Consider the following 71,916-nt stretch of genomic DNA (forward strand, 5'->3'; position numbering starts at 1 on the left):
TTCCAGGATAACCCAGACGAACATCTTTTTAAAGGCCCATGTTTATTTTATCAGTTTCAGGGTAAAGAGTAGTCGGAAAATGAAGCTCATGTCTTCACAAATATTTATGCTTAGGATGCAGCTGTAGGTGAAGTAAAGAAAATGGAATCCATTCAAATAAATATAATAAGTAAATTAATATCCAAATGGAAGGCAGGTAGGGACAAATGATGGTGGTAGTAAACGGATTATTAAAGTCTGAAAAGTCCTGACCCACAGGATAAATTCTAAATTAGTTTGGAAAAAAAAGAATATTGACTCTCTGAGCCAGTCTTGCTCCCAGCATGACTACTATCTAAAACATCCATATTTTTGCCAGACGTTTTCTCAGCATCCCCTGAACTAACCACCTCATGCTCATGGGTTTCTCCCACCTGCCATGTCCCCCACCCCTCATCTTGCTCGTATGAATCCTTTGAGACCCAGCTCATGCTTTACCCCCTCCAAGAAGCCTTCCCTGCATGCCAGCTCCTCTGAGATCTTTTCCTGTCCTGGCTGCCTATGGTGCCTATTGCTTGAATGTCTCCTTTGTGCTTTCTCCACAACCCATCTGGTGCTTTCTCCCTGAGTGATGTCCCTAAAATACAGACACTGCCTCTCACCAGAGACCATCAGAGGGCATTGTTTTTAGAAGGCTTGGGATTTTAGTTGCAAAGATACCCCCTACCCATCCTAAAGGTGCAAATTCTTTTTTGGGCAAAAAGCCCCTTAAGAACAGCAGGTCACTGAAATCCAACTCAAATAGGCATACACAAAAAATTCATATGTGGTTTGCATAATTAATAGTTTGGTGGCCAGGTGCGGTGGCTCACGCCTATAATCCCAGCACTTTGGGAGGCCGAGCTGGGCGAAGTTCGAGACCAGCCTGGCCAACAATGGTGAAACCCCATCTCTACTAAAAATACAAAAATTAGCTGGGCACAGTGGCATGTGTCTGTAATCCCAGCTGCTTGGGAGGCTGAGGCAGGAGAATTGCTTGAACCCGGAAGGTGGAGGTTGCAGTGAGCCAAGACTGTGCCACTGCACTCCCGCCTGGGTGACAGAGCAAGACTCCATCTTGGAAAAAAAAGAGTTTGGGGTGAGGGGTTTCAGGCATGGCTGGATCCAGTAGCTCAAATCCTGTCTTCAAGGCTCCATTACTTACACTGTTTTCTGCATTCTACACACACACACAAGGCAAGTCCCTCTCTGTTTGCTGGTCCAGTTTTACATCCTGACAGTAACAGATCCCAGGTTATTTTTCCCACTAGCTTTTATTGACCTGAATTGGATCATGTGATGGTTAGTGAGTCACTCTGGCCAAGGAGAAGTGGGGAGTAGAATATACTGATTGGCCAGACCTGGATCATTGGATCATGAGCCTATATCTGGAACTGGAGAGGAGTAGGGCCAATTCTTCCACATAGAGTGAAGGGGCAATAGGAGAGGTCGCCAAAAATAAAATCAGGACTGGGCTTCCAGGAGAAGAAGGAACAGATGCTCTGCAGACAGAAGTGACAGCTGACCCCATGACATTCTGTGAATGAGACAGGTAGGAAACTTGTGTATTCAACACACTGTAGCAGGAGTCCCCAACCCCTGGGCCACGGGCCAGTACCAGTCCATGGCCTGTTAGGAACAGGGCTACACAGCAGGAGGTGAGTGGCAGGCCAGTGAGCATTACCACCTGACTTCTGCCTCCTGTCAGATCAGCGGCAGCATTAAATTCTCATAGGAACGTGAACCCTATTGTGAACTGCGCAAGCGAGGGATCTAGGTTGTGTCCTCCTTAGAAGAATCTAATGCCTGATGATCTGAGGTGGAACAGTTTCATCCTGAAACTATCCCCCCTACTCCAGTCCATGGAAAAATTGTCTTCCATGAAACTGGTCCTTGGTGCCAAAAAAGTTGAGGACCGCTGTACTATGGGAAAGAAGACAATGACATTAGAGGCAAGGAAAAAATACGATAATGAGGAAGTCGGTGGGGCTGGTATTTGTGGGTATCTTGTTATTGTTGTTTGATTGAGAAAAGAATTGTAAAGATGCGTAACACGTCAATGCTTTGAAAAGGAGGAAAGTGTTTTGTGAGGTGTAATGTATTATGCAAACAAAAGGCAACGTGGAAATTACCACTGAAGACCGAAGATAGTAAATCCTTATTCCCTCGGGATCTCTGGTTTTTATAGAGAGATTAGGTTTTGTTTACCTGTTTTAAATGTTAAACTTTCAGTTTTGTGCCTTAGTTCTTTAAGAGAAAGAATGTATGTCTTTATATAATGTGGATCATCAGCTCCATTTGATCTAAAGCTAAAGCTCTCTCTAAATCTTTTATCTGACTCAGAGCTTTGCTGATGTGTCTGCACTTAGCCTCTGTTAAGTAAAGAACGGTGCCACAGATGGAAACTGGCTACAGAGAACAGGCTCCTTGGGGTGTCCATGAGAAAATTCTCCTATCCCCTGATAATAAGAGTGGATCAAAAAAGGAGAGAAAGGATTAAGAAGCAAAAACCTCATTGTGGCTACAGGAAGCAAATATCACTATTCCCCTCTCTTTCTACTCCCCTCTCTTTCTGTCCCAGTCAACAGTTTGTGAAATTTCTCCATGTTCCCACCACACTCCCCACTCCATATACCCCAGGAACACTGGCCTCAGTTCTGGTCCTTCGAAGATTCTGGTCCTAGTAGATTGAAATTCCTTGAAACAGATGAACCTCATCTAGGTTGTTCACTGCTGTTTGCTTATAACCTAGTCTCTTAGTCCATTTAGGCTGTTATAACAGAATACCATAAACCGGTACCTTATACACAACAGGAATTCATTTCCCACAGTTCTGGAGGCTGAGAAGTCCAAGATTAAGGCAGTATCAGATTTGGTGTCTGGTGAGGGCCTGCTTTCTGATTCATAGATGGCAGCTTCTTCCTGTGTCCTCAAACGACAGAAGGGGCAAGGCAATTTTCCAGGGCCTCTTTTATAAGAGCACTAATCCCATTCTTGAGGGCTCTGCCCTCTTGATGTAATCACCTCCCAAAGGCCCCACCTGTAATATCCTCACATTGCTAATTAGGTTTCAACACATGAGTTTTGCAGGAACACAAACATTCAGACCACAAACATTCAGACAAACATTCAGCTACCTAGCCCGGTAGCTGGTGTGAAAGAGGCACTCAATAGATATTTGTTGAATGAATGTATTCCCTCATCAATGAAATGCGGTATCACTCATCTTTTTAGGGATGTGTTGCTTTGTTCCATTTCTTTTGTGTGTATCTGATCTCTAGTGAAATGATGAGGTTGAGGGGGTCAACCACTGGAATAACCCCAGAGCTTCTCAGCCTCAGCACTACTGACATTTTTTATCCAGATAATTCTTTGCTGCTGGGAGTTGGCTTTTACATTGCAGGATATTTACTAGCATCCTTGGACTTTATCCACTGGATGCCAGTAGCAGGTATGGATGCATGTGCATGCACACACACACACACACACACACACAGTTGTTACAACCAAAACTGTCTGTAAATATTGCTGATGTTCCCTAGGTTCTACAATTGTCTTTGGTAGAGAGTCCTTGTACTAAACTAGCATCATAATAAGCACCAAATGAGTGCTCAATGTACTCTTGTTGGATGAGAAAGTGCACTTCAGTTTTACCTGCCTCGAGGATTTTAGACCATCACTCTCCTAAAATCTTGCACCTTTGCTAATACTTCAGTTCACTCCTCAAGCACCTGATGAGCACTTGTGAAATACAGGCCCCCTGTTCTGGGCACTGAAGATCCAGAACAGCATGATCCAGTCCTGGACTCAAAGAACTCATGTCTATCAGGGGAAATGAACAAAAAATATCAGGCTGTGACAGGTCCTACCATGAAGGCCACGATGGAGGTTAGGGCAGCACCAAGGAAGGGGGCGGTCAGGCTGGAAGGGCAGGGGCTTCATAAAGCAGAAGCTCTGTTTTGTTCCAGCCACACTCCAGAACAAAGAGCATGTCCTGGCCCACAGGAGCCACTCAAGAAATATTGGCTACTGAAAGACCTCCAGGAGGAGCAGGGATTGAAACACCAAAAGAAACTGACAATCTTGGTGGCTCTGAAGATATTGCATCGGGGGCCTGTTTTTATCCTAAAGAGAGAGATGAGTAAGTTGGCTCCATCAGGGAATCTGGAAGTAAATCAGGGCCCAGACTGGTTTTGGGGGAAACCAATGGTGAACCCTAGGTGAGAAAAGATACTCCATGTCACTACAAACCCAAGAAATGTAAGTGAAAGCAACAGTAAATTCCTTTGGAAATGTTGGAAATGAAGAAAGTGTGTCCACTTTGATTGGATTCTGGTACTCTGGAAGTCCGTATAAATCCCTAGGCAAGCTCAATACATAAATGTTAATAATAATAGCAGCTAACACTAAAATATTTATTTGTTCAGTACATTGTTTTGACAATTACTTATTTCCCATGACTCACTTAATCTCCACAGAAAATCTGTTGGGTAGCTATTATCATCATCTATTTCTTACTGATGAGAAAACTGATTATCAGAGAATTAGCTTTTCCTAAATCACTCACCTAGTAAATTCCAGAGCCAGAATTTGAACCTAGGCAGTCTGCAACAAAATCTGTGCTCTTAACCACAGTTATAAAGGGTCTGAAAATACCAAAAGGACTTTAACATCAAAGTCATAACCATTTTAAAGAATATAGAAGAGTAGGGCATGGTGGTGCATGCCTATAATCCTGGCTACTCAGGAGGCCAAGGTGGGAGGATTGCTTGAGCCCCAGAGTTTGAGATCAGTCTGGCAACACAGCAAGACTCTGTCTCAAAAAATAATAATAATAATAATTTAGAAGAAAAGACAGAATAAATATAAAGATGGAGAATTTCAACAAAAAAAATTAAGAACTCTGAAATAGAACCAAAATGAAATTCTAGAACTAAAAAAATCAATATCTGAAATTAGAATCTCTTGGGTGAACATAATAGTAGACCAGACTTAAAAGAAGAATCAGTAAATCCAAAGTCAAGTTGATAATAATTATCTAAATGAAGTGGAAAAAGAAAGAAGTGTAGAGCAACATCAAACAGTCGAACATATGTATAATTGGAGATTCAGAAGGAAAGAAAAGAGGCAATAGGGAATAAACAATATTGACAGTTAAAATGGCTGAAATTTCCCCAGAATTGATTAAAGACATTAAGCCACAGATTCAAGAAGCTCTATGGCCTGGCATGGTGGCTCATGCCTGTAATCCCAGCATTTTTGAAGGCTGAGGTGGATGGATCACTAGAGGTCGGGAGTTCGAGACCAGCTTGGCCAATATGGCAAAACCCCATCTCTACAAAAAATACAAAAATTAACCAAGGGTGGTGGTGCATGCCTGTAAGCCCAGCTACTCAGGAAGCTGAAGCAGGAGAATCACTTGAACCTGGGAGGCAGAGGCTGCAGCGAACTGAGATTGTACCACTGCACTCCAGCCTGGGGACGAAGCAAGACCTTGTCTAAAACAAAACAATTAAAAAAAAAAAAAAAAAAAAAACAAGAAGCTCTGTGAATGCTGAGTAGGACAAATACAAAGGAAGTTACATTTAGGTACATTACAATCAAACTTCTAAAAATCAAAGATACGGAGAAAATCTTTAAGACAGCTAAAAAAAATATATCCTATACATCAGAACAATCAGAATGATGGGTGACTTCTCTCAGAAATCATGGAAATCATAAGGATAAAAATTGTATTTTCAAAGTAAAACTGTGTCTGTCCCAAAGGGTTAAAGAAACCAATGACTAAATTCTTGGGCTTACAGGATAACAGATTTTTAAAACAAACAAAATATCTGATTTTTAAAACAGATTTAAAAAAAACAAAAACTGAAACTGTGCTCCTAAAGAGTAAGTAACAAGTAACTAACAAAAATTCTTGACTGGATGCAGTGGATCACGCCTGTAATCCCAGCACTTCAGGAGGCTGAGGAAGGAAGGTCACTTGAGGCTAGGAGTTTGAGACCAGCCTAGCCAACATAGCAAAACCCTATCTCTACCAAATAATACAAAAATTAGCCAGGCGTGGTGGCACCCGCCTATAATCCCAGCTACTCAGGAGGCTGAGGCAGAAGAATCATTTGAACCCGGGAGGCAGAGGTTGCAGTGAGCAGAGATCACGCCACTACATTCCAGCCAGGACAACAGGATGTGAGACTCTGTCTCAAAAAAAAGAAAAAGAAAATTGAGTTTTCAAGATAACAGATAAGAAGAAAAAACAACTTCCTGAAATGCTGAAACTCCCTCCACTTATAAAATTTTAAAACCGGCTAACATCAGTTAGAACCAAGATGGCCAGCTAGAGTTTGCACAGATGCGCTTGCTGATGTCACAGCCTAAATTTCCACCATGTTTCACACTAACTCTTCTCCAAATTTACACGTGCTACCCGTGAGTTAACATAAAAGAAAACTACACACGCCCAAGGATTTTCCAGACCTCCCCTTTTCTTTACCAACACTTACTAATCTTGAAATCCACCCACTGTATTTCCTAATGAAAATACTGCCTTGAAGTTGACACAAGAAGACAGATTTGAATCCAACTCCTATCTTCTTGGGAGTTGACTTTCAATATAAAACCTCTATTTTCTCAAAAACCTGTGACATAATATTGACTTCTAATGCATTACGCAACAAGCTCCTTTTACTAAAGTAACAAAAGTGCTAGGGGATTAATAAAAACATACTGCCAACTTGGATTTCTATACCCGGTATAAATAATCTTCAAAAATGAAGTTGAGGCCAGGCACAGTGGTTCATGCCTATAATCCCAGCACTTTGGGAAGCTGAGGCGGGTGGATCACCTGAGGTCAGGAGTTTGAGACCAGACTGACCAACATGGAGAAACCCCGTCTCTACTAAAAAATACAAAATTAGCTGGGCATGGTGGCACATACCTGTAATCCCAGCTACTTGGGAGGCTGAGGCAGGAGAATCACTTGAATCCAGAAGGCGGAGGTTGCAGTGAGCCGAGATCGCGCCATTGCACTCCAGCCTGGGCAACGAGAGCAACACTCCGTCTCAAAAAATAAAAAATAAATTCACAAAAAGAAAAAAAAAGAGGTTGAAATATATTTTTCAAACAAATAAAATCTGAGAGAATTTGTTACCAACAGATCTACCCTATAAGAAATTATAAAGAAAGTTCTTCAGACTTAGGCAAAATGATCTCAGACGAAAGCACACATCCACAGTCCACAGAAGGAATGAAGAACAGCAAGAGGATAACTATGTGGCTGAATAGAAAACACTACTTGCATTAGAAAGCACTGATCTAAAGTAACAAGAACGACAACGTATTGTAAGTTTTATTACATATGTAGAGGAAAACATATGACATTAATAATAGAACAGACAAGAGTGGAAAATGGAATTATACTGTTGTAAAGTTCTTATTAGGCACATGAATAAGTATGGTACTAATTGAAGATTAATTGCAACAAATTAGGAACGTATAGATGCAAAGACAACCGAGGAAATACAATGGAGTAATGAAAAACACTTGATTAATCAGAGACAGAAAAGGAAGACCAAAAGAACAAAGATTAGGTGAGATGAACTAAATCCTTCACTTAAAAGGCAGAGATCATCACACAAGATTAAAATAAGAAAACCAATGAAGAGCTAAACCCAACTACAAGCTGTTTACAAGAAACAGACTTGAAACAGAAGTGAAAAAGAACAAACAGTCCATGAACCCAACAACATGGGGAATCTCAAAGCATAGGTGGGCAAGAGTGCCTACTTATGATGAAATTTATATGAAGCTCAAGAATGAACAAAAAATTAACCTACAATCATCAAGTATTAGGGAAGTCGGAGTATAGTTATCTTGGGGGTATTATTTACTGCAAAAGGCCACAAGGGGATTTTTTTAGTAGCAAAGGAAATCTTCTGAATTACAAAGATGAATATATATTTTAAAATTCAGCAAGCTGTGCGAGGTTTAAGATTTGTGCATTTTGCTCTATGTAGATTGTACTTCAGTGAGTGAGTGTGTGTGTGTCTGTACGTTCTCACAGCTTTCCCTGCAGATGGGGTTTACCAGGACCCAGTGGTTGACATGAAATTGGTCAGTGGATAGTTTACTGAGGTGTCTCCAGCATAGCATGTGTGAGGATGCTGAGGAGGCAGGGGAGGGTGAAGGGAGAGGCGGCAGTTACAACTAAGTCCTCAGCAAATCCACCGGACCTGGCAGTGGGATGGCCTTTCAGACTTATGCATGGTTGAGGACAGGGGCTGAGTCTTTGCACTCCTGAGTCACCCAGTTGTGGGATGCTGGCTGCCTCTAGGGAGAGGTTGCAGCCTAGGTCATGGCAGCTTCCTTCATAGGTTGGCAACTCCTGGCAAGGGACACTGCTGTGAGCTCTCTGCAGCCAACACTCCTGGCTCCTGGGGCAATGGGCACCAAGTCCCAAAGGGAAGATCAGGTGGCAACCACAACATCCCCTACAACCTCCCTCATCCAAGCCACCAGCCTCATTCACCTGGATGAATGCAACAAGCCCCACTGGTCTCCAGGTTCTCACTCTGTCTTCATTAGGATTGGCTCACCATACTGATGCCAGGGGCTGTTTAAGAGAGCAAGTCACATGCATGACACCCTGCTCCATTCCTTCAGTGTCTCCCCATCCTGTCTGGATGGAATTTTTATTTTTTTAAATCTTTATTATTATTATTATTTGAGACAGAATTTCGCTCTTTTGCCCAGGCTGGAGTGGCATGTTCTCGGCTCACGGCAACCTCCACCTCCTGGGTTCAAGCAATTCTTCTGCCTCAGCCTCCGGAGTAGCTGGGACTACAGGTGTGCACCACCACGCCCAGCTAATTTTTGTACTTTTAGTAGAGATGGGGTTTCACCACATTGGCCAGGCTGGTCTCGAACTCCTGACCTCAGGTGATCCTCCCGCCTCAGCCTCCCAAAGTGCTGGGATTACAGGTGTGAGCCACCATGCCCGGCCTGGAATGGAATTCTTTACTCTGGCTATGAAGATCCAGCTGGCTCACTCCATTCAGCCACACCCCAGCTCAGGGGGCTTTGTGCAGAACAGGGTGACCAAGTGGCCCTGGTTTGCCTGGGACTTCCTGGCTTTGGCACCGAAAGGAGGAGCCAATCCACCTGCCCTCAAAGCCCAGCCCATGGTGGGAAGAGGGCAGCAGGGTCTGAGCTTTGCATTCCCTCATTCCTGGGAGATGGTTCCCAGGAAGCTCAGAGCCCCAGAACTGTGCACAGGGAGGGGACACATTTTCTGTGGCTGGGCAGTGATTAGAACTTAGAAAGGCATGCTGAGGTGTGACTGCAGCCGAAGGAGCGTGGCTCCCTCCCTCCACGGTAGTTAGAGCCACAGTGCATTCTATCCACCAGGGACGCCAGGAGCTTGAATCTGTGGGGATGTGCCTCTCCTGGAGCCGAATCTGGCTGGCATATCAGGGCCAGGCAGTTCTCCAAAACATGCCTACCAGTTGTCCCAGGGCCAGCCTCCCTGGATGTAAGCCTTACTGATTCTGATATTTGCAAAGAAATAAAATAGGAGTGGGAGGAGATGAAACAAACTCTCCTGTGACTTCTTCTATTCTAAAGTTGACTTTGACACTTCGAGTCGCACTCAGAGCATCTCAATTGTGGGTGCCTTTGGCATTTCGTGCAGGGCAATTTTCATTGTGTGGAACTGTCTGAGATACTGCAGAACATTTCATGTCCCTGGCTCATGCTCAATAGAGGTCAGTAGATCACTTCTTTCCCTAACCACTGTGACAGCATAAAACACCCTCACCCCTTCCCACTCACATGGGTTTGCATGCAAATCTGACACTCAAAAATGCCTTTAAAACTAAGTGGGGGAAGCGGGAGACATGCTCCCAACAGCATTACTAGCTGGGCAGGGCTCTCCACAGGGTGCCAACCCATTTAGTTCTAAGCTCTCACACCTGTCAAAGAATCTCATTAAATCTTCACTATTTCTGCAAAGAGAAGGGAAGGCATTCAGTATCCTAAACTGAGACGGTTATAACAAAATGTGAGAAAAGGAGAGAGGGATTCATGGTACCCAGCCAGCAGACGTTCTTGGAGCACTTACTCCATGCCAGGCACTATGCCTGATGGGTAATACAAGAAGAATAAAGGGCACTGCCCTGGACTCAGGGAGCTCACTCCTCCTCTCTGGGCAACAGAGAAAAGTCACCCACTGCAACAAAAGCCATGAGAATATGCTCAGTGATAAGGCAGTGGCATTAAATCTGCAGGCAGTGGGCTATCTGTGGGTCCTTAAATCTATTTAGTGCATCTTGAACAGTATTTTTAAGCTGGGATAAGTGGAATAGGAAGGAGTGGAGTGGAGCATGATGGGATGGGATGGGATGGATGGGATTGGATGGATGGATGGATGGGGTGGGATGGGATGGGATGGGATGGATGGATGGGATGGGATAGGAAGGATGGGGTGAGATGGGATGGAATGGATGGGATGGAATGGATGGATGGGATGGATGGGATGGGATGGATGGGATGGATGGGATGGAATGGGATGGATGGATGGGATGGGATGGGGTGGATGGGATGGATGGATGGGATGGGATGGATGGGGTGGGATGGGATGGGATGGGATGGTGTGGGATGGATGGATGAGATGGGATGGGATGAGATGGGATTGGATGGGGTGGGATGCGATGGGATGAGATGAGATGAGATGAGATGAGATGGGATGAGATGGGATGAGATGAGATGAGATGAGATAAGATAAGATGAGATGAGATGAGATGGGATGGATGGCATGGGATGGGATGGGATTGGATGGGGTGGGATGGGATTGGATGGGGTGGGATGGGATGGGGTGGGATGGGGTGGGATGGGATGGGATGGGGTGGGATGGGGTGGGATGGGGTGGGATGGGGTGGGATGGGATGGGGTGGGATGGGGTGGGATGGGGTGGGGTGGGATGGGGTGGGGTGGGGTGGGGTGGGGTGGGGTGGGGTGGGGTGGGATGGGGTGGGGTGGGATGGGATGGGATGGGGTGGGGTGGGGTGGGGTGGGGTGGGATTGGATGGGGTGGGATGCGATGGGATGAGATGAGATGGATGGCATGGGATGGGTGGGAGGGGATGGGATATTATCAGATGGCAAAAGTAAGAAGTGTTCATATTTTGTCTTCAAAATATAAATATGAGTGCATAATGGCTTGTGATGCAAAATACATTTCTTACTAAAGATCATGGACAAAGCACTTAAAACCACACAGTGTGAGGGACTACAGTCCCTTAGGAGCTGCTTTTGCAATAATTTACCTGAAAACTGGTATGAAAATGAGTCATGAATTGGACACTTGATGTCAGATTTTTTGAATAATTTTAGTTATAAAGCAACCTCACACACCACAAACGCATTTTTGTATCTGATCATTTAGATGATTCCCCCAACAACCCTGGGAGGTGGCAAGATAGGATCATACTTCTCCTTGCAAAGCTGAGACGATGGGGACTTGGCAAGGCTGAGAGACTCTCTGGAGGTTGCCAGCTGAGAGGTCAGAGCACCAGACCTGGGGGTGCCACAGCCCAGCTCCCAGTGTGGAGGGTCCTGCTGTGCCCACTGCCACCAAAAACACAGCTTCGTCCAGCATCATGCAGTATCTGCCACACAGCGTCTGTCTGCCACATGGCATCTGCCACCTGACCTATCTCCAGGCACCTCTGCAGTTACAGCAACAGGTAGGTTGAGGGCATTCAATTTGTTGTTTTTGTTTTTGTTTTTGTTTTTTTGAGATGGAGTCTCACTATCGCCCAGGCTGGAGTGCAGTGGCGCAATCTCGGCTCACTGCAGCCTCCGCCCCCCAGGGTTCATGCCATTCTCCTGCCTCAGCCTCCCAAGTAGCTGGGACTACAGGCGCCCACCACCTCGCCCGGCTAATTTTTTTGTATTTTTAGTAGAGACAGGGTTTCACCGTGTTAGCCAGGATGGTCTCGATCTCCTGACCTCATGATCCGCCCACCTCGGCCTCCCAAAGTGCTGGGATTACAGGTGTGAGCCACCACGCCCGGCCTCAATTGGGTTTTTGACAAAAGACTCCCTACCAAGATTTCACAGGCACAAACTCTCCACACTTCTATCCTGAGAGAAAACCTTCCCACTGTAACTGCTGACTCTCGGTTGTTAATGTGTTTGGCTGTCAGTTCCTAAGGAGCCGTGTCCATTGAGCAGGTTGGATGGCGCCACCTTGGCGGTTCCTTCCAGCACCCTCCAGGGGCAGTGAGTCCTGCTCATCCTGCAGGTGTTTGTTGAGCAATGCTCAGTGCCAGGCACAGTTCCAGGTGCTAGGGATGCAGCTGTGCCCCAGTCCCTGCCCCATGGACCTGACACTCCTGACACTGCAATCTGGCTGGGGGAAGCAACTCTTCCAAGGGCTTTTATTCCAACACAGCCCATGGCCCACCGCCCCTCAGACTAAAAGAGAAAAAAAAGTGAAATGTCAAGGTTTCTCCAGAAGGAGAGCACAGAAGGAAACACGCGGATTGAAACACTGTCCTGGCTGGGGATCGGCAAACATCCCCTCCATCCTTGTCTATGTTCAGCGCTCCACCCCAACCACAGGAGTGTGTGAAAGAGGGTCTTTTCCATCTCAGTGTCTGTCTGAGGGGCACAGCGCCCTGGTTTGCTGATTTGGGGGCATCTGCATGAAGTGGACTCAGTGGAGACTGAGCCAAGTCTTGAGCACAGATGGCTTCACTCTTGCTGGGAGGTCAGAAGGTTCCATGACGACCTGTGTCACGTGTGTTCATTACACCACGAAATCCATGACCTTCCAGCAAGAACTGAGGCTTAGACAGGCTGAGAAACTTGTTCAAAGTCAAAAACCAGGGTCCCTGGTGGGCTTGGGATTTGAACCCAGACTCACTGGCCTCAGGGCCCTGACACATAACCATGACAATAGTCCCCAGAGTCCTTCCTCTTCTTAGAGCCTGTATTAGTCCATTTTCACACTGCTGATAAAGACATACCTGAGACTAATTTATAAAGAAAAGGAGGTTTAATGAACTCACAGCTCCACATGGCTGGGGGGGCCTCACAATCATGGCGGAGGATGAAAGGCATGTCTTACACGGTGGCAGACAATAGAGAATGAGAGCAGAAAAAGGGGAAAGCCCTTATAAAACCATCAGATCTTGTGATGGTTTTATCTTATTCACTACCACAAGAACCACCCCCATGACTCAATTATCTCCCACCTGGTCCCTCCCACAATTTATGGGAATTACGGGAGCTACAATTCAAGATAAGATTTGGGTGGGGACACAGCCAAACCATATCAGAGCCTGTGCTTCATGGACCCAACCCAAGCATCTCTCCCACAGCCCCAGGTTACTTAGGATTAAGTGTAAAGGGGAGACAAGCCAGACATTTGCCATCCTCAGTCCAAGGAAGCAGAGCAAGCCTCAGTTTTTCTGGAATATCATCTATTGTCAGGACAGAACATAGATGTTTCCATGTCTGAGCAGTCATTTCCCTGCTCCTTCTGAAAAGAAGCCATTTAATCATCAGAGATGCCCCGGAGGTCCAGTGTAATTGTGGGTTGGTTTAAAAGCGCCTGCTCTGACCTCCAAGGACATCTGTTAACATGGTGTGCAGTCACTCACACTCCACACTGCTGTGTGCTTAAACGCTGCATGAGGATTTATTCATTTGTTCCTCACAATAGTTCCATAATCATCCCCATTCATAAACGCAGAAACAGGCCCAGAAAGGCTAATTAAGTTAATGTGTCAGTGATAGAGCTGAGATTTGAACCCAGGAAGCCTGGTGCTGATGGGGTCCACACGCTTCACTACACCATGTGGCCCTTGAAATGTGTCCCAGGTTCCAACTGCAAGGACATCTTTATCGGGGCAGGGCTAGAAGTCAGTTTTTCCTTGGGTCCTGCAGTGTCCATCAGGAAGGGTGAGGTTGGCTGTGATTCAGATTTCAGTTTTGCTGCTGTCTTTGCTGGAAGTCACCCCCCAAGACCTATCTCAAGATCTCCTCCACCTCCTCCTTCAGGACTCAGGTCAAATGTCCTCCCCTCATTTACTGAGTCCCCACCGGTCGTTACTCCACCACTTCAGCCTGGTTAAATTTCTTTCTAGCACATTTCACTGTCCAAAGTCATCTTGAGTGTAGCTTTGACTTCTTGCTTGTTGCATGTCTTTGACTGCAAGTGTCAGGTCCATGGGGGCAGGAACTGGGGCACAGCTGCATCTGTATCCCTAGTACCTGGAACCATGCCTGGTACAAAACATTGCTCAACAAACACCTGCAGGATGAGCGGGAGGCGCTGCCCCTGGAAGATGCTGGAAGAAACCACCAAGGCGGCCCCATCCAACCTGTGCACTGAACACAGGAAGCCACAGGAGCAGGGGGCATGAGATGGCCCCTGAGGCTGTGCTCATGACCATCCGATGGCACTGCCACACAGGCACGCCAACCACTTACCTGTTGTGTGACCTTGAGCAAGTTTTTTAACCTGTCTAGGCCTGTTTCCTCATCTGTAGAATGACGATAGTCATCATAGAGTAACTGTAAGGAATACATTTCCTGAGTCCTTCCATCCACATATTCATGTAACATAGCATCACGTGAATGTGAGTCATGATCGTTCAACTTACTGTCATCGTCCAGGACGAGGACAGCCTGAAATCCTTGAGACTGGTGAGATTTGCGGGCAGAACCTCACAAGTGGAGGAGGGAGACCCACCCACACTCATCACAGTCATCACTGGGGCCGGGAGATAAACCACTGAGACCTCTTCAGCCTTGATCTGCCAGCCACAGCTAAGAAGGGAGCCATGCTCCTGTGTTCTGGTCCCACGGGACTTTGTTGGGATCCTCCCCATCACTATTTGATTACACAAGTGACAGACCCCAGGAACTGCCACCTTCCAGGCCTCTAGCCTCGTCCACATTTCCCTTCATTGTGAGCTCCTTTGCTCCTGTCTTGCTGGATTCTTCATTTCAAACATCCCAGTGCAAGGTCCTCTGGAAACCTCGAACTGTGTCTGTCGCCTGCATTCCTTAGAAAGTAACCCGGCACCGGCGAGATCATCACATTCTCACTGTTCAGAAGCACTTTGGGGGAGGGGTGCTGCTGGGTGACTCCTGTCTCAATTCTTCCCCAAAGGCCTGGAGATGTAGGAGAGCTCTGGAAATTACACAAGGATTCCACAACAGCAGCACAATAGCCCGTGATTCGGCCAAGATGTCAAAATCAGCATGTAGAGGGTGCGATTGAAAGTTAAGTGTGGTTGGCACCAGAACATCACTTTTAATTGAGCCTGTGCCTACATTTTTGCATGCAACATGGAAATTAATAGCAGAGTGATAAAACTTCGAGAAAAACTAATCACCCTTGCTGCCTGCTCCTGCCCGTCCCTTGTTTAACCTGTACTCTCCTGCCCCCAACTCCCCTTCCCAGAAGGGTCCTGGAGGTTTCTATCACAGGCCAGGCTGCTACATTCACAACACATCCCAGCTCAGCCCAGCCCCTCCAGGGCTCTGAGAGAGTTGTCTCCCAGGCCCATCTGCTCAGACATAGCCCCATGAAAAGAGCCCAGTGTGGCAGCCAGGGCTGTGCTGACTGCAGAAAGGACAGAAGATGATGGGGTGAGGGTCTGGGCAGTCGGGGGTTCGTGCATTGTGTGGGTCTCACACGTGGCTTCCCTCCAACAAGCCCTCTGCATTCCTTGTCAGACGTGGGGAGGAAGGGAGGGAGGGGAGAAAGTGAGGCAGCAGAGCTGGGGAGGGGCCCAGGCTGCAGGGACTTGTGTGCAGGGCACGAGATGTCACTGGGGGCTTCCTACATGAGACACAGTGAGCCGTCAGGATTCAGGGGGCATGCTCTGAGAGAAGAGCCCAGGGGAATACGGGAAAGAGGCAACATGAGAATCCATCAGCCACCACCCCAGTCCTTCCCTCCTCTGCCCAGGACCAGAGCTGGGGCCTGGGAGACAGGGCGGGCTTTCTGCAGGAGGGACACCCACCCTGAGAGGAACTCAGGCTGTCATAGCTGCACAGACATTGCAAGCCAGGAGCAGTGGCCACACCAGTGGGGCAGGGGCATCAGGAGGGGGTGGAAACAGCAGGTCACCCACGGGCTGTAAGCATCTATCTTTGAGGTGACCGAGGGGACCCAAAGCAAGTGACAGAGATGCACGCTCCTCAGCAAGCCTGAGAGGTCTCTGGGGACAGTGGGTCTGGGGGCAGGAAGCAGCAGGGGGCTCTTACAGGTGCCGCATCGAGATCTGGCCCCTTCTACCATGAGCAGCAGGCACTCCCTGGGGATTCCATGTCCTCAGCCTCTGGTTGGAGGGCTTCCCAGCCTCTCCCTTTCTCTGTTTTGGGGGATTTGGGCGGGTACTGGCATCTCCATCTGTGCGCTCCTGACCCCTGAGTGACATAAAGTAGGCCCTCCGATTAGATACATTTCAGCCCTGTCCCACACAGCCCGGGCTCAGGCATGTGGCCCTATCCCGGTGTCTCGGGAGGAAATGGGGCTTGAATTTCTCATGAGACACCAGACACCTGGTGTCTCACGTGCTGTGTAAGAGGATGCTTGGCGCTGTGACCTCCTTGCAATAACCATGACCTAATAGGGTCAGGAGAAGTGGAGGAGAAGGTGCCATTAACGGGGCAGCCACGTGTTCAGAAGCAGCCCCTTCCTGCACGGGAGCACCCCTCAGAGGTGTCCAGGCAGCTCCAACCAGCAGATAATGGGTGTCCGGAATGTGCAGAACCAGCCCAGATCTCAGCAGGGATAAGCGATTTGCAAGAAAGAACTTGTTGGATTGAGCAGCTGCCATGAGTCCCAGCGGCTCGGCATTTTCTCCTGGAGGCTGTTTTTACAGCCAGACTTGGGGTGGGGCTCCCCCTTGGCCTCTGTGGGCCCCTGCAGTCTGCACCAGGCTTGGAGTCACCAGGCTGATTTCACGGACGTTTACGGAGCCTGCAGGAGACCATAGCTTAGCATGTCCCCTGCTAATTAAAGGACAGCGGACAGTTGTTCTCGGTCAGAGTTTACAAAGGATGATTGCTTTGTAATCTGGAGTGTCCCAGGGAGCGGATGGGAGTGCGTCAGATGCCAAAACCTGGTGCCTGCCACCTGGCATTCTTTGGAAGTGACCCTTCAAGGAGCATCAGCCATTGTGGGAGAGACGGGTAATCAGGGGGCCTCCCTCCTGGCTCTCAGGGCTCAGCTCTGCCCACACACGGCAGGAGGATGATGCCTGAAACTATGCCTGTCCTCACACAAGAGAGACTGGGGTCTTTGCATGGTGGGATGTGAATGCCTGCAGGCTTGGGGGTCAGGGGACCCGTGTAGGGCTGGAAGAGGGGGTCTCGGTCGCAGGACCAGCCCTGCTTCAGCCAATGTAGCCGTGTGTGGAAGTACCGCCCAGCATTGCTTGACTTCCCTGGCAGCCAGGACAGCCTGGGTTTGAGTCCCTGCTACAGATAAAAAGAACCAAATCCAACCATTTGTCTCCAGCCATTCTCAGCCTCTGCCTCTCTCCCCAGCCCCTCCACCCCTGTGTTCAAGGAAGGCAGAGCCCAGAACCTGTTGTGTGAGGCCTTGGGCTTTCCACAGCCTGATTAGTGCCAGTCTCTGGGGAGCCCTTTGGGGGACACATTCAGATTCTCACAATTATCTCATACCCAGACTACAATCTGCCATCCACCAGCAATTTCAGGACTGTGGGGGAGGGTTCATCAAATGTGCAAGTGTGTTTGTTTCTCTTTTTACCCAACATTCTATCTGTGAGATGCTTTATAATTCACCAGATGTAATATACCTTTGGGATTAATATTCCATGTTAAATCCTTTGAAAGCAATCAACAATTGTAATCCAATTACTATTGGCTGTATCTTTCACGCTATTTTGCCCCAAACCTCAAGCCAAGCTCACTATACACATACACACAAACACACACACACCCCACAGCAGATGCCAATTTTGTGCCTCATTGCCTCACATAACATGGGAGCATTGAGTAGTGAACAGCTGATCTGCATGAATTAACGTGGGAGGTCGTGTGGGCCCTGAAGCTTTCACACTCACAAACCGGTGTCAGGATGGGTTGTCATAGAGATCAGGCGGGAGGACACTAGGGCTCCCCCCAAGACTCTGGGCCTCCTCTGATGAGCAGGTCACATGGGGATCTGGGAGAGGCACAGGCACGAACTGCATATTAAATACACCTGACTCACTGTGTCTGTGAGTGCGTGGGCGTGTGTGGGTGTGGGAGAGTGCATGTAGGAGTGAGCATGTGTGTGAGAGTACATATAAGTGTCTTTGTGTGTAGTATGTGTGTGCAAGAGTATATGTATGAGGGTGTCTGCGTGTGTCAGTGTGTGTACAAGAGTGTGTCAGTATAAGAGCATGTGTATGTATGCATGGGCATGTGTGTATATGTAAGAGTATATCTGTGTGTGAGCGTGTGTATGCATGAGTGTGTGGGCATGTGTATGAGTGTATGTATGAGTGTGTCTGTGTGTGTGAGCATGTGTATATGAGTGTGTCTGTGTATGTATGAGTATGCATATTTGCATGGGCATGTGTACATATGCATGTGCATGTGTGTGAGTGTGTACACGTATGAGAATGCCTGTGTCAGTGCATGTATGCATGTGTGTGGTGTGCATGGGGGCATGTGTATGTATCTGTGTGCCTATGTGTAAGGATGTTCATTTGCATGCACATGTGTCCAGGTCCCACATGAGATGAAAACTGAATGGCTCTAAAGATCTGCTGGACACATTTCAGATCCTAACAGAGCTCTTAAGCTCCAAGGGGTCACTGAATGGACGGACAATGAGTTTCTGAGTCTAGGCAGCGCTGACTCAGCAATGCAGGAAGGCAGCTCTTGGAGCTTCAGAAATAACCCCCCACCCCCTTTCTCTCCCTCACAGTCACAGACCCCTCCCCACGTCCCTTCCTCTCCCTCTCTCTGTTTGCCTTCCATGCGTCTCCCCTTCCTGGTCTCATTTCTCGCACATTCATCACCTCTTCGTCCTGCGGTGTAATTCCCCTCCACTCCTCAGCATGGACTGTGGGATGAGAGAGCCGCAGCCTTGCAACCTGGCCGCGGAAAATGCTTGACACTGGTTTGTACCCATTTCTCAGTCTTGGGAGCCCACCCCAACTCAGGGAAAATATTCACGTGCATACATACATTTGGACATAATACACGAATCATACACAAGGAATGTTCGAACAGGCCGCAATCAAGCCCTTCACCCGGTGTTTAGTTTTGGTTTCCCCCAAAGCAGACCCTGAGGCAAGCTTTCAAGTTCAAGTAGTTTATCTGGGAGGTCATCACAAGCAATACCAGTTGGGGTGCGGGGCAGGGAGGTCAAAAAGGTGGAAGCCAATAAGGCATTCTGCCTTCTCTGGGAAATGGCCCAGGCGTGGTCTGCAAACCCATAGAGCCTGGCCTTGCAGTGCCAGCCAGGAGATGGGCCTGGGGCAGGGGCGGCCATGCCTACCACAAGCAAGTTACCAACGTGGTAAACAAAGCACAGCCCTTCAGGGCCCTGCAGCATAGAACACGTACCTCAGAGGTATCGATCTAAGGGCCACAGGGGCTGGGGCCCACCCCCAACTCCATCAGGCGCTGCTAAGGGATCCCCTGGAAGCATTAATTTCCCAGCACCTCCGTCTCTCCCATGCAGCCCCGACCCTGGCAGCAGGAGACACAGGTGCTGGCAGCCCAAGTTGGGGGACAGGAGCACAGCAGGGGAAGGGCCAGGGGACAGGGGGACCTCGACAGGGTCTGCCACATGTCTCAGCTCAGCTGAGGGAGACCCCCTCTCTGGGGAAAGCTCGCTGTTGCTCACTTCCTGCGTTGGACCCGTCCCCACCCACCAGCAACTCTGGACTTTCCCACAAATGGCTCGGGCTCCATTTCCCAGGGGTAAGTCTGGGTTCCTCAGCCCTTGAGCACAGATCTATGCCAGCACTGTCCTTGCACGAGGGCACATCAGGGATCAAGAGAAAAGGCTCCTTCCTTTGGCAAGGCAGACGTAACAGTAGGGCAGGCAGGCGAGAGGCAGAGAAATCCAAAATCACGAAGGTAACGTCAGATGGTGACCAGCTATGAACAGGGTAGAGCAGGCACGTGGGATAAAGAGAGTGACAGTGGACGCCAGAGCAGGTTGACCAGGGAGGAAATGAGGGCAGAGGCTCGGGGAGCTGTCCACGTACCAGTCGTGGTAAGATGTCACTGGACCTCTAATCTGCCATCTTGCTCTCTCTTCACCTTTGTTTTTCAGGCTTTACAATCTCATCCCCAAAATAACAGAGCCCAGACCTGCCCGGCCCCCAGGTGATTTTTCTTGGTGTTACCCTAAGGCCATGAGACAGAGATTCTCTTAACGTTTTTAGTGCAGCCCCTTGCATGAAACCCATTGCAAACTGCCACCCAGCACACACACGCACATCCATTTATACAGAAATGCAACACGTTTCCCCAAACGGCACTCACCCTCGCTGTACACAATGCACTCTAATGTCTCCTAACCTAGTCTGTTCTGGTCTATTGCAGATTTTCAATGCCGGGCTCGACACTCTAAATTGATTTCAAGACCCGCTAATGCGTCACAGCCTGCGATTTGATAAACTCCACGCTAAGACACATCCCGTTGTGAGGTGTTCGACCCAGAGGCCATTTATCCTGCAGCGAGCGGGGGGCAGGATTCACCCTGAGGCACGCCTCCTCCTTCTCAGTCGGGCAGGGAGGAGGGGGCTCTGTGCCATAGGACCCGCAGAGGTCCCAGTCTCAGAGTTCGTGCCCTGTAGCTGCTGTGTGTCCAGCAGCTGGCAGGGAGGGTGGGTTGGGGGTGGGGGTGTCACTCCCACAGACACACAGCACAGGGCAGAACCCTGGCTGGAAGCCGCTCAGCCCTGGGACCTCCCAAGCCCACCTGGGATCAGGCCCTGGGGAACAGCTGTGGGGGACAGGGACTCCCAGTGCACAGAACAGGCCATGAGTTGGACAAGCTGCTCCTTCTCATAATGTCAGACCCTTCTGCTGACCCACCTAGGACCGGGAGCTTGCAGACAATCCTGGGCCCAGAGAAGCAGGCAGATGCGGCTGTTGGTAGCACTAATATGGGTTGTGAATATCACCTGGTGGTTATTATTACTTTACTTACTTTACCCCAGCCACTTGTTCCTGCACACATCCCCCTCACTTCATGCTCTGAAGTTGGGGACCCCTGGATGAGACCACACCATGGGCCTGAAAGTCAGGGGAGGAATTATATCAGATGTGGTGGTCTTGGAGGGCTGCTAGGAGGAGGAGAAATGTGCACAGAGCTGGATGGACTGAGTGATGAGCAATACACATTTCTAGAGGAAGAGTGCAGGCAGAGAAAACAGCAAGTGCAGAGTCCCTGCGCTGGGAACAGTCAGTGTGACCACAGTGGAGTGACAGAGTGAGGGAGGAGAGGAGGTCTGAGAGCTACCTGAGGCCCAGATCATGTGGGGCTCTCCAGGCCACAGCCAGGAGTGTGGATCTGCTTCTGAGTGAGGGAAGAAGCCATTGGAAGGTTCGGGGCAGTGAGCCGAGATGTGAGTGACATGATCTGATTTGCATCTGCCTCCGTCATGACTTTTGAAATAGCTGCATCTCATCTATATTCTGATCTAGTCAAAATTTCTCTCTAAATCAGTTACATTTTTAGAATTTTTTAAAGGAACTTTGATATTCCACTACTGCAAATGAAAAATCAGTATCACTTCCATGAATAGAAGAGTATCCATGAAAACACACAACAAAAACAAAGCCGTGTTATTACTTTCTAGCCAGAGGCTGCTAAAGACGATGAACCTGAAACCTGTGCTCCCTTTGTAACCACCCAAGGGGTTGACCTTGCCCACTGCCTAGACTGAGCTGACTTATCAAGACAGGGGAATTGCGATGGAGAAAGTAATCCATGCAGAGCCGGCTGTACGGGAGACTGGAGCTTTACTGTTACTCCAATCAGTCTCCCTGAGCATTCAGGGATCAGAGCTTTTAAAGATAATTTGGTAAGTAGGTGCTCAGAAAGTGGGGAGAGCTGACTGGTCAGGGTGGAGATGGAATCATAGGGGGTAGAAGTGAGGTTTTCATGCTGTCTTCTGTTCCTGGGTGGGATGGCGGAACTGGTTGAGGCAGATTACCGGTCTGGGTGGTGTCAGCTGATCCATCAAGTGCAGGGTCTGCAAAATATCTCAAGCACTGATCTTAGGTTTTACAATAGTGATGCTATCACCAGGAGCAATCTGGGGAGGTTCAGACTCTTGCAGCCAGAGGTTGTAATTTGTTAGTCCTGCAAAGGCAGACGGCTCCCCAGGCAAGAAAAGGCTATAACCAATTTTGTTTGAGTCAAATCATGAACTGAATTCTTTCTCAAAGTTAGTTTGGCCTGTGCCCAGCAAGGAACAAGGGCAGTTTAAAGGTTAGAAGCAAGATAGAGTCAGTTAGGTGTGATGTCTTTGACTGTCATAATTTCCTCAGTTATAATTTGTGTGAAGGCAGTTTCACCTTTGTGTCTCTCAAGCAGTGGAGAGGTATTGAAGTCACATGAGCATTGAACTGAAACTATCTCCATGACTATCTCAGAGAGACTGAAAGACACTGGGCAAGGGAATACATTTCACACTGTGGGATTCCACAGCGTTTCATGCTGGTTCAGGAACCACCCAAAATTATCTCACATATTCACATATCATGTTTTTTCTTTTTTTTTTTTTTTGAGACAGTGTTTCGCTCTTTCACCCAGGCTGGAGTACAGTGGCGCAATCTCGGCTCACTGCAACCTCCATCTCCCGGGTTCAAGCGATCCTCCTGCCTCAGCCTCCTGGGTAGCTGGTGTTATAGATGTCCGCCACCATGCCCAACTAATTTTTGTATTTTTAGTAGAGACGGAGTTTTTCCATGTTGGCCAGGCTGGTCTTGAACTCCTAACCTCAGGTGATCCACCTGCCTCAGACTCCCAGAGCGCTAGGATCACAGCTGAGAGCCACCACGCCCGGCCTATCTCACGTATCTTTGGTGGGCACCCCTCCACTCTTTGGGGAAACACCATTTTGAAACACAGTATATTTTCAATTTGATATTTAAGGTCCTCAAGGGAACAAAATCATAAGATTTTTATCTTTTCCTCCTCAAACACGTGGTGGTAAATGCTTCATAGATATTCATCTCTACCCTTTACCTTCAGAAGCCATGGGGATGTTGCTTTGGTTTTGGTTTTGGGTTTTACTGGAGCGTTTGGGTGTTTATCTTTTGCATAGTTGTTTAGGAGATAACCATGGGCTACAGGAGAAGGAGAGACGTTTTTGCACTACTTTTCTTTCCCCTGACCATCCTGATGGGCATAATTGCTACTGCACCAGCCTCATCCTTTCTCCCGGGTCCACTCCTGCCCCTTCCAGCCTGTTGTCCATGTGGCAGCCAGAGAGCTCATTGTGGAGTGTGAAGGTCACAGTGCCCCCTGCTCAGACATCCATGATGCTCATGACATCGCACGAAACCCTCCTTCCTCATCATGGCACTCAAGGCTGCTCCCTGCCAGCCTCTCTGTCCTGCTCCAACCTCAGGGCACCCCAAAAAGACCTTCTCTCTGACCTTTGAACTTGCTGAACCCTTTTCCACCTCAAGGCATTTGCACTGTCTCTTCCCTCTGCCAGGAACACTGCCCCAGAGTTTTACACGGCTGTCTTTTTCTGATCCTCCAGGCCTCAGATGCCACCTCTTCAGAGAGATCCTCCTGGTCACTTCATTAATGTGGCCCCCAGCTGAGTCACTGTCAGCCCCAGGCTCCATTTATCTCCTTTACAGCACCTACCGCTGCAGGTCAGGGTCTAACTCATCTGCGAGTTTGTGTCTTCACTGTCACCCTCCACCGGTGCCATAAGATGGGAACACGTCTGTGCCCTGATGAAGCCCAGCACGGGCACCATGCCTGGCACGGAGGAGGCGCTTAGGCAGCGCTTCTTACATATGCACCTCAGGGAATGGGGCCAGCGGTGGTCTGTCCAGGTTCTCTACCCTTCCCTCCCCACCCAAATGTGTGACATCCAGAGACAGAGACACTGGGGTCATCCTAACTGCTCCCCTCCTGGTCATCAGATCCCAGACCCACAGGACAGGGATGTCTGAGGAGGCCCCTCTGGGAGGTGTTCATGGCTGTGACTCACTGTAGAAGGGAACGAGCTGGGCAGCTGGTGCCCTTCATCTGGGTCAGAGCCAGGCGGAGATTTGAAGGGAATCCTTTGGCAAAGAGCAAGCAAACCTCCCAGGGATGGCGACTTGTCAGATGTCAGCGAGTCTGGAAACCAGCAATCACTCCTAATCCAAGAATCAGCCTGAGGGGGCCTGACGGGGTCCTGCAGGCCTTCATGTCACCTTCTGCAGACCCCATGTTGAAACCCCATGTTGAAACCAGCCTCGACGCCAGGAATCTCTCATTAGGTATAAATGTCGTCTTAAAAAATTCCTTCACTTCTTCTACCACCCATCCTGAAGACAGACAATTAATCTGGCAAATGCTGACTGGTGCCTACTCTGTGCCAGGCTGCGCCCTCAGCATAGGGGGGATGTGGAAACAAAACAAGCTCCCTGTACCCCTGAGCTCAGCAGGTCACTGGGGAAGACTGTTGCTAAGCAAGTGACGACAGAAAGCAGAGAAGTCATTTCCAACAGCAGCAGAATGAAGCAGATTCATGCGATCCAAAGTGTCATGGGGTTGCATGTGTCAGTGTGAGCAATTGGGAAAGGCTCCTGAGGGTGGGGGTTTGGAGCAGAGACGTGAAAGATGAGAAGGAGAAAAAGGGAAAGCGACTCAGGCTGGAACTGGTATGACAGTGCCATGTCTGTGGATAAAGAGCAGGCCATGTGGACACTGCAGCAAGCCCAGCAGAAAGCGGGTCATGATGGGGCCCGAGGAGCCAGCAGGACCCCATGACCCTGGGCCACAGTGCCCATGGTCAGGTCTGGGATTTCATCCAAAGCGTAATGGGAGGATTTGTAGCTTGTGAAATTTTAAACATCCATTTAGCTACGGTACTGAGAATTTACAACAGGGTTTGAGAGAGGAATCCAGAGGCCCCTTGAGGAGGCTGTTGGCATCCACCAGAAAAGAGGCCAGACCAGGTGACCACATGGGAATGGCAGACAGAGAAGGCTGATCTTTGGGGCTTTCTAGTGACTAATTTGCCTCCTCTGAGCCCCTTCTCATTCCTTCTCTTGTTCTGCACCTAGAGCACTTTTATTTATTTATTTATTTATGAGACGGAGTCTCACTCTGTCACCCAGGCTGGAGTGCAGTGGCATGATCTCGGCTCACTGCAAGCTCTGCCTCCCAGGTTCACGCCATTCTCCTGCCTCAGCCTCCCAAGTAGCTGGGACTAACAGGCACCCGCCACCATGCCCGGCTAATTTTTTGTATTTTTAGTAGAGACGGGCTTTCACTGTGTTAGCCAGGATGGTCTTGATCTCCTGACCTCGTAATCCGCCCGCCTCGGCCTCCCAAAATACTGGGATTACAGGCATGAGCCACCGCGCCCAGCCACCTAGAGCAGTTTTGAACGATCCATCATCAACCCGAAGACCATTCTGAAGCCCCCTCCCCTCCACCTCCTCACAGTCTCTGCTGCAGATAAAATCGCACACACCCGTTAACCTTTCTGCTGAGAAGTTATCATCAGCCCTTTAATCAGTGCAGCAGCTCTCAGCCGGCTCTGAAAGGCTTGAAATTGTACATCCATTTAAATGCCTCGCACTTTCCCAGGATTTGTTAATCACTGTTTTTCCACCCAAACATGAAAAGAGGTTATAAGAGGTGTTCGATTGAAATTGCCTGTGTGTGACAAATGTCAGAGCATTTCCAAAGCTATTCTCTTTAGTGGAACCTTTTTATAAGGCCCAGCTCAGTGTCTGGGATTAAGTAGGTGTTAAGTTTTCTTACTGCTGCCTCACAAATTACCACAAACTTAGCAGCTTAGAGCAACACATGTTTATTATTTCACAGTTTCTAGGGGTCAGGAGTCTGGGCATGGCTCAACTGGGTCCTCTACCCCAGGGGGTCTTGCAGGTGATCATCAAGGTGTTGGCCAAGGGTGGAGGCTCAGCGGACGAAGCCACCAGGGAAGGTTCTGCTCCCAGGCTCACATGGCTCTGGGCAGGAGTCAGGTCCTGGTAGGCCTCAGAATGGGGGCTTTAGTCCCTTGCAGGCTGTTGGCCAGAGGTCACCCTCAGTTCCTGGCCACAAGCATTTTTCCAATATGACAACTTCTTCATCGAAGCAAAGGAAGGAGTCAGCTAGAAGCAAGACAGAAGTCATGACCTTCTGTGACATAACCACAGGAGTGGCATCCCATTTCATTTTCCATATTCTATTGCTTAGGATCAAGTCACAGGCCTCCTCTACACTCAAGGGGAAGGGGTCGCACACAGGCATGAATACCAGGAGAGGGAGACTTTGGGGGGTATCTTAGAGGTTCAAATATAAAGTAAAACTTGAAGAAAAAATTTTAACGTCACCACTGACACAATCAACTAAAGATGAGCAATGTTATTTTGGTGTACGGCTTACCTGGATGGATGGATGGATGGGTGGACGAATGGATTGATGGATGGCCAAATGGAAGGATGGACGGATGGGTGGATGGATGGTTGGATGGAGGGATGGTTAGATGGATGGATAGGTGGATGGATGGATGGTTAGATAGAGCAACCTAATAAAAACATATCACCCAAGACACACATGTGCTTTTTGTCTTATGAAAATGGAATAGTGGTTTTAATACATACAGTTGTAAACCCGCCTCATGTACACTCAACAATATTTTATCAACTTATTTTGACAATGAGAACTCTGCATATCAACATTATTGTTTTTTAGCACTGGCATTTATGGATGTACCACAATGTATTCAATGAATTTTGTGTTTTAATCAAGTTAGGATGTGATTCAGCTTCATCTAGCAGAGCTCTAACTTCAACTAAGACAAAAGTGTATTTTTCACAGAAACCAAAGCTGGAGCTTGACAGTCTAGTGTTTATACAAAATTTGAGGGACCCTGTTTTTTTCCAGTGAACTGTTCTGCACTTCCTAGGATGTGAATCTCACCTTCACAGAACAAATTGATGGGAAGAGCACCAACCATCACATCCATAGGCCAAGGAGGAGAGAGGAAACAAAAAAATAAGAAATGAGGCAGAAGATAGATGTAAGGTTTCAAAAAATGCCACACAACACTTTCATTACTTTGCATTGGTCAGAACCTGGTCATACGGTCACAGCTTCCTGCAAGGGAGGCTGGAAAAATGTAGCAAGTGTCCAGCCACTGGGGAGAGAGGAGCACCGGAGGAAGGGCAGGAGGCCACCAGCAAGCATTTAGGCTTCCTACTTTCTTCTTATAAACATCTTTAGAGATTCATCTTTGCATATTTTTCTGACTATTTCCTAGGGATAAATGCCTATAAATGGAATTCAGGACTAAAAGATATGTGGCACTTTCATTGGCCAATTGCCAATTGCCCTCTAGAAAGGTTGTACCAATGAACTCACCCAAGAGATGGGGTTCTATTTCATGAAATGTTTCTCCACCCCACATTTCCTTTTAATCCACACCCTTTGGCCTTTATTAGGCTTACACATCTCTTCAGAATCCATGCTTCCTACATCATAATGTTGGGATTTAATACATGTTTTTCATTCAGGTTATTATTAATATCAGATTTATCTGGCTGTATGTGAGCCCAGCCACAGCCTTAGGGAAAGAGATGTATCTTTCAGTGGTGAAGAGAATAAAAATCAAAAATCCTCAGAGATTTGAAACTGAAGTGGGCAGGGAAGGGTGGAAAGAACAGATCTCATTCTATGAAGAGCACGGAGGGATTTTCACAGAGCATGTAGTGCTGAGTACAGCAGACCAGGCACCCGGGGACACCCAGAAAGCAGCCTTTCCTCAACAGAAGAGGAGTGAGCACCGCACAGAGTTGCAGAAAGGGAATCCCAGACAGGGGTAACAGCAGATACAAAGGCACTATAGCAGGCACTGACTTGTCCTGCTGGAGGAGCAGAAAGGAAGCCAGTGTGTCTGGAGTAGAGGGGACCAACTTGTCCAGGTTTGCCCAGAACTCTCTTGGTTTTAACACTAGAAATCTCATGTCCCAGGAAACTTGTGAGTTACAGCCAAGCTGGGATGATTTGTCCAGAACTGCCCCTGTTTTAAAATGGAAAGGTCTCTGTCCCACAAACCCCCTCAGTCCTGGGCAAGCTGAGGCAGTGGGTCACCTTATACTGGAGAAATGTGCGCAAGGGTGGGCAGAACGAGTGACTCTCTCCCATGTCCTCTCTCCCCTTAGCCACAGGAGTGACAAATCTGGGCACTGACATCCAGGATGAAGACTACATCTCCCAGCATCCCTTGCAGCAAACAGAGGTCATGTGACCAGGCTGTGGTCACTGGGAGGTGAGGCCTGTGCACAGTGGCTGCCTTTAGAGGAAGGAAGGTTTGTGCCCTCTTGTTCTCTTCTCCCCTCCCTGCTGGCTGGCAGGAGACAGGAGGGACACTGGGCGGGGGAAGCCACACTCCAAGGAAGTCAGACTAACAAGATAGAAGGAGGCTGAGACCCTGAAAACTGCAGAGAAGAATCACTTGACTGGCTTCGACTTTCTTGTGAAACAGGAATGAACCTCCACCTTGGCTAAGCCACTGTGATTCAGGGTCCTTGGTCACATTCACTGAGGCCGTAATCTAATTGGTAGAAAGGAAGGGGAGGGGAGATGGAGTAGGAGAGGCAGGCAGAGGTCAGATCACATCGGGCCTGTAGGCCAAGGCAGAGGAAGAAACAGGCGACCCAGGACTCAAGGACTGCACCTGCTCCCAGGCAAAGGGAGTTCGCCCTGGGTGCCCCTCCCTGTCTGCTGGAATAAGCGAATTTTACCCACTCCCTTAGGACTTTGCAAGAGGCACATCAGTCAGAGGTACTTGTCTCCTAAGGGTCCTTTCAGGTGAGCTGCCCCAACAGTGAGACTGTGACCAGAGCAGGAAAGAACCCTTGTGTGCATCCCCTCTGAGTACTGGGAACTGTGGTTGTAGCGGCTGCTGTTACTCATCCTGACTGATACACAGACACTGCTGGTAGCCCTCTCTCCTGGAAACACCATGTAAGTTAGGTGAGGCATGACCCAGGAAAGCTCTCAAGCTGACTTCCCTTCTATCCCCAGGGCCACTGAGCAGGACCCACATTATCTAAGATCAGTTGGACACCTGTACACCTGCATGGCCTGGAGCAGGTGCCAGGCACTGTGGATGATGAATGCGAGAACAGCATCATCCCTGCTCTCCTGCAGGTAACTGTCTGGTCTGCTCAGACTGTGGGATTCCTCCACAACCACCTCCTCACACACAGCTCACTCATGCCAAGCAGGAAGCAGAGCTTGGGATCGCCTGACCCACTTGCCCTCACCTGGGAGCAACTTATGTAACAACACATGTAGTTCACACAGGGCTGATGGTTCCAGCTTCCAAGACACCCCGCGGCCTCCTTGGCTGCTTGGTAATCAGACCAGGTATGTGCAAAGAGGCATGACTCTATTTTCACTTAACTGAAAAAACCACACCAGCAAAGAGAGCATCTGTGTTCAGTGGCCCTTTCTCCCCCCAATAGTGACCATTAACCTTTAAAAAGATGCTTTATGAGTCATTTGCCAAACCTCCTTCTTCATGCCAAGGTGTAATGAGGCTCACAAATAGGCCAGACTTGAGAGGGGACAAACATGAGAAATGCCACCAATGAGAGCCCCAGGCAGAGCAGGTCTCAGGGCTACCCAGCCATGTGTGTGCCAAACGTGGATGTGTCAGTGGCCATGCCAGGAGTTAAGCCCTCAGCCATGGGCCTCTGGGTGGCCAAGGCCAAGTCTTATTCAACAGGTGAGTTCAACTGAGCCAACTGTGGCAGAATACATAAGGGAGACAACGGCTCCTCTGGTTAAATCCCCTGCTAATTCCACCTGGCTCAGAGGAGTAGCCAAGTCCTCACAACAGCCTGCAAGTCCCACCTGACTCAGCCTCCTCTCAGCTCAGATTCTCCGTGCCCCTCTACCCTTCTCTGTCTCCTCTCCCACCACAGAGAGGGGATCCTACAGGTTCATCCTGGTGGATTCAAACCCATCTTTGTTACACAGTCACCAAATGAATGTGCATAAACCGTAAACAGCCCTCTTGAAAAAGAGAAAGGCAGGCCGGGCTCAGTGGCTCATGCCTGTAATCCCAGCACTTTGGGAGGCCGAGGAGGGTGGATCACCTGAGGTCAGGAGTCTGAGGCCAGCCTGGCTGACATGGTAGAACCCCTTCTCTACCAAAACCATGAAAATTAGCTGGGCATTGGTGACATGCACCTGTAGTCCCAGCTACTCTGGAGGCTGAGGCAGGAGAATCGCTTGAACACGGAAGGTGGAGGTTGAAGGAGCAGAGATCATGCCACTTCACTCCAACCTGGGTGACAGAGCGACACTCTGTCTCAAAAAATAATAATAATTTAAAAAGAAAAAGGCAAGAATTATGGCCAGGCACAGTGGCTCACGCCTGTAATCCCAGCACTTTGGGAGGCCGAGGTGGGCAGATCACAAGGTCAGGAGATCGAGACCATCCTGGCTAACACGGTGAAACCCCGTCTCCACTAAAAATACAAAAAATTAGCCAGGCAAGGTGGCAGGCGCCTGTAGTCCCAGCTACTCGGGAGGCTGAGGCAGGAGAATGACGTGAACCCGGTGGGGCAGAGCCTGCAGTGAGCCGAGATGGCGCCACTACACTCCAGCCTGGGCAACGGCAAGACTCCATCTCAAAAAAAATAAAAGAAAGAAAAAAGAAAAAGGCAAAAATTCAAACAGCTAAACAGAAACTGGACAAAAGAGTTGAACCAGCCCTTCACAGAAGGCGAAATGTGAAGGAATGGCCAATAAACACATGAAGAGGGTCTCAGCCTAACAGGATGAGGTACCACGTGACACCCACCAGACTGGCAAAAATCCCACAACCCAAGAAATGCAAGGGTTGGGGAGAATGGAGAGCAACAAGAACACTCAGCCACTGCTAAGAAAGGTTGTGAACTTTTGTTGTTGTTGTTACGCTTCCATATGAAAGGCTGTGTGTTGTGGGTTATGAGGAAAATTACATTTCTTAACTGGGATGAAATTTAAAAAATTGAAAGCTACTGACCAGAAGAAACTTGCACTTGTGTACAAAAGAAATGCCCAAGAACGTTCTAGCAACACAGTCCTAAGGGCCCAAGCTGGCCAAACCCTCATCCACAGGAAAATGAAGACATTTCCCACGTTCCCCTCATACCACGGGCGATCACGCAGCAATGAAAATGAACCATGTCAGTGTGGATGGGTCTCAGGAAGAGAATGCAGGACAAAAATAGACATCGAGCAAATGCTCAGACCCAATGCAGCACAGGAGCAGCCACGCAGGAGAATTTCTTCACATCCAAGTTCAAAACTACAGCCGAGGCAACAGAGCAAGACCCTGTCTCAAAAAGACAACAGAAAGTTCAAACACTAAATGGCATATTGTTTAGGGATGTACACATACGTGGTGAAAGAAACGTGCTATGAAGAAAAGTACGGGATTAATAAAGACTAAAGCGGAAAGTGATTCCCTCTGCAGAAGGGAAGGGACTGGGATTCAGGAGGGGCCTCCAGGGAACATCCAGTTATGTCTCTTCAGATTCTGTTCCCTAAACTTGGTGGAGGTCCTGTGTGTCGATGTTCTTTATACCTTACCCATATTGTACAAATGCTTTTTTCTATTTAATATTTAGAAGACAGTTATACACAAGATGCATTAAATAGCAAGATGGCAGATGAACATCAGGAAGGAACATTAGGAACATCCACGGTGTTCCATCCAGGAACCTTCACCATGGAAACCCCTGTGCTCATGGGCCTGGTCTCAAGACACAGTCAGTTGGGGATCAGCGGCCACACTCATCGTAGCAGAGAGGCAGGAACAGCTGGGCGAGGGTCCTTCTGTGACATCTACTGCATCACTGGGCTCTGTGAAGTAACTCAGCTGCCAGAACTCACACAAAACCTCACGGGAAAAATGGTAAGTTTGAAGTTTCTCCATTAGTAGCAACTCTCAGATTAATCTCTGTCCTCCATCGCTTCTCCATGAAACAACTTTTTATAGCTTTGCTTGGGTCTATTTTTCAATTTATTTTTTATTTTACTAACTGATTGAAAGATATATACTGTAAGTGTGTGATTTTGTCTCTATCAGCCAGGATAATCATGGTTTAATTCCTATTACTATTATCACCAACATCCTTTAGTTTTTCTAAGCTTTTCAATTCCTAAGGGTAATCAAGTTCTTTCTGTCTCCTGAGACAGAAAACAAATCCAAACTGTGCAAGAGAAAAACGAATGCATTGATCACTAGGACTCACAAGTTCCCAGGTTTAATCTGCTTGAGAAACAGTTACACCGATGGTTTCAAGTGGCATCCTGTGATTCATTCTCTCTGTCTCTTCTCTCTCCTTCCCCAACACCGGCACCATGTTTAGCATCACGAACCTCAGACTTAAACAGCACAACAGGCTCCTCCCAGGTCTCCAGCTACACAACCCTCAGATTAAACAACAGCAGCAGCACCAGCTCCTCCCTGGGTCTCCAGCTCCACAAACCTCAAATTAGAACAGCAGCACTGGCTCCTTGTCTCCAGCTCCACACCTCAAACTTGAACTACAGCACCAGCTCCTTCCTGGGTCTCCGGCTCCACGGACCTTAAACGAAAACAGCAGCACTGGCTCCTCCCCGGTCCCCAGCTACAGACCCTCAAACTAGAACAGCAGCACCAGCTCCACCTAAAGTCTCCAGCTCCACACCTCAAACTAGAACTTCAGCACCCGCTCCTCCCCGAGTCTCAATATCTATGACCCTCAAAATAAAACAGCAGGACCAGCTCCTCCTCTGGTCTTCAGCTTCACGACCTTAACTATAACAGCACCACCCGCTCCTCCGGGGTCAACAGCTCCGACGCTAAAACTAGAACAGCGGACCAGCTTCTACCTAAAACACCAGCTCCGAGACTCTCAAACAAGAACAGCAGCACTGACTTCTCTCACCAGGTCTCCAGCTCCACGAACCTCAAACTTGAACAGCAGCACTCGCTCCTCCCAAGGTCTCCAGCTCCGCGAACGTCAAACTTGAACTGCAGCACCTGCTCCTCCCCGGGTCTCCAGCTCCACGAACCTTAAACTAAAACAGCAGTACTCGCTCCTCCCCAGGTCCCCAGCTGCAGACCTTCAAGCTGCAACAGCAGCACCATCTCCTCTCCAGGTCTCCAGCTCCATGGACCTTAAACTAGAACAGCAGCACCAGCTCCTCTTTGGGACAACAGCTCCAAGACCCTCAAACTACAACAGCAGCCCTGACTCCTGCCCAGGTTTACAGCTCCACAAACCTCAAACTTGAACTTCAGCACTGGCTGAAGTCTCCAGCCCCCTGACCCTCAAACTAGAACAGCAGCACCATCTCCTCTCTGGGTCTCCAGCTCCATGGACCTTAAACTAAAACAGCAGCACCAGCTCCTCCCGAGGTCCCCATCTACAGACCCTCAAACTACAACAGCAGCACCAGCTCCACCCAAAGTCTCCAGCTCCCCACCTCAAACTAGAACTCCAGCACCCGCTCCTCCCCGAGTCTCAATATCCGCCACTCTCAAACAGCAGCACCGGCTCCTCCCCTGGTCTTCAGCTTCACGACCCTAACTATAACAGCACCACCTGCTCCTCCGGGGTCAACAGCTCCAAGACCCTAAAACTAGAACAGCAGACCAGCTTCTACCCAGGTCACCAGCTCCGAGACTCTCAAACTAGAACAGCAGCCTTAACTTCTCGCCAAATCTCCAACTCCACGACCCTTAAACTTGAACTGCAGCACCTGCTCCTCCCCAGGTCTCCAGCTTTACGGACCTTAAACTAAAACAGCAGCACCAGCTCCTCCTGAGGTCCCCAGCTACAGACCCTCAAACTAAACAGGAGCACTGACTCCTGCCCACATATTCAGCTCCACGAACCTCAAAATTAAACTTCAGTACCAACTCCTTCCCGCGTCTCCAGCTCCATGACCCTCAAACTACAATAGCAACACTGGCTCCCCCATCCCAGGTCTCCATCTCCACGACCATCAAACTTGAGTTGCAACACTGGCTCCACCCAAATTCTCCAGCTCCAGGATGCTAACTGCAATAGCAGCACCAGCTCCTCTGCAGGTCACCAGCTCCAAGACTCTCAAACTAGTACAGCAGCACTGACTCCTCCCCAGGTTTCCAGCTCCATGAACCTCAAACTTGAACTGCAGCACCACCTCCTCCCTGGTTCTCCAGCTTCACGACCCTCAAACTAGAACAGCAGCACCAGCTCCAACCAAAGTCTCCATCTCCACGCCTCCAACTTGAACTCCAGCACCAGCTCCTTCCTGGGTCTCATGATCCATGACCCTGAAAATAAAACAGCAGCACCGGCTCCTCTCTAGGTCTCCAGCTCCACGAACCTCAAATTTAAAAAGCAGCCCCGGCTCTAACCCAGGTCTCCAGCTCCACCATCGTCAAACTTGAACGGCAGCACTAGCTCCTCCCAAAGTCTCCAGCCCCACGACCCTAAAACATGAAGAGCAGCATTGGCTCCTCCCCAGGTCTTTAGCTTCACAACCCTAACTCTTACAGCAACACCCGCTCCTCCCCAGGTTGCCAGCTCCAAGACCCTAAAACTAGAACAGCAGACCGGCTCCTGCTCAGGACACCAGCTCCAAGACTGTTAAACTAGAAGAGCAGCACTGATTTCTCACCAGGTCTCTAGCTCCACGACCCTCACACTTGAACTACAGCCACAGCTCCGCCCAGGTCTCCAGCTCCAGGGACCTTAAACTAAAATAGCAACACCAGCTCCTCTGCAGGTCCCTAGCTACAGAACCTCAAACTAGAATAGCAGCACCGTCTCCTCTCCAGTGCTCCAGCTCCACGACCTTGAAACTAGAAAAGAAACACTGACTCCTCCCCACCCCCCACCACCAATCTCCATCTCCAGGAACATCAAACTTGAACTACAACAGCAGCTCAACCCAAAGTCTCCAGCTCCCCGACGCTAACTACAACAGCAGCACCAGCTCCTCCCTGGGTCACCAGCTCCAAGATCCTCAAACCAGAACAGCAGCACTGACTCCTGCCCAGGTCACCAGCTCCAAGACTCTCAAACTAGAATAGCCACACTGACTCCTGTCCAGGTTTCCAGCTCCATGAAACTCAAACTTGAATTGCAACACTGGCTCCTCTCCAGGTCTCCAGCCACTCATCCCTCAAACTGTTGCTCCTCCCTGTGTCTCCAGCTTCATGACCCTCAAACTTGAACTGCGGCACCCGTTCCTCCCCGGGTCTCCAGCTCCACGACACTTGAACTGCAGCACTTGATCCTTCCTGAGTCTCCAGCTCCATGACCCTTATACTTGAACAGCAGCACCAATTCCTGCCCAGGTCTCCAGCCTCATGACCTTCAAATTTAAAAAGCAGAACTGGCTCCAACCCAGGTCTCCTGCTCCACCATCATCAAACTTGAATGGCAGCACTAACTCGCCACAAAGTCTCCAGCTCCCACGACCCTTAAATGTGAACAGCAGCACTGGCTCCTCCCCAGGTGTTCAGTTTCACGACCCTAACTATTACAGCAACACCTGCTGCTCCTCCCCGGGTCACCAACTCCAAGACCCTAAAACTAGAACAGCACACCGGCTCCTACCCAGGTCACCAGCTCCAAGACTCTCAAACTAGAACAGCAGCACTGACTTCTCGCCAGGTCTCCAGCTCCATGACCCTCAAGCTTGTACCGCAGCAACAGCTCCACCCAGGTCTCCAGCTCCACAAACCTTAAACAGCAGCACCGGCTCCTCCAGAGGTCCCCAGCTACAGACCCTCAAACTAGAACAGGAGCACTGACTCCTGCCCAGATATCCAGCTCCACGAACCTCAAACTTGAACTGCAGTACCAGCTCCTTCCCGGGTCTTTAGCTCCATGACCCTGAAAATAAAACAGCAGCACTGGCTTTTCCCCAGATCCCCAGCTCCACGACCCTCAAATTTAAAAAGCAGCACCAGCTCCTCCCTGGGTCAGCACCTCCATGACCCTCAAACCTGAACTGCAGCACTGGCTCCTCCCCGGGTCACCAGATCCCAGACCCTCAAACTAGAACAGCAGCACTGACTCCTCCCCATATCTCCAGCTCCATGACCATCAAACTTGAAGACTGGCACCATTTCCTTTCTGGGTCTCCAGCTCCACGATCTTCAGACTTGAATGGCAGCACTGGCTCCTCCCTGGGTCTCGAACCTGCCCAGCCTGCAGATTTTGGACTTGCTAGCCTTCGGGATCACATTAGCCAATTCCTTAAACTCGACCTCTTTCTCTGTATGTAGGATATGGATGCCTCCTGCTGGCTCTTTTTCCGGAAAGCCCAGTGAACACACCGTGCATCAGGCTCCATCATTCACCAGAGCGTCTTTCCAACAGACTTTGCTGTGATATTTCTTAAATAAAGGTCACTCCAAAGACTCTCACCTCTGGATTGTAACCAACTCAGTGGCAGACTTAATCCATTTCTATCTGCTGACATTTCTCACATGGAATAGGCTGTTTGACAGATTGAAGCTGTCTCCCCCCACTCCCCAGGCCAGTGCACACTTATCTCCCTTGAATATTGATTTTGTGCTCATTTTAGAGACTGAGGCAAAAAGACCGGCAAATACAAGGTGAAGTCAGTGACAAATAAACAATGCTATTTAGGCATTGAGAGTTTGTTTTTGTGTTTGTGTTTTTTTGCTAGTTAATTCCACCTGGTAGAGGAGGGAGAGGGGAAGGAGGAAGGGAGAAGTTTCCTGGCAGGGCTGAGAGGCAGAATGGTGCCTGCACCTCCTGGAGTGCACAGGAATGGCCTGGCTCTGCTGCCTTCTATGGGTAAGGGCCCACCGGTTTTTTTTCTGGGACTTAAGTCACCTGGGCTTATACTGAGTGGCCCTCAGCAAGCTCTTCTCGCTTGCCCCTGCCACCCAGAGCTCCAGGATGCCCTAGTTCCTGCCCCTCAAAGACCTGGGACTCCTGCTCCTGGGACCTTCTGGTCGGTTCCGCTTTTCCTTGCTTCAGGACCTTACGTGGATTCTGTCACCTGCCACCTCAGAACTCTGAGCGACACACCCACTGCCTGTCACCCAGGACAGGTTCACCCAAGTCTTCCATCCCAAGAAGGTCCTTCCTGGCACCTTGTGGGCTGACAGCATCTCCAGGGAACCACAGGACTTCGAGGGGGCCTGGGAAGCATCAAGAGCTTCAGGAGGGGAGTCTGTCACAGGTGGGGATTACGGAGCCCTGCAGGGACCCTTAGAACAGGTGGGTCGGGGTGGGGCTGAGGTCTCGGTGCCTTGATTCAGGTTCCTGGCTTATGTCAACCTCTCTGAAATCTCCCACCCACAGCCAAGCCACTGGCCACCCCACTGCTGCCCTGTGTCACCCTGTTTTGATGGAGAGCTCACCAGGCTTTCCCAGCTGCTCTCCTCTTGGAGCAGGGAGTGTTGGAAGTGGGGGCTGATCTGCATATGAACGTGGCTCTTAACCAGGTGAGGGGCTTGAAGTCCTCTGGGGCTAATGACTGCTCCATGAATAATGGTCCCTCTTAAAATATAATTAAATATTCATCAGATGTATTTCTACAGAAACATCCATCTTAAGGGGGGACCGGATTTCCTATCATTCGTATCAGTCTCCTGAAATGAGGCAGAGGCACTCCCGGCTCCCCCTCCCCTCCCCGGCCTCAGTTCCCTGGGCCGGATGTCCCGCTGGGGCCTGTGGTGCAGTTTCAGCTGGTTCACCCCATGCAGAGCTTGATGGGGTTGGGTTGGTTTTAATCAGAATGGTAAATTGCAAATGATACAGGGCCTGGGCTCTGTTGGGATACTTGTGTTGACCAAGTCCCTTGTGAATTAAATCATTTAATACTGGAAATGGAAAAGGCCCCCTCATTTTCCTTCTGAATGAGCCATGAAATAGGCTCTGGGAACGGCCTCCAGAGTGAAGTGGTTGTCAGGGCTTGGTGCCAAGATCTGACGGGGGGTCAGAAGACAGGGCACCAGCAGGACAGGGTACTTGGGGAGGCCTATCATGATGCGCAGTAGATGCATCCTGTGTCGGCAGCACCCCAAACTCGGGAGGCTGGTCGGGGTGCAGCTAACATACCTGGGATGTGTGCACTGACTGCATGCCACCTGAGGCACCCTCGGAGCATCTGAGAACCAAAGAATCACTCCTCAGCTTCCCAACCAGGGGACAAGTTTGGGCTCTGGCATGGGACAGCTCTTGTCTGCACTCCGAATCTCTGACCTTTCTCAATGCAGTGCTGGGGCTGACTTGGCAGATGAGGCTGCTGGGACTCAAATCACCTCACTGGCTTGAAGTCGTATTTAATCTGCTCCCAAGAAGGTGGAGCCAAGGACTAGCTGGTCCCAGCCATGAATTCTCTGAAAATTAGAAGAATAACAAAGCATATCAAATAGGATTAACACAAACACTTTTCAACACAGTGCCTGTGAGGCAACAGAAACATGAGCACAGGATGCCCATCAGTGGGGGGCCACCAGGCCCAATGTCTCCAAAAGCAACTTGCTGGATGTATCAAGAGCTTAAATTTAAAAAGCACTTAATCCCTGATGCAGTTATCACACACATAAGATATTATCTTAAGGAGCTGTTTATAAATGCAAACCAAGATTATGTAGTAATATGATCATTGCCACATAAACTGCAACAGCAAAAGTTGGAAGCAGTACAAATGTCCAGCAACATAGGAATGGAGAAGAGTGCACGGGTTTTCCAGACAGGGAAATACTGAAGGATGATTTGATCATATGCTTGCCTGAAATTTTCAATAGTGTGGAAAGTGCTCGTGATTTCATGTGAAGTGAAAAAAATGGATACAAAAACGTGGATTTTACACTCTTGTCACACACACACACACACACACATATTCAGAGGAAATAGTTAAATAAGAGACAGATCAAGGTACCAACAGTAGTAACACGTCAGTGGTAACATTATAGATGGTTTTCATTTTCTTTTTCATAGTTGTTGGTATGTTTCCAAATTTTCAAAAATGATCAGGTCTTTGAAAATCAGAAGGAAAATCAGAAGCAAGAGCACCAATTGCTACCAGGTGAAAACCACAATATTCTCTAGCAATTTCTGCAAACTATAGGATCCTTCATAAAATATACAGGTCCTTTAATAATTGATATGTTCAATTTTTCAATAAGAATTCTGATGTAAAATAAGGAAAGAAGCATTCAAAGTATTCATTGTGATCTTGTATTCATGTTTGAGAAAGAGACAGAGCAGTCAAATTACTTTGGAAAGTGTAAAAATTGGTGGTTTCATTTTAAATCGCTACCTCTAACACCTTCATGTGACTTCAGTAACCTATCTGCTCCCTGACAACCTTAAAGTGCTTAATTACCACACATTTCTGAAATAAATCTATCATTTGAATAACCTTTGTGAAAATCAGTACTGAGTGCTTTTCCATGATTTGATCACAGCAATAGAAACAGTCCCATTTGTCTCTGCACATGCAAATGACTTATTAACATTCAAATGATGAGTTCATTTTACTGAGATTCCCAAGATATGCATAATCCCCAAACATTACTACCCTCCCTAAAGTCCTTTAATATCATCCCTTTGCTCTAGGACGTCCTGATTCCTCACCAGCTTACATTCCCAGCAGCATCTGGCCGTCTTGCCCTCTCTGCTACCCCTGGCCTTATCACAGTTCCTCAAACTGAACAGGCTCAGCCCAACCCAGCACCTATGGCACTTGCTGTGCTTCGTAGAGCTCCCATCCAGTTCTTGCCCCACTCAGCTCCACCCTGTGGGATGTTCCTTAGTTCCAAGAAGGCACGGCATCCTCCTCACCCCCAGTCCTTTGCACACGCTGTTCCCTTTGCTGAAACATTCTTCCCCTCCCACCACCTGCAGTTACCTGGCTAATTCCTGCTTCCCTTTGATAGACTTTCCCTCCATTCTCAAACCCTATGCCCCAAGCTCCTATCCCCGACCCAGGATCAAACTCTATAAGCCCCCAAATGTTTCCTTTGCAGCATTTTGCACATTCAGTTACTGGATGGTATTTTCATTGAGTCTTTGAATAGTTGGCTTCCCGTCTGGTCTGGAAACTCCATGAGGGCAGAGAATGAAAGTCATGCACTCATCCCAGCAGGTTGTCTGTTAACAAAGATTAATTGAATGACTGGTAGATTTGCACAGCATTTAGGCTTTTGTGCCCTGTGCTGGAATCATTCTGTGGCTTGTATATTAAGCCACTTTACCTGAGTGGAATTTCCTTTGTCATGCTATCTGCAGGTTTAGTGAAATGACAGTCCCTGTGGAGGACAGAGAAGCCTCCAGCTGCCTCCCTATGCTGGGATGGGAATTGGGGAACAAGACTAGATGGATCCACGAAGGAATGAAATGCACCACACAAGAGCACCAGCATCTGTTCACCTGCTACACATCAGTCATTAATGGCATCCAAAAGGAACAGACCCTTTCTCCTGTATGACATCCATCCCTGTACCTGTCCCAGCCCTGGAACCACCAGAAGGAACAGCGGAGAAGGGGACCCCAAGCCTTAGTTAGAAGTGAGTAGGGGGAGAGGAAAAGCTTGGAATTAAATGTGAGATTAAAATTTAGATTTGGACCAGCCTAGGCTTTTACTACCTGGATGAGAGTGATAATGATTGATGAGCTTGTTCTTATAAATAGAAGTGGGCCAGGTGTGGTGGCTCACGCCTGTAATCCCAGCACTTTGGGAGGCTGAGGCTGGCGGATCACAAGGTCAGGAGATCGAGAACATCCTGGCTAACACAGTGAAACCCTGTCTCTACTAAAAAAAAAAACACAAAAAAATTAGCCGGGCATGGTGGCGGGTGCCTGTAGTCCCAGCTACTTGGGAGGCTGAGGCAGGAGAATGGCGTGAACCCAGGAGGCGGAGCTTGCAGTGAGCCGAGATGGCGCCACTGCACTCCAGCCTGGGCGACAGAGCGAGACTCTGTCACAAAAAAAAAAAAAAAAAAAGTGAACAAAAACCCAAGGGATCTTCCCAAAATGCCATCCAGAAGCAGGGGCCTGAGACCTAATAATAGGGCAAGGATTAGGATGAGGCAAGGGAGACACTCACCCCAGGCATAAAATCTAAATGGGTACCAAAAAATTCAATCATCATCATAAATAACATCGTAACACAGTACTTTTTAAAACTCAAACTTCATGCAAAAAAACTGTGATTAACAAAATATTAAAAATTTAAAGACAGGATCCTTTGTGAGGAAGGAGGAGGAGGAGGAAGAAGAAAGACGGAGGAAGAGGAGGAGGAGCAGGGGGAAGGAGGAGGAGGGGGATGAGGAGGAAAGGAGACAGGATTCAAGGCAGCACTTGCACAATTTGGCCTCACTTGCTCACCCTAACCCAGCCCTGCCTCACAGAAGCTACTGGAAGGCAGCTGCTGGAGAAAAGTGAAGCCGTTTCCCGCTTGTATTCAGTTCAGACCTTCCGTAAACCAGCTACAAGTGAGACAGTGATGACCCACCTGTGCCAAACAGGGCTGAAATCTACCATCAGGACCGCGATAACCGGGTCTGTGTTGCCCGTTCCCAGCTGCGCTCAGACACTTTGACTTAAAGTCTCAGGCCAGGGTTGCTTCTCTCATTGACATTGAGAACTTGTTAAGAGAAGTAAGTCTCAGTTATAGGAAGTCAGATCTTCCCAAGGGATGCAATCAAGTTTATTTATTTAAAATGCAGCTCCGTGTAGGGGTAAGAAAGGGAATGATTCTTTTTTTTTTTTTTTTTTTTTTTTTGAGATGGAGTCTCGCTCTGTCACCCAGGCTGGAGTGCAGTGGTGTGAGCTCCGCTCACTGCAAGCTCCGCCTCCCAGGTTCACGCCGTTCTCCTGCCTCAGCCTCCCGAGTAGCTGGGACTACAGGCACCTGCCACCACGCCCGGCTAGTAGAGACGGGGTTTCACCGTGTTAGCCAGGATGGTCTCAACCTCCTGACCTCGTGATCCACCCACCTTGGTCTCCCAAAGTGAGCTACTGCGCCCGGCCAGGAAGGGGAATGATTCTTATTCTTGTTTTCATCTTGATTCATTTTCTCTGTTGTGTCGTCTCTGGCCATGAGCCTGTCACTTCTGTAATAAAAGAGCAGCAGTCAATAGGGTTCTATTTGGAGGGGAAAGTACAGGCTGCCCATCAACATGGTCAGGTTTCTCCCAGATCAGCCCCAAGGAGCAAGAACGGCCAGCTTACAAGGACAGGTCTGTATTCTGTGGATGGGCCAGAAAGAGGGTGTGCAGTGAGGGAATGGTAATCACGTAGGAGAAAATGGCCAGGGTCACAGCCTGGTTTGTCCCCTTCTCACTGGGGGCCTGCAGAAGGCTGGTCCAAGCCAGCGACATCCGTGCATAGGGGTCAAAATGGACTGGGACCCTTCATTTGCTTCCTGGTGTCTTGAGATAGCCTCCCACCCACCAGCCCCCACTGTGGGCCCCTGCACTGGCTTCACCAAGAAGAAACTGGGAGGCTGAGGGGCTGACCTGCGGGGAGATCTTTTACTCAGTCCCTGTGGACCTGTTGAATGTTTAACTTATCCTTAAAAAACATGCCTGCCTCTTTGCATGTCTAACTGTCATAAGGAACATGTGTTACTTTGCTAAAGAAGGAAAACATCACTCCAGACCACCTGTGCATTTAGTAAACACCAATTCGCAGCCCAGAGCAGTGGGTTTGCTGCTGCTGCAAAAAACAAAAGCTCAAAACCCACGTGGAGCCTTCAAAAGCCACCTGGCTCCAAATTCACCCTTGGAATTCACTAACTGGTGTGTCTGGAGCTGTTTCTTTTTTGGTGTCTGGCGTCAGGAAAGAGAAGACACAGGGACACCAGTTGGCAGCTTAATCACATCAGACCCAAACCTCAGTTCTTTGTGTCCCATCTAGACGCCGCTGGGGCTGAATGAACCACGAGCTGCTGCCCTGAGCAGGGAGTCGAATCCATCCTTGATCAGATGGTTGAAGTCGCGCACACCCTCTAGGGCCCTGCATGGGGGTGGGGAATCATCCGTTGGTTTTATCTCACAGCAGGGATGACCCCTCACTGGGCACCCCAGCTCAGACCTCAAGGGAAACAGGCCTGAGGAAAGATGGGTGGAAGGATGGGGCCCCTGGTGGGAGGACTCACAGGGTAAGAGACCCCACCCACTTGGGCAATTCACACTCGGGGTCTTTGGGGCCCTCGAAGGAAACCGTTGGTTCACAGTGAACACAGACAGGTCCAGCTATTCAGGGTCACAATTATCTGCAGCAGGGACAACCACCCACTGCCAAAAGATGAATTCAGTAAGGCAGAAACTTTAGCTCATGATGAATTTCTTACTGAAAATGATTTCTATAATCATGTTTTATTTACCTGTATTTAAAGATTAAAGTTTCAATATGGCACCTTAATTCCTTAACAAAGAGAAAGAATGCATATCTTGTGGTAACGGGGACCAGCAGCTCCATGAATCAAAGCTTTCTGTGGCTCGATCTAGTTCAGGGTCTGAGTGATACATTTAATGTGCCAGCAAAAGCCTCTGGTAAACAGGGAGCAGCGTTACAGCCAGCAGAGCCCAAGGGCTTGCGGAGCTGATGGAGATTTAAGGGAGCAGGTTCGAGCTCCTCCGGAGGCAGAATGAGCGGAAGGCTCTCCCCGTCTCCTGAGTGTCAGGCTGGACTCAAAGGGGAGAGAAAATTGTTTAAATGAAACAAAACACTGTCATTGCAATGTGACAATTCTCTTCCCTTTTCCTTTTTTTTTTTTTTTTGGACACAGGTTCTTGTTCTGTCACCCACCCAGGCTGGATTACAGGGGCATGATCTTGACTCACTGCAGCCTCAACCTTCCAGGCTCAGATGATCCTCCTGCCTCCTCAGTAGCTGGGACCACAGGCATGTGCCACCACATCTGGCTTTTTTTTTTTTTTTTAAGACATGAAGTCTCGCCACATTGCCCAGGCTGGTGGATTACAGGTGTCAGCCACCACACCTGGCTCCCTTCTCTTTCCATCTCACCTGACAGTGTCTCTGCATCCCCATCTCTTACCACTTTCCCAACTTCTTAGATACTCTGGCCCCATCTCTGATCCTCCTGATCTCTGGCCTTTGCACTTGCTGTTCCTTCCACCTAGTGTGCTGTTCCCTCAAATCACCCATGGCAGCCCCTTCTTATTCTTCAGGACTCAGCCCACATGTCACCTCCTCAGAGAGGCCTTCCCAGACCACCCAAAATGAGACAGTAGCTCCACCCGCATGACTCTTTATCCCATATTCCAATCTGTGTCCTTTATTGCATTTTTCACAGTCTGAATGATGCTTATGTGTTGACCTGCATGCTGTCCATCCTCATAGACTGGAACTTCCTGAGAGTGTCATGAGATCAGATGGCTCTTACGGCTCTTACTCACCGCTGTGTCCCAGACACCAGCACAGCAGCCTGTGTTTAAAGGTGATCCGTCAATATTTGTTAAGTGACTGGACAGATATGGAAGTGGACGGTTACACTGACAGTTTTTACAGGGGGACGTGTTGCTTTGCCTTTCACTTGTTCCATTGTTCTCGTATGTAACATGGGCCTGACCAGGAAGAGGTGGTGCCTGGACATGACGAAAAACTTTCACACGATCTGTCGGACAACAAACCACATAAGTACCCCTTCTCTATCCGTTATTCTACACCTTCGTGGGTACATCACTAGATTTCATGTGGGCTCAGGAATTTTGAAATATATGTTTTAACAAATTGCTCATATAGACAGGGATCCTAAAATATACAGAGACGTATAGATAGTCACCCGAGCCCTGCACACTCTACACATGACTTTGCAATCCATCCTTCGAGGAAGTCTGCAGTGAAGACGGCCCTTCAGAGCTGTGATGAATCGAGTCAAGGGGCTGGACCTTTAGACCCCTGTGTTTACTACCAGTCTTTGGAGATGGAAGGACCTCAGGAAGGGTGACTGGGCAAAGCAGCTCCTGTCAGCCAGGGGCATTTTCTGGGGAGGGTCTCAGCTGTGAGCTCTCAGCAGGCAACCCCCTGGGCAGTGGGGCATGCGTGCCTGCTCCTGAAAGGGGATGTGGGGGACACATCCCAGCATCTGGTCCAAGCCATGCATCTTTCTCACCAAGGCCATTGTGCAAAAGCTTCCTGACAGGCCTCCCTTCTTCCACTCTTGCTTTCTTTATTTTCCACACAGCAGCCAGAGGAAGCCTATGAAACCCAGGTCAGGTCCTGTGCTTCCTCTGCTCAGAACTCTCCATGGCTTCCACATACCCAGAGTAAAACCCCGAGCTTCATGATAACCATGAGGCCCGCAGCTTCTGCCCCCAAGGCTTCTCTGACCTCACCTCCCACTGCTCCTCTCCTCACTCGGCCGCAGCTGTGGCTACCTCCCCGGTTTTCCTGGAACATGCCAGCACACCTGTTGCTGGCTTTGTACTCACTGTTCTTTTGCCTAGAAGGCTCCACCCTTGTCATCCTGGCCCACAGCCTCAGCTCCTCCGGTCTTTGCTCAAATGGTGGCTTCTCAGCGGGGTCTTCCCTGACCATCCTACTGAAAATCAACAACCACCCCCCCATAGGGGGCTGAACAAGGGCCCCCCATACGTGTCCACATTCAAACCCCTGGGACCTGTGTATATGTCCATTGCAAAGAGGTTTTGCTGATGTAATTAAGTAAAGGATCTTGAGATAGAAAGATGACTCTAGATGACCTGGCTGGGCCCAGTGTAATCACAGGGGTCCTTATAAGAGGGAGGCAGGAGAGTCTGAGTCAGAGCAGCTATAGTGACAGGGCAGAGACTGGAATCATGTGCTTGAATATGGAGGAAGGGGCCGCGAGCCCAGGAATACAAGGGGCTTAAAGGAAAACACAGGCCAGACCAGCACTTTGGGAGGCAGAGGCAGGTGGATCACTTGAGGTCAGGAGTTCGAGACCAGCCAGGCCAACATGGTGAAACCCCATCTCTACTAACACACAAAAAAATTAGCCAGACATGGTGCACACACATGTAGTCCCAGCTACTTGGGAAGTTGAGGCAGAAGAATATCTTGAACCCAGGAGGCAGAGGCTGCAGTGAGCCAAGATTGCACCACTGCACTGCAGCCTGGGCAATAGAGTGAGATTCCGCCTCTAAAAAAAAGAAAGAGACAAAGAAAGATGGCAGGGCGGGGTGTTGGGGAGAGAGAAAGAGAGAGAGAGAGAGAAAAGAAGGAAGGAAGGAAGAAAGGAAGGACAGAAGGAAGGGAAAGGAAAGGAGAGGAGAGGAGAAAGGAAAGAAGGAAAGAAAGAAAGAAAGAAAGAAAAAGAAAGAAAGAAGGAAAGAAAGAAGGAAAGAAAAAAAAAGAAAGAGAAAGAAAGAAAATACAGACACTGAAAACGCAAAGAATCCTGCCCTCAGCGCTTCCAGCAGGAGCCAGCCCTACTGACACCTTGACTTAGCCCAGTAAAACCGACGGCAGACTCTTGACCTCCAGAGCTAGGAGAGAGTCCATCTGTGCTGTTTGAAGCTATCAAGTTGGTGGTGATTTGTCACAGCAACCACAGGAAGCTAACACACCCTCCCACATACCTGGAGCTTCCTATCCCCAAGCCTGCTGAATGTCTCCCTGTAGCATGGATTAGCAGCTGACATGCATACCTTTCACTGATTTGTTTCTCCTTCTCCACTTACTGAATGTCTGCTTCATAAAAGCAGGAATTTTGTTTGTTGCAAGATCCCCTGCACCTAGCACAGTGCCTGGCAGATAGCAAGTGCTCAGCAAACATCCTCTGCAATGCTGTACCTGAGTCCTGAGGAGGGAGGAGGAGCAGATCCTGGGATGAGCCAGGGGACAGAACTCCCGGCAGAGGCAGCAGCAAGGGTAGAGTCTGAGTCACAACCAATCCCATCCTTCTAGATGGCTGCTGTAGGACCCATGGATAAACTTCCTCCTAGCCCTGCCTCCACAGAGAAGTTCCTTCAACTGAAGCCATGGAAGCTGGGGACTCACTTAAGAGCCCCTACAGTGAGAGATTAAGAGAATAGGCCCTGAAGCCAGGCTGCCTAGGTTCAAATCTCAGCTCTGCCATTCAGTAGCTGAGTGACTCTGGGCTACTTAATTAACCTCTCTGTGCTAATTTCCACATCTACAGAATAAGGATAATGATAGTGCCCATCTCATAGGGCTATTGTGAGGATTGAAATAGCTAATGCATTTAGCACAGTACCTGACACACAGTACACATGATCTGCTCTTCCTATTTGGGTGGAAAAGTCCAGCAAGTTGCAAAGATTGCTAAAAAGCAATGAGAGTATACCAGGGTGTCTAAACTGACAAGCAAAGGGTGTGATTAAAAGACAAGCCAGGTTGGCAGCAGAACATCAGCTTTCTTTGTGCCTGGGCCATAGACAAGGAATTGAAAGGCAGTCTGGCAACGATTCGAGAAAAATTAATCATCCCTGCTGCCTGCCTGCCCTTGCCCATCCCATTTAACCTGCACTCTCCCGCCCCCTACCCCATCCCTAAAGGGATCCTGGAGCCTCCTGTTGCACAGGCCGGGCTGTGACATTCACAACACACCCCAGCTGGGCCCAGCCCATCTTCCCAGACACAGCCCCGTGAAGAGAGGGCCAAATGCACAGCCAGGGCTGTGTTGACTGCAGAAGGGATAGAAGAAAATAGATGGGGTGGGGTCTGCACAGTAAGGGTTGGTGCATGTGGGTCTCACATGTGGCTTCCCTCCAACAAGCCCCCTGCAATCCCCACCAGATGTAAGGAGGGAGGGGTGAAAGTGGGGTTTCCGCCAGAGGCAGCAGAGCTGGGGAGGGGCCCAGGCTGCAGGGACCTGTGTACAGGGCATGAGATGTCATTGGGGACTTCCTACGTGAGACGCAGTGAGTCATCAGGGTGCAGGGTGGAGGCTCTGAAAGAAGAGCCCAGGGGAATATGGGAAAGAGGTGACATGAGAACCCATCAGCCACCACCCCAGTCCTTCCCTCCTCTGTTCAGGAGCAGGGCCGGGGCCCAGGAGACAGGGTGAGCTTTCTGCAGGAGGGACACCCGCCCTGACAGGAACCTGGGCTGTCATAGCTGCACAGACACTGCAAGCCAGGAGCAGTGGCCACACCCGTGAAGCAGGGGCATCAGAAGGGGGCAGAAACAGAGGCTTGTCACCTGAGGGCTGTGAGCATGTGTTTGCCATGACCAAGGGGAGACAAAGCAAGTGACACAGATGCCTTCTCGTCAGCGGGGGTTCCCTCTGCAGGTCTCCAGGGACAGTGGGTCTGAGGGGCAGGAACGGTGGGGGGCTATCACAGGTGCCACATCAGGATGTCCCCTTCTGCCCTGAGCAGCGGGCAGTCCCCTCGAAGATGCCATGTCATCAGCCTCTGGCCCGAGGGCTTCCCAGAGCCTTCCTTTCTCCATTTTGGGTGACTTGGGCAGGCACTGGTGTCTACATCTGTGTACTCTTGGCCCCTGGTGGGTGTGACCTGGGCCCTCCCATCAGACACACTTCAATCTCATCCCACACAGCCCAGGGCCAGGCCTTGGCACCTCATGCACAGACTCAGACAACGCACCTGCGATCCGGGCGCTGAGACTCTGCACGTGGCCTCATCCCAGTGTCTCAGAGGGAAATGAGGCTTGAATTTCTCCTGGGACACTGGACACCCCGCACCTCATGGTGCTGCATAAGAGGATGCTTGGCCCTGCATCCTCCCTGCAATAACCATCATTTAATCAGGCCAGAAGTGGAGAAGGCGACGCTGATGGGGCCGCCATGTGTTCAAAAGCAGCCCCCACCCACGCACAAGCAGCCCTCAGAGGCGTCCAGGCAGCTCCAACCAGCAGATAACAGGCGCCCAGAATGTGCAGAGCCAGCCCAGATCACAGCCTGGATCTCAATTTGCAAGAAAGAACTTGCCAGGTTGAGCAGCTGCCACGAGTCCGGATGGCTTGGCATTTTCTCCTGGAGGCTGTTCTCAGAGCCAGACCGGGGGCGGGGGCCCCTTGGCTACTATGGGTCCCCGCAGTCTGCACCGAGCTTGGAGTCACCAGGCTGATTTCATGGACGTTTATGGAGCCTGCAGGAGACCATAGCTTAGTGTGTCCCCTGCTAATTAAAGGACAGCAGCCAGTTGTTCCCTGTCAGAGATTACAAGGGATGAATGCTTTGGACCCAGGGAGCGGATGGGAGCATATCAGATGCCAAAACCTGGTGCCTGCCACCTGGCATTCTTTGGAAGTGACTCTTTGAGGAGCATTGGCCATTATCGAGGAGATAGGTATTGGGGAGCCTCCCTCTCAGCTCTGGGGGCTCAACTCTGCCCACATAGGGCAGGAGGACGATGTCCTGAAGCTGTGCCTGTCCTTGCCCAAGGAGGGTTGGGGGCTTTGCCAGGGGGTATGTGAATGCCTGCAGGCCTGGGGATCAGGGGACCTGTGCAGGGCTGGAAGAGGGGTTCTCGGCCACAGGACAGCCCTGCTTCAGCCAGTGAAGCCATGTGTGGAAATACGGCTCAGCATTGCTCAACCTTCCAGCAGCCAGGACACCCTGGGTTTGAGTCCCTGCTACAGATAAAAGAACCGAATCCGACCATTTGTCTTCAGCCATTCTCAGCCTCTGCCTCTCTCCCCAGCCCCTCCACCTGCCATGTTCAAGGAAGGCAGAGCCCAGAACCTGTTGTGTGGGGCCTTGGGCTTTCCATGGCCTGATCAGTGCTAGTCTCTGGGGAGCACTCTGGGGGACACATTCAGATTCTGTCGAATGCCTCATACCCGGACTGCAATCCCCCATTCCACCAGCGATTTCAGGACCGTGTGGGAAATTTCATCAAATTTGCAAGTGTGTTGTTTCTCCTTTTACCCCCATTCTATCTGTGAGATGCTCTAGAATTCACCAGATGTAATATATCTTTGGGATTCATATTCTATGTTAAGTCCTTTGAAAGCAATCTACAACTGTAATCCAATTACCATTGACTGTATCTTTCATGCTCTTTTGCCCCAAACCTCATCCTACCTGTGTGCCAAGCTCCCCACATACACACACACACACACACACATACTCCACAAGAGATGCCAATTTTGTGCCTCGCTGCCTCACGTAACATGGGAGCATTGAGTAGTGAACAGCTGATCTGCATGAATTAACGTGGGAGGTCATGTGGGCCCTGAAGCTTTCACACTCACAAACCGGCGTCAGGCTGGGTTGTCATAGAGATCAGGTGGAGGGACACTAGGGTTCCCCCCAGGACTCCAGGCCTCCTCTGATGAGCAGGTCACATGGGGATCTGGGGGAAGGCACAGGCACGAACTGCATATTAAATCCACCTGTGTCTGTGAGTGCTTGGGCGTGGGAGAGTGCATGTAGGAGTGAGCATGTGTGTGAGTGTACATATAAGTGTGTCTATGTGTGTGTGCATATGAGTGTGTCTGTGTATGTACGAGTGTACATATGTGCGTGGGCATGTGTTTGTACACATGTGCATGTGTGTATATGTATGATGAGCAAATGGATGCATGAGTGTGTGTGGGCATGTGTATCTGTGTGTGTATATGTGTAAGCATGTTAGTTTGCATGCACAGGTGTCCAGGTCCCACATGGGATGAAAATTGAATAGCTCTAAAGATCTACTGGACACATTTCAGATCCTAACAGAGCTCTTAAGCTTGAAAGGGTCACTGAATGGACAATGAGTGTTTCTGAGTCCAGGTGGCACTGACTCAGCAATGCAGGAAAGCAGCTCCTGGAGTTCCAGGAATGACCCCCACTTTCTCTCCCTCCCAGTCACAGACCCCTCCCCACGTCCCTTCCTCTCCCTCTGTTTGCCTTCCGTGCCTCTCCCTTTCCCGGTCTCATTTCTTGCATGTTCATCACTTCTTCGTCCTGCAGTTCAATTCCCCTCCAGCCCTCAGCATGGACTGTGGGATGAGAGAGCCACAGCCTTATCCCTGACGTAACCAAAACTCTTAGCACCAGCTTAGACCTGTTTCTCAGTCTTATAAACGGTCTCAAATCAGGGAAATGTGAGGTTCTGAGGAAAATGGTCACTACTAGGTGATTCCCCTCTGTGTTACCGTAAGGCGGTGAGACAGAGATTCTCTAATGTTTTTAGTGCAACCCACCGTAAGAAACCCATTGCAAACTGCCACCCAGCACACACAAGCACATCCATTTATACAGAAACACAGCACGTTTCCCCAAACGGCACTCACCCTCGCTGCACACAACGCGCTCTGATGCCTCCTGACCTAGTCTATTCTGGTCTATTGCAGATTTGCAATGCCGGGCTTGACACTCTAAATTGATTTCAAGACCCACTAATGCATCACAGCCTGTGACTTGATAAACTCCACGCTAAGGCACATCCCGTTGTGAGGTGTTCGACCCAGAGGCCATTTATACTGCAGTGAGGTGGGGGGGCCAGGATTCACCCTGAGGTGTGCCTCCTCCTTCTCAGTCGGGCAGGGAGGAGGGGGCTCTGTGCCATGGGACCCGCAGAGGTCCTGGTCTCAGGGTTCATGCCCTGTGGCTGCTGTGTGTCCAGCAGCTGGCAGGGCAGGAAGGTTGGGGGTGGGGGTGTCACTCCCACAGGCACACAGCACCTGGCAGAACCCTGGCCTGAAGCTGCTTAGGCCTGTGGCCTCTTGAGCCCACCTGGCAGCAGGCCCTTGGGGACAGCTGTGGGGGGCAGGGATTCCCAATGCACGGAACAGGCCATGAGCTGGGCAAGCTGCTCCTTCCCATAACCTCAGACCCTTCTTCTCACCCACCTAGGACCAGCTCCTGGGAGCTTGCAGACAATCCTGGGCCCAGAGAAGCAGGCAGATGCGGCTGTTGGTAGCACTAATATGGGTTGTGAATATTATCCTGTGGTTATTACTTTACTTACGTTACCCGCCAGTACACTCAACCCTGCACATGTCCCCTCACTTCACGCTCATGGGGTTTGCACAATGGGAGGAGCGCTCCCAGCAGGTGATGAGGGTGATAAATGGCACTGGACATTCCTGGAGCACCTGTTGGCACCCAGGGCGGGGCTTAGTGCTCCATTTGAGTCTGGAGTCTTTACTCTGCCACAGCAGCTGTGTGACCCCCGGTAAGTGGTTTAACCTTTCTGTGCCTCTTCTTTCTCAACTCTAAAGGTGGATAATAAAGTCCCTGCCCTCAAGCAATCAAAGATGTGTAAGAAGGGCTTGGCACATGGCAGGCAGGCAGTATACATGGTTGGGATTAACCCCACTATACAGATGAGGAAACTGAGGCTCAGAGGCACTGGCCTGGCAGGAAGTGGGACCTGCACCCAGGCTGGTCTGACGCTGAGCTCTTTGGCCTCCCTCCTTTACGGCTGCCTTCAGAAGAGACAGAGCAGAGGGCCACCCCTCACACGCACACAGGGGCTGACCATCCAAGGACCCCAATCACCTGGCTGAGAGCACCCCTGCTCCCATGGGGACACTGACCGCTCCGAGTTCCCAGCATTCAGGACTCGAACCACCCACTCTGCACTGCACGGGGCCTCCTTGGAACGCTTCCCTCCCCAGAGGCTGTTTCTCTGCAGGATGGCGCTGCTGCTGTGGGGAGGACCCCACCTCCCTCCCTCACGACGACCTGCCCTCACCTGGCTCGTCTCTTGGCAGACGCTGTCCCACACGTCTCTGTCATTTGCATGCCACCATGGTGACAGTCTTCCTGACTGCGGGTATGACAGGGCCTTTCAGTTTCTGACACAGTCACAGCCCGATTTCACCTGATTTCACTTACAAAGGCAGGTTTCCCTTCCCAGCCTCACATGGGGGTGGTCTCAGTGGAGTTCCAGAGGCTGTGGGCTGGGAGGAGGGGCAGCAAAGAACCCCAGCCCACCCCAAGCAGGAGGTGGCAGGGTCCATCCGGCCGTCTGGAGACAGCCAAGACCCTTGGCCACTGCAGTTCCCCCCACTGAGCCTGGGCCTCCACCCCCACTCCACACTGGAACAGATGCTGGAGGGGCAAACCCCAAATACCCTCCCTAACCAGAAACCAAAGTACCGAACTCCACCAGATCCCAGCCCAGCGTGGCCAGATAGTCTGACTTTCCAACAAAGTCGAAAATACAGATTTTTAGAATTAAAATGCAAATGTTGGCAACTAGTTCAAATTAATTTTTTTTTTTTTTTTTTTTGCCTGGAGGCTTTCTGGTGAAAACCTGACCCCACCTGGGAGCAGGCCCCGGGGGGACGGCTGTGGGAGATGGGAACTCCCCCGACCAAGTGCAAAGAACAGGCCACGAGCTGGGCACAGATGCCTCTTCCCCAGCCTACCTGGGAGTGACAACCAGAAAACGTGCTAGACAAATTCTGAAAGAGCTGTAACACCTCACATTATTTTAAAAGTCCCCAGGTTAAGTTAATCCCAGGCCCTTTACAGCTTTTTCCTTCTGATTGGTGAGGCCTCAGCTCAAATGTCACCTCCTCAGAGAGGCCCTCCCCCATGGCCCTATTTAAGTTGCCCCCACCAGAGTCTCAGTCAGCGACACGCACCCTTCATTTCCTTCTTGGCGCTGACCCCTACCTGCAAGTGCTTCGTCATCTGCGGTTGGCATCTGCACTGTCCGTCTCCACCAGCACTTAGGCTCCGTGAGGACAGAGGCACGTCGCCTCATGCCCTGGTGAGTCCCAAATCCCCGCCCTGAGCGCAGTGCCTGGCACAGAACAGACACAGGCAATGAGTGCTGCTGAAAGTTCCCCATGGAGCCAGTGGTGATCTGTCCAGGCTCTACAGCCCTCCCGCTAAACGTGTTCAGAGACGGGGACGCTGGGGCCATCCTCCTTGCTCCACTGCTGGTGAAGAGCCCTCAGACCCATAAGATGGGCTTGTCCATATCACCTTCTCAGGTGAGCCTCATACATAAGCAGGTTCAGTGGGTTAACCAAGCCTACATCTTTAACCCACGTGATAACCACAGTACCAGGTTTCTGCCATCAAATCTTTTCTATCCTCAGTCCTGCCTTGGGAATTCAGACTCACCCAGAATTCAGAGTTTCACAGACTTCTCAGAAGAGAATGTGATGCTAGATTGTTCTGAAATGTTTGGTTTTAAAGCAAGATCAAATGATTACATTTGTGATCTGAAATCATTTGATTGTGTCAAGCCATATCTCCTTCCAAATTATTTTCTTTAAATTCTCCCCAGAATGGGGAGCAGTATTAATTGTTTCCAATGAAAAGACTGCCCCTTTCATCAAAGCCATGAGCTTTATCTGCTGTTTTTGAATATAACGCCGACTTAGTAAAAGTGATTGTAAATAGCAGGTCTTCTTTGTGCATTTTGTGCTTCCAAATGTGCTAGTTGGAATAAAGAAGTGAAAAGTTTAAAAATCCTCTCTTGTAAATGTTTAGAAATTGCACTAGAGTTATTTCTTGCTCTTTGAGGGGAGAGGTCACCCTGCAAATGTACAGTCACACCTGTTCAGCTCCCCCGGGTTCTGAATGTCACTAGACCCCCACTTGCCCCCGACCTTGGCAGGTCAGACTCTGTGAAGGACGCTCACTGTCTGTGCGACCTCACACCAGGTACAGGGACCGGGGGAAAGAGGCACGTCTAGCTTGTGGGACAGTCCTGCAAGGCCACTTTTCTGGTAGGGAGGTGACACCTTCAAAGGAACCTCTCATTTCTCCCAGCTCCAGCCAGTTTCAACAACAGGTGGGGTTTTCTTTCCTCTCAATTATTATAGATTTCTTTTCTAATAATCAAAGTCATGACTCATTTTGAAAGTTTTTAAAAATAGAAGAAAACAAGATTTTAAATCACGCGTGATTCCAACACCAAAGATAAGCAGCATTCGCATTTTGCTATGTAGTGCTCCTGTTAAACATACACACACATATGATCACACTTACACACTTATGCATTTTTGCTTCATTAAAATAGAATAAAGCTTTATGGGCCAGGTGCAGTGGTTCATGCCTGTAATCACAGCATTTTGGCAGCCAAGACAGGCGGATCACTGAAGGTCAGGAGCTTGAGACCAGCTTGGACAACATGGTGAAACCCCAGCTCTACTAAAAACACAAAAAATAGCTGGATGTGGTGCATGTGCCTGTAATCTCAGCTACTCGGAAGGCTGAGGCAGGAGAATTGTTTGAACCCAGGAGGCGGAGGGTGCAGTGAGCCAAGATCTCACCATTGCACTCCAGCCTGCACAAGAGTGAGACTCTGTCTCAAAAAAAAAAAAAAAAAAAAAGAGCTTTGTTTACACTAAACAATATTTTGTGTCCATATTTACACATAGATAACAACAGATCACTATCATTTTTGGTATGGCCATATGTAGATATAAGTATTACATGAATTTCCTACTTTTTATCCAGTTATGGTTATATCACCTATCAGTGATTTAACTTCAGCCAAGACAGAAGTTTATCTCATAAAAACCAAGACTGGGCCGGGCACAGAGGCTCACACCTGTAATCCCAGCACTTTGGGAGGCTGAGGTGAGTGTTTCACTTGAGGTCATGAGTTCGAGACTAGCCTGCTCAACGTGGTGAAACCCCGTCTCTACTAAAAATTTAAAAAATTAGCTGAATATGGTGGCACGCACCTGTAATCCCAGCTATTCGGGAGGCTGAGGCATGAGAATCACTTGAATCCAGGAAGCGGAAGTTGCAGTGAGCTGAGATCACGCCATTGCATTCCAGCCTGGGCAACAGGGCAAGAGTCTGTCTCAAAAAATAAAAAAGTAAAAACAAAACTGGAGGTTGTCAGTCTAGGGTGGCATTAGGGACTTTCATTTCCTTCCAGAGGACATTCTGCTATCCGCAGGGTAGAAGCCTAATCCTCAAGGTTCAAGGTGACAAGAATAGCTCCAACCATCACACACTTATTCCAGGAAGCAGGTCAAAGGATGGAACAACTAAGAAATGACATTAAAGATATTGTCAGTCCATCTGCGTTGCTATAAAGGAATACCTGAGGCTGGTTATTTATAGAAGAGAGGTTTAATTGGCTCACAGTTCTGCAGGCTGTACAAGCATGGCACCAGCATCTGCTCCTGGGGAGGCCTCAGGAAGCTTCCAATCATGGCAGAAGGTGAAAGGGAAGCAGGTACATCACATGGCGAGAGAAAGAGCAAGAGAGGGAGGAGGATGTGCCAACCCCTTTAAACAACCAGATCTCCCATAAACTCAGAGCAAGAATTCAGTCATTGCCATAGGGACGGCACCAAGCCATTGTGAGAGGGATCTGCCCACATCACCAAAACACCTCCCACCAGGCCCCGCCTCCAACATCAGGGATCACATTTCAACATGAGATTTGGAGGGGACCAACATCCAAACCATATCAAGACAGAAGTTACAGAAGGGGGTCTCCAAAAATACCACCCAACACTTTTATTGCCTCCCATTGGCCAGAACCTGGTCACATGGCCACAACTCACTGCAAGGAAGCCTGGGAAAATGTACCCTGTGCCCACCCACTAGGAGAGGGGAGTACTGGTGCCAGGGTGTGGGACCACCAGCGGGCATTTATGCTTCCTACTTCTTTTTTCTTATAAAAATCCTTGAGATTCATCTTTGCATATTTTTCTGACTATTTCCTAGGGATCAATGCCTATAAATGAAATTTGGGACCAAAAGTTACACACTTTCATTGGCCAGTTGCAAAATTGCCCTCTAGAAAGGTTGTACCAATGAACTCACCCAAGAGATGGGGTTCTATTTCATGAAATGTTTCTCCACCCCACATTTCCTTTTAATCCACACCCTTTGGCCTTTATTAGGCTTACACATCTCTTCAGAATCCGTGCTTCCTACATCATAATCTTGGGATTTACTACATGTTTTTCATTCAGGTTATTATTAATATCAGATTTATCTAACTATGCGTGAACCCAGCCACAGCCTTAGGGAAAGAGATGTATCTTTCAGTGCTGAAGAGAATAAAAATTAATAATCATCAGAGACTTTGAAACTGAAGTGGGCAGGCAAGGGTGGAAAGAACAGATCTCATTCTGCGAAGTGCATGGAGGGATATTCACAGAGCATGTAGTGGTGAGTAGAGCGGACCAGGCATCCGGGGACACCCAGAGAGCAGCCTTTCCTCAACAGAAAAGGAGTGAGCACCACACAGAGCTGCAGAAAGGGAATCCCAGACAGGGGTAACAGTAGATGCAAAGGCCCCATGGCAGGCACCAACTTGTCCAGGTTTGCCCAGAACCTTCCCAGTTTTAACACTAGAAATCCCATGTCCCAGGAAACTTCTGAGTCTCAGCCAAGCTGGGATGATTTGCCTGGAACTGCCCCTGTTATAAAACTGAGAGGTCTGTGCCCCACGACCCCCCTCAGTCCTGAGCAAGCTGAGGCAGTGGGTTGCCCTAGACTGGAGCAACGTGTATGACGGTGGGAAGAGCCAGTGACTCTCTTTCATGTCCTCTCTCCCCTCAACCTCAGGAGTCACCCAGGTGGGCACTGACATCCAGGATGAAAACTTCCCAGCACCCCTTGCAGCAAGCAGTGGCCACGTGACCAGGCAGTGGCCAATGCACATGAGGCCAGTGCACAGCAACTGCCATTAGAGGAAGGAAGATTTGTGTCCTCTTGTTCTCTTCTCCCCTCCCTGCTGGCTGGCAGTAGAAAAGATGGACACTGTGGGGGAAGCTACACCCTAAGGAAGTCAAAGCAGCAAGATGGAAGTACCCTAAGACCCTGAAAAATGCACAGAGAAGAATCACCCAACTGGCTTGAACTTTCATATGAAAGGAATGAACCTTTGTCTTAGTAAAGCCACCACGATTCAGGGTCCCTGTCACATTCACTGAGGCTGTAACATAATTGTTAGAAAGAACAGGAGTGGGAGGGGAGATGGAGTTGGAGAGGCAGGCAGAGGTCAGATCACATCAGGCCTGTAGGCCAAGGCAGAGGAAGAAACAGGCAATATAGGACTCAAGGACCACACCTGCTCCCAGGCGAAGGGAGTTTGCTGTGGGTGCCCCTCTCTGTCTGTGTGTCCAGTGTGTGGATATTCTTTATACCTTGCCCATATTGTACAAATACTTTTTTCTATTCAATATTTAGAAGACATTACATTAAATAGCAAGATGGCAGATGAACATCAGGAAGGAACATTAGGAACATCCACAGTGTTCCATCCAGGAACCTTCACCATGGAAACCCTTGTGCTCATGGGCGTGGTCTCAAGACACAGTCAGCTGTTGGGGATCAGAGGCTGCACTCATCGTAGCAGAGAGGCAGGACCAACTGGGAGAGGGTCCTTCTGTGACACCTACTGCATCACTGGGCTGTGTGAAGTGACTCAGCTGCCAGAACTCACACAATATCATTCTACACCAAAACCTCACGGGAAAAATGGTAAGTTCTCAGTTTCTCCATTAATAGCAACTCTCAGATTAATCTCTGTCCTCCATCGCTTCTCCATGAAACAACTTTTTATAGCTTTCCTTGCGTCTATTTTTCCATTTTTTTAAATTTTGCTAACTGATTGAAAGATATATATTGTGTGTGTGTGATTTTGTCTCTGTCAGCCAGGATAATCATGGTTTAATTCTTATTATTTTTATTACCAACATCCTTTAGTTTTTTTAAGCTTTTCAATTCCTAAGGGTATTAATCAAGATCTTTCTGTCTCATGAGACACAGAAAACAAATCCAAACTGTGTAAGAGGAAAAAGAATGCACTCATCACTAGCACTGAGAAGTTCCCAAGTTTAGCTTGCTTAGGGTACAGCTACATGTACCATTTCCAGGGTCATCCTGTAACTCTCTCTCTCTACTTCCCCAACTTTGGCTCCATGTTTAGCTCCACGACCCTCAGGCTTAAACAGCAGTACTGGCCCCTCCCCAGATCTCCAGCTCCGTGACCCTCAAACTCCAACTGCAGCACCAGCTCCGCCCCAGGTCTCCAGCTCCACAATCCTCAAACTACAACAGCAGCACCAGCTCCCCTGGGGATCTCCAGCTCAATGACTCTCAGACTTGGGAGGCGGCACCGGCTCCCCACCAAGCCTCCAGCTCCACAACCTTCAAACTAGAAAGCAGCACCGGCTACTCCCTGGGTCTCCAGTTCCCTCAAACTTCAACTATAGCACTGGCTCTTCCCCGAGCCACCAGCTCCACAACCCTCAACTTACATGGTGGTAGCACCAGCTCCTCCCTAGGTCTCCAGCTACACGACCATCAAACTTGAACTGCAACACCAGCTCCTCTTCGGCCTCCAGCTCCACAATCCTCCAACAACAACAGCAACACCGGCTCCTCCCTGAATCTCCAGCTCAACAACCCTCAGACTTGAGAGGTAGCACCGACACCTTCCCCAAGGCTCCAGCTCCATGACCCTCAGATTTGAACAGCGGTAGCACCAGCTCCTGTCCAGGTCTCCAGCTTCACGATCCTTAAACTAGAACAGCAGCACCGCCGCCTCCCTGGGTTTCCAGCTCCATGACCCTAAGACATGAATGAAAGAACCGGGTCACCCCAGGGCTCCAACTCCAAGACCCACAGATTTGAACGGCAGCACTGGCTCTTCCTGGGATCTCCAGCTCCACGGCCTTCGAACTAGATCAGCAGCACCGGCTACTCCCTGGGTCTCCAGCTACACAATCCTCACACATGAACAATAGCACCGGCTCCTCCTTGGGTCTCCAGCTTCACTACCCTCAGACTAGAACAGCAACACCGGTTCCTCCCTGGGTCTCCAGCTCTACAATCCTCAGACATAAACAGCAGCAGCACCGGCTCCTACCCTTGTCTCCACTTCCACGACCCTCAAACTACAACAGCAGTACCGGCCTCTCCCCAGGTCTCCAGATCCATGACCCTCAAAATAGAATGGCATCATCGGATCCCTCCTGGGTCTCCAGCTCCCAAACCCTCAAACTTCAGTTGACACACCGGATCCTCCCCACAGTTAAACAGCAGCACAGGCTGTTCCCAAAAGCTCCAGATCCCTCTGACTTAAATGGCGGTAGCACCAGCTCCTCCCCAGGTCTCCAGTTCCATGACCCTCAAACTACAACAGCAACACAGGCTCCTCCCTGAATCTCCAGCTCAACAACTCTCAGACTTGAGACTTGAGAGGCAGCACCGGCAACTCTCCAAGGCTCCAGCTCCACGACCCTCAGATTTGAACAACCGTAGCACGACCTCCTGACCAGGTCTCCAGCTTCATGATCCTTAAACTAGAACAGCAGCACCACTGCCTCCCTGGGTTTCCAGCTCCACGACCTTAAGACACGAATGGCAAAACCGGCTCCCCACCAGGGTTCCAGCTTCGGGACCTATAGATTTAAACGACAGCACCGGCTCTTCCCGGAATCTCCAGCTCCACTCCCCTCAAACTAGAACAGCAGCATCGGCTCCTCCCTGGCTCTCCAGCTCCCAAACCCTCAAACTTCAACTGACACACCGGATCCTCCCCACAGTTAAACAGCAGCATGGGCTGTTCCCCAAAACTCCAGATCCACAACCTTCTGACTTAAATGGCGGTAGCACTGGTTCCTCCCTAGATCTCCAGTTCCATGACCCTCAAACTACACAGCAGCACTGGCTCCTCCACAGGTCTCCAGCTCCACCACCCTCACACTAGACACCAAGACTACCTCCGCCCCTCTCTCCAGCTACATGAACCTCAGACTTGAACACCAGCAGCAGCTCCTCCCTGTACCTCAAACCCCATGACCTCGGATTTGAACAACAACAACACCAGCTCCTGCCTAGGGCTCCAGCGGCAGGACCCACAGATGTAAACGATGGGACTGGCTCTTCCCAGGATCTCCAGCGCCACTACCCTCAAACTAAAACAGCAGCACCAGCTCCTTTCTGGTTCTCCAGCTCCAAAACACTCAGGCATGAACAACAGCACCCGCTCCTCCTTCCGTCTCAAGCTTCACTACCCTCAGACTAGTACAGCAACACCGGTTCCTCCCTGGATCTCCAGCTCAATGACTCTCAGGCTCGAAAGGCAGCACCAGCTCCTCCGTGGATCTCCGGCTCCACAACACTCAAAACAACACGGCTCCTCCCTGGGTCTGTAGCACCATGACCCTCAAACTACAACAACACTGCTCCTCCCTGGGTCTGCAGCTCCACGACCCTCAAACTAGAACAAGATTTCTCCTCCCCAGGTTGCCAACTACCGAATCCTCGAATTACAACAACATTGCTCCTCCCTGGGTCTGTAGCTCCACGACCCTCAGACCAGAACAAGACCTCTCCTCCCTGAGTCTCCAGCTTCCGGACCCTTGAACTACAACAACATTGCTCCTGCCTGGGTCTGCAGCTCCACAACCCTCAAACTACAACAAGACCTCTACTCCCTGGGTCTCCAGCGTCCGGACCCTCCAATTACAACAAAATTGCTCCTGCCTGGGTAGGCAGCTCCACGACCCTCAAACTAGAACAAGACCTCTCCTCCCTGGGTCACCAGCTTCTGGACCCTCCAATTACAACCAAATTGCTCCTCCCTGGGTCGGCAGCTCCACGACCCTCAAACTAGAACAAGACCTCTCCTCCCCGGGTTGCCAGCTACCGGACCCTTGAATTACAACAAAATTGCTCCTCCCTGGGTCTGCAGCTCCACGAACCTCAGACCAGAACAAGACCTCTCCTCCCTGGGTCACCAGCTTCCGAACCCTCCAATTACAACAACATTCCTCCTCCCTGGTTCGACAGCTCCACGACCCTCAAACTAGAACAAGACCTCTCCTCCCTGGGTCTCCAGCTTCCAGACCCTCGAACTACAACAAAATTGCTCCTCCCTGGGTCTGCAGCTCCACGACCCTCAAACTAAAACAAGACCTCTCCTCCCTGGGTCACCAGCTTCCTGACCCTCGAACTACAACAAAATTGCTCCTCCCTGGGTCGGCTGCTCCACAACCCTCAAACTCGAACAAGACTTCTCCTCCTCGGGTTGCCAGCTTCCGGACCCTCAAATTACAACAACATTGCTCCTCCCTGGGTCTGCAGCTCCACGACCCTCAAACTCGAAGCAGACTTCTCTTCTGCGGGTTGTCAGCTACCGGACTCTCGAATTACAACATTGCTCCTCCCTGGGTCTGTAGCTCCACGATCCTCAGACCAGATCAAGACCTCTCCTCCCTGGGTCACCAGTTTCCAGACCCTCGAACTACAAGAAAATTGCTCCTCCCTGGGTTGGCAGCTCCACGACCCTCAAACTAAAACAAGACCTCTCCTCCCTGGGTCTCCAGCTTCCAGACCCTCGAACTACAACAAAATTGCTCCTCCCTGGGTCTGCAGCTCCACGACCCTCAAACTAAAACAAGACCTCTCCTCCTTGGGTCACCAGCTTCCTGACCCTCGAACTACAACAAAATTGCTCCTCCCTGATCAGCAGCTCCACCAGCCTCAAACTCGAACAAGACTTCTCCTCCGCAGGTTGCCAGCTACCAGACCCTCGAATTACAACAAAATTGCTCCTCCCTGGGTTGGCAGCTCCACCACCCTCAAACTCGAACAAGACTTCTCCTCCCCGGGTTGCCAGCTACCGGACCCTTGAATTACAACAAAATTGCTCCTCCCTGGGTCTGCAGCTCCATGACCCTCAGACCAGAACAAGACCTCTCCTCCCCGGGTCGCCAGCTTCCGGACCCTCCAATTACAACAACATTGCTCCTCCCTGGTTCGGTAGCTCCACGACCCTCAAACTAGAACAAGACCTCTCTTCCCTGGGTCTCCAGCTTCCAGACCCTTGAATTACAACAAAATTGCTCCTCCTTGGGTCTGCAGCTCCACGACCCTCAAACTAAAACAAGACCTCTCCTCCCTGGGTCGCCAGCTTCCTCACCCTCGAACTACAACAAAATTGCTCCTCCCTGATCAGCAGTTCCACCAGCCTCAAACTCGAACAAGACTTCTCCTCCGCAGGTTGCCAGCTACCAGACCCTCGAATTACAACAAAATTGCTCCTCCCTGGGTCGGCAGCTCCACAACCCTCAAACTAGAACAAGACCTCTCCTCCCTGGGTCACCAGCTTCTGGACCCTCCAATTACAACCAAATTGCTCCTCCCTGGGTCGGCAGCTCCACGACCCTCAAACTAGAACAAGACCTCTCCTCCCCGGGTTCCCAGCTTCCGGAACCTTGAATTACAACAAAATTGCTCCTCCCTGGGTCTGCAGCTCCACGACCCTCAGACCAGAACAAGACCTCTCCTCCCTGGGTCGCCAGCTTCCGAACCCTCCAATTACAACAACATTGCTCCTCCCTGGGTCGGCAGCTCCACGACCCTCAAACTAAAACAAGACCTTTCCTCCCTGGATCTCCAGCTTCCAGACCCTCGAACTACAACAAAATTGCTCCTCCCTGGGTCTGCAGCTCCACGACCCTCAAACTAAAACAAGACCTCTCCTCCCTGGGTCGCCAGCTTCCTGACCCTCGAACTACAACAAAATTGCTCCTCCCTGATCAGCAGCTCCACCAGCCTCAAACTCGAACAAGACTTCTCCTCCGCAGGTTGCCAGCTACCAGACCCTCGAATTACAACAAAATTGCTCCTCCCTGGGTCTGCAGCTCCACGACCCTCAGACCAGAACAAGACCTCTCCTCCCTGGGTCTCCAGCTTCCGGACCCTCCAATTACAACCAAATTGCTCCTCCCTGGGTCGGCAGCTCCACGACCCTCAAACTAGAACAAGACCTCTCCTCCCTGGGTCTCCAGCTTCTGGACCCTCGAACTACAACAAAATTGCTCCTCCCTGATCAGCAGCTCCACCAGCCTCAAACTCGAACAAGACTTCTCCTCCCCAGGTTGCCAGCTACCAGACCCTCGAATTACAACAAAATTGCTCCTCCCTGGGTTGGCAGCTCCACGACCCTCAAACTCGAACAAGACTTCTCCTCCCCGGGTTGCCAGCTACCGGACCCTTGAATTACAACAAAATTGCTCCTCCCTGGGTCTGCAGCTCCACGACCCTCAGACCAGAACAAGACCTCTCCTCCCTGGGTCGCCAGCTTCCGGACCCTTGAATTACAACAATACTGCTCCTGCCTGGGTCTGCAGTTCTGCAACCCTCAAACTAAAACAAGACCTCTCCTCCCTGGGTCACCAGCTTCCGGACCCTCCAATTACAACCAAATTGCTCCTCCCTGGGTCGGCAGCTCCACGACCCTCAAACTAGAACAAGACCTCTCCTCCCTGGGTCGCCAGCTTCCAAACCCTCCATTTACAACAACATTGCTCCTCCCTGGTTCGACAGCTCCACGACCCTCAAACTCGAACAAGACTTCTCCTCCGCAGGTTGCCAGCTACCAGACCCTCGAATTACAACAAAATTGCTCCTCCCTGGGTCTGCAGCTCCACGACCCTCAGACCAGAACAAGACCTCTCCTCCCTGGCTCTCCAGCTTCCGGACCCTCCAATTACAACAAAATTGCTCCTCCCTGGGTCGGCAGCTCCACGACCCTCAAACTAGAACAAGACCTCTCCTCCCTGGGTCACCAGCTTCCGGACCCTCCAATTACAACCAAATTGCTCCTCCCTGGGTCGGCAGCTCCACGACCCTCAAACTAAAACAAGACCTCTCCTCCCTGGGTCACCAGCTTCCTGACCCTCGAACTACAACAAAATTGCTCCTCCCTGATCAGCAGCTCCACCAGCCTCAAACTCGAACAAGACTTCTCCTCCGCAGGTTGCCAGCTACCAGACCCTCGAATTACAACAAAATTGCTCCTCCCTGGGTTGGCAGCTCCACGACCCTCAAACTCGAACAAGACTTCTCCTCCCCGGGTTGCCAGCTACCGGACCCTTGAATTACAACAAAATTGCTCCTCCCTGGGTCTGCAGCTCCACGACCCTCAAACTAGAACAAGACCTCTCCTCCCTGGGTCTCCAGCTTCCGGACCCTCCAATTACAACAACATTGCTCCTCCCTGGTTCGGCAGCTCCACGACCCTCAAACTAGAACAAGACCTCTCCTCCCCGAGTTGCCAGCTACCGGACCCTTGAATTACAACAAAATTGCTCCTGCCTGGGTCTGCAGCTCCACGACCCTCAGACCAGAACAAGACCTCTCCTCCCTGGGTCGCCAGCTTCCGAACCCTCCAATTACAACAACATTGCTCCTCCCTGGGTCGGCAGCTCCACGACCCTCAAACTAAAACAAGACCTTTCCTCCCTGGATCTCCAGCTTCCAGACCCTCGAACTACAACAAAATTGCTCCTCCCTGGGTCTGCAGCTCCACGACCCTCAAACTAAAACAAGACCTCTCCTCCCTGGGTCGCCAGCTTCCTGACCCTCGAACTACAACAAAATTGCTCCTCCCTGATCAGCAGCTCCACCAGCCTCAAACTCGAACAAGACTTCTCCTCCGCAGGTTGCCAGCTACCAGACCCTCGAATTACAACAAAATTGCTCCTCCCTGGGTCTGCAGCTCCACGACCCTCAGACCAGAACAAGACCTCTCCTCCCTGGGTCTCCAGCTTCCGGACCCTCCAATTACAACCAAATTGCTCCTCCCTGGGTCGGCAGCTCCACGACCCTCAAACTAGAACAAGACCTCTCCTCCCTGGGTCTCCAGCTTCTGGACCCTCGAACTACAACAAAATTGCTCCTCCCTGATCAGCAGCTCCACCAGCCTCAAACTCGAACAAGACTTCTCCTCCCCAGGTTGCCAGCTACCAGACCCTCGAATTACAACAAAATTGCTCCTCCCTGGGTTGGCAGCTCCACGACCCTCAAACTCGAACAAGACTTCTCCTCCCCGGGTTGCCAGCTACCGGACCCTTGAATTACAACAAAATTGCTCCTCCCTGGGTCTGCAGCTCCACGACCCTCAGACCAGAACAAGACCTCTCCTCCCTGGGTCGCCAGCTTCCGGACCCTTGAATTACAACAACATTGCTCCTGCCTGGGTCTGCAGTTCCGCAACCCTCAAACTAAAACAAGACCTCTCCTCCCTGGGTCGCCAGCTTCCTGACCCTTGAACTACAACAAAATTGCTCCTCCCTGGTCGGCAGCTCCACGACCCTCAGACCAGAACAAGACCTCTCCTCCCCGGGTTGCCAGCTACCAGACCCTCGAATTACAACAACATTGCTCCTCCCTGGGTCTGCAGCTCCACGACCCTCAAACTAGAACAAGACCTCTCCTCCCTGGGTCGCCAGCTTCCGGACCCTTGAATTACAACAATACTGCTCCTGCCTGGGTCTGCAGTTCTGCAACCCTCAAACTAAAACAAGACCTCTCCTCCCTGGGTCACCAGCTTCCGGACCCTCCAATTACAACCAAATTGCTCCTCCCTGGGTCGGCAGCTCCACGACCCTCAAACTAGAACAAGACCTCTCCTCCCTGGGTCGCCAGCTTCCAAACCCTCCATTTACAACAACATTGCTCCTCCCTGGTTCGACAGCTCCACGACCCTCAAACTCGAACAAGACTTCTCCTCCGCAGGTTGCCAGCTACCAGACCCTCGAATTACAACAAAATTGCTCCTCCCTGGGTCTGCAGCTCCACGACCCTCAGACCAGAACAAGACCTCTCCTCCCTGGCTCTCCAGCTTCCGGACCCTCCAATTACAACAAAATTGCTCCTCCCTGGGTCGGCAGCTCCACGACCCTCAAACTAGAACAAGACCTCTCCTCCCTGGGTCACCAGCTTCCGGACCCTCCAATTACAACCAAATTGCTCCTCCCTGGGTCGGCAGCTCCACGACCCTCAAACTAAAACAAGACCTCTCCTCCCTGGGTCACCAGCTTCCTGACCCTCGAACTACAACAAAATTGCTCCTCCCTGATCAGCAGCTCCACCAGCCTCAAACTCGAACAAGACTTCTCCTCCGCAGGTTGCCAGCTACCAGACCCTCGAATTACAACAAAATTGCTCCTCCCTGGGTTGGCAGCTCCACGACCCTCAAACTCGAACAAGACTTCTCCTCCCCGGGTTGCCAGCTACCGGACCCTTGAATTACAACAAAATTGCTCCTCCCTGGTCGGCGGCTCCACGACCCTCAGACCAGAACAAGACCTCTCCTCCCCGGGTTGCCAGCTACCAGACCCTCGAATTACAACAACATTGCTCCTCCCTGGGTCTGCAGCTCCACGACCCTCAAACTAGAACAAGACCTCTCCTCCCTGGGTCGCCAGCTTCCGGACCCTTGAATTACAACAATACTGCTCCTGCCTGGGTCTGCAGTTCTGCAACCCTCAAACTAAAACAAGACCTCTCCTCCCTGGGTCACCAGCTTCCGGACCCTCCAATTACAACCAAATTGCTCCTCCCTGGTTCGACAGCTCCACGACCCTCAAACTCGAACAAGACTTCTCCTCCGCAGGTTGCCAGCTACCAGACCCTCGAATTACAACAAAATTGCTCCTCCCTGGGTCTGCAGCTCCACGACCCTCAGACCAGAACAAGACCTCTCCTCCCTGGGTCACCAGCTTCCGGACCCTCCAATTACAACCAAATTGCTCCTCCCTGGGTCGGCAGCTCCACGACCCTCAAACTAAAACAAGACCTCTCCTCCCTGGGTCACCAGCTTCCTGACCCTCGAACTACAACAAAATTGCTCCTCCCTGATCAGCAGCTCCACCAGCCTCAAACTCGAACAAGACTTCTCCTCCGCAGGTTGCCAGCTACCAGACCCTCGAATTACAACAAAATTGCTCCTCCCTGGGTTGGCAGCTCCACGACCCTCAAACTAGAACAAGACCTCTCCTCCCTGGGTCTCCAGCTTCCGGACCCTCCAATTACAACAACATTGCTCCTCCCTGGTTCGGCAGCTCCCCGACCCTCAAACTAGAACAAGACCTCTCCTCCCCGAGTTGCCAGCTACCGGACCCTTGAATTACAACAAAATTGCTCCTGCCTGGGTCTGCAGCTCCACGACCCTCAGACCAGAACAAGACCTCTCCTCCCTGGGTCTCCAGCTTCCAGACGCTTGAATTACAGCAAAATTGCTCCTCCTTGGGTCTGCAGCTCCACGACCCTCAAACTAAAACAAGACCTCTCCTCCCTGGGTCGCCAGCTTCCTGACCCTCGAACTACAACAAAATTGCTCCTCCCTGGTTGGCAGCTCCACCAGCCTCAAACTCGAACAAGACTTCTCCTCCCCAGGTTGCCAGCTACCAGACCCTCGAATTACAACAACATTGCTCCTGCCTGGGTCTGCAGCTCCATGACCCTCAAACTAGAACAAGACCTCTCCTCCTTGGGTCTCCAGCTTTCTGACCCTCGAACTACAGCAATATTGCTCCTGCCTGGGTCTGTGCTCCACGACCCTCAAACTAGAACAGCAGCACCAGCTGCTTCCTGGACTTCCAGCTCAATGACTCTCACACTTCAAAGGCAGCAATGGCTCCACCCCCAGGCTCCAGCTCCAACACCCTCAGATCTGAGCAGCGGCAGCACCAGCTCCTTTCTGGGTCTTCTTTTTCACGATCCTTAAATTAGAACAGCAGCACCATCTTCTCCCTGCGTCTCCAGCTCCACGAAACTCAAGCTAGAATAGCAGCACCGGCTCCTCTGGGATCTTCAGCTCCACGACCCTAAGACATCAGTGGCAGCACCGGCTCCTCCCCTGGGCTCCAGCTCCAGGACCCTCAAACTTGAACAGAAACACCAGCTCCTCCCCAGGCCTCCAGCTCCTTGACCCTCATAAACAGTCCCTTCTTATGAAATGTAGCAGTCAGGAAAACTGTAGAGGAAGTAAATAAATAAATGGTTTCCTTTCAAATTGATGTTTCTTTTCTGTTCACGCAAGTCAGAAAATTTTCTACTTTCCATCAACCTTGCAACCTACTTGCATTCATTTGTAAGATGGAAATCCATCATTTGAAATAACCTTTAAAAACTTAGTAGTTCTTTTTTACTATGATCTTATCTCACAGCTCTAGAAACGATCTTTCACTTTGCCTGTGCAGAAGTCTTGTGAACATTCAAACTATGAATTTACGTGGTTGAGATTCTAGAATACACATTATCCCCAGATGTTCCTGCCCTCCTTAAAATCTTCTAACACGTTCCCCTCACCCGAGAATAAATGCCAGTTTCCTATCTACAGCCCACAGTGCCCAGCACAGCCCTGCCCTCCGCCGTGACCTTATTATGGTCTCCCCTCTGCTGTTACTTTCCTCCCAGACAGGCCTCTGTCACTTCCTCAAACCACACAGGCTCAGGCCTGACTCCGGGCCTTTGCCCCTGCTGTGCCCCCTGCGTGGAGCGCCTTTCCCCGGCTCCCCATCCTCCTCTCCACCCGCTCAGCTCCAGCCTGCTGGCCGCCCCTCAGTCCATGAACACACAATGTCCTCCCCCCAGGCCTTTGCGCATGCTGTTCTCTGTGCCTGAAACCCTTCCCCCCTCACCATCTGCGTTCACTTTTCTAATTTCCGTTCATCCTTGGAGTCTCCCCTGAAATATCGCCCCCCGCCTGCCCCCACCACTTGGACTTAACCTTGCTTAGGTTGAAAACCCCCATCTCCCGACTCCAGGAAGCTCGATGCTATCCTGGCACTCGGAACTTTCCCATCACAGCGTTTTGCGCACTCATAATTTATTCTATTAGGTTGGTGCAGAAGTCATCACAGTTTTGTCATTACTTTTAATGAACTGCAGCGCCGGCTCCTCCCCGCTTTTGATTGCCATTACCTTTACTGGCAAAAGCCGGAATTACTGCTGCATCGACCTAATAGAATAATTTATATTTCTTCACCTATCATCTGTCTTCCCCTCTAGAAAGTAAGCTCCATGAGAATAGGGACCATATCTACTCCAACCACTCCAGCTTCCTTGCACATTGTCAATAATTATTTACCGACTGACTGATAGAGAAATATCTTCATTGTTGCTGGGATGAGCCACATAACATGACACGCCCCTTTGAAAGTCAATGCCATGGACAGTTAGCATTTGCTTTTCACTCCTGCATCCGTGGCTTGGCTGGGCTTAGGCTGATCTAGTCTGGGCTTGACTCCAGGCTGAGGGTTGGAACCCTGCGTGCTCCACACGCCTCTCATCCTGCAGCTGGAGCCGAAGTTCCCTGGGGCACGCTCGTCTCGTGGGAAAAATCAAGAGCATTAGAGGGCAGGCCTGGCAGTGCCGACACATTCCAGGCTTCTGCCTGTGCCGTGTCTATGAAAATCTTGTTGGCATAAGCAAGTTACCCAGCCACGAGCAATACCTATGGGATGGATAAGTCTATCCACCCTCCCTCGGGCCCTGGTAAGGATGTGGATGTGTCATACTCTTACAGGGGTAGTGAAATATTGAGGCCCAACGTTAAATCACCTACAGCAAGATACGTCAGCCTCTGTGTCCCCACGCTGGAATCATGCTTCACCAGCGGGTTTACCTGAGCTGACTCCCCTTTGCAATGGTGCCTGCAGGTTTAGGCCAATGCTGTTCCCTGTGGAAGACAGAGAAGCCTCAGTTGGCCTCCGACTGTTGGCAAGAACAAGATATTAGGTTGGCATAACACAACCACAAGCCCCAGGTGGCCCGTGCCCATTGAGACAGGAGAGGGGCAGGAAGAACTGTGGGAGCTCAGGGAGGTTCCCATCCCCAGGCCCCTCCCTCCCCCTCTTGTCCCATCTCCGCTTTCTTTTTTTTCCTTTTTTTTTTTTTTCTTGAGACAGGGTCTGACTCTGTCACCCAGGCTGGAGTGCAATGTTGCGATCTTGGCTTACTCCAACCTCCGCCTCCCAGGCTCAAGCAATCCTCCCACCTCAGCCTCCCCAGTGGCTGAGACCACAGGTGCATGCCATCACACCCAGCTAATTTTTTTTTTTTTTTTTTTTTTTTTTGTAGACACAGGATTTTGCCTTGCCCAGGCTGGTCTAAAACTCCTGAGCTCAAGCAATCTGCCCACCTCGACCTCCCAAAGGGCAGGGATTACAGACATGAGTCACTGAGTCCAGCCTGCTTTATTTTTCTTTACAGTACCTGGAACGTTCTAATGTACTAAGTACACATGTATTTTCTTTCTTTTTTCTCTTCCCTAGAATAGGAGCTTAATATGGGCAGGTACTTTTGTTTATCTCATTTATCACCCTATCCCCAGTGGCTGGAACAGTCTCCAGCACATGAATGGTGTGTTCTTAATAAATATTTTTAACAAATAAATAAATGAAATATCCTACAAGAGAAAGCTAGTATTTGGAACTCACCCATCAACAGAACCAAAAAGCCAAAGACCTTTAGCCTGTCCCTACTTCTGAATGCACCCAACCCCACAGGAGCCAGCAGAGAAAAAACAGGAACAAAGGTGGGGAAAAGAGCAGGTGGTTCCCCCCGCAACTAAGGACCCTCAAGGCTTAGGCTGAACTTGAGCTGGAGAAAGGACTAATGTAGGAACTGGGTGTGAGATAAAAGTTTATATTTGTCTGGCCTGGATTTTGTAACACCTAAACACGAGTTATTCCATTCATTTTTGTTTTTGTTTTTTTGAGACGGAGTCTTGCTCTGTCTCCTAGACTGGAGTGCAGTGATGTGATCTCAGCTCACTGCAACCTCCGCCTCCCAGGTTCAAGTGATTCTCCTGCCTCAGCCTCCTGAGTAGCTGGGATTATAGGCGCATGTTACCACGCCCAGGTAATTTTTCTATTTTCAGTAGAGAAGGGGTTTCTCTATGTTGACCAGGCTGGTCTCGAACTCCTCACCTCAAGTAATCTGCCCCACTCAGCCTCCCAAAGTGCTGGGATTACAGGCATGAGCCACCAGGCCCTGACATA

At 50.0% G+C, this 71,916-nt stretch overlaps 2 long non-coding RNA genes and 1 other non-coding gene across 4 annotated transcripts; 1 reads left to right on the forward strand and 2 right to left on the reverse strand.

Annotated features, from left to right (window-relative positions):
* Positions 1-26,547: 26,547 nt before the first annotated feature.
* LOC109024407 (uncharacterized) lies at positions 26,548-55,942 on the reverse strand. 2 transcript variants are annotated; one of them, XR_010132279.1, is made up of 7 exons: positions 55,825-55,942; positions 53,795-53,924; positions 52,866-52,940; positions 42,240-42,356; positions 38,497-38,633; positions 31,419-31,601; positions 26,548-26,795 (listed from the first exon to the last, which is right to left on the reverse strand). It is a non-coding gene; the product is annotated as an uncharacterized lncRNA (long non-coding RNA). The 2 variants fall into 2 exon arrangements; XR_002003911.3 differs by lacking the exons at positions 52,866-52,940; positions 53,795-53,924; positions 55,825-55,942 and adding an exon at positions 43,138-43,296.
* On the forward strand, positions 32,020-36,918 carry LOC109024405 (uncharacterized). The gene is made up of 2 exons (XR_002003909.4): positions 32,020-32,183; positions 32,641-36,918. It is a non-coding gene; the product is annotated as an uncharacterized lncRNA (long non-coding RNA).
* Positions 53,538-53,600, reverse strand: LOC115931767 (U7 small nuclear RNA). The gene has a single exon (XR_010132376.1). It is a non-coding gene; the product is annotated as a U7 small nuclear RNA (small nuclear RNA).
* Positions 55,943-71,916: the final 15,974 nt, after the last annotated feature.

This window comes from Gorilla gorilla, chromosome 21 (genome assembly GCF_029281585.2).
Source record: "Gorilla gorilla gorilla isolate KB3781 chromosome 21, NHGRI_mGorGor1-v2.1_pri, whole genome shotgun sequence".
Lineage (NCBI taxonomy): Eukaryota > Metazoa > Chordata > Mammalia > Primates > Hominidae > Gorilla > Gorilla gorilla.